The sequence below is a fragment of the Impatiens glandulifera genome, chromosome 2, assembly GCF_907164915.1.
Source record: "Impatiens glandulifera chromosome 2, dImpGla2.1, whole genome shotgun sequence".
NCBI lineage: Eukaryota > Viridiplantae > Streptophyta > Magnoliopsida > Ericales > Balsaminaceae > Impatiens > Impatiens glandulifera.
The window spans coordinates 607,641-679,729 of record NC_061863.1 but is presented as its reverse complement, the minus strand read 5'-3'; the positions used below and the strand labels follow the sequence as shown (position 1 = coordinate 679,729).

The following is a 72,089-nucleotide window of genomic DNA, read 5'->3' as shown; positions in this document are numbered from 1 at the left end:
GTTTGCATAAGAAACTCTCAAGTAAGAACATAAGTGGGGATCTAGATGCTAACCTAATTACTTAATGTAATCCATGCATGATCAATATTGTTCGAGTATTGGCTTGTAGGCTGCAACAGGGCCGGATTAATCATGCCTCATGATCAAACGATCTCCATAGATAGATAGATAGACCACCATGAACCTTTGGATCTTCTTAGATCGGTTGTCCATCGAATTCAACTATTATATAGCTGGATGAAATGGAGTTAGATTAGTTAGTTATTTTGTATAATTAACAAGCTCAAGGAATAACATGATCAATCATGTGAGCTAATAAAAAAAATTGTTGTTCATGTCCATGAGGAAATTAGAAGTGAGCTGGGGGAAGGTTAATCTCCTCATTGGGGAGGTGTTAGAATCTTTAATATAAATATTAATTTTTTAAATCATAATACTCAATAAATTGTAGTTACATAAACATACCCAAATTTATAGTAAAAACTATTCATAAAGTACTTTTTTAGATATTTTCTTATTCTTGGATCTTCTAAATCTATAATATTACAAAAAAAAAAATCACCATTTATGGGAACATGTTTCCAACTTTTGTTAGATATACTATTTAGATGGTTGGGATAGGGCAGATCCAAAGATTGGGACGCCTAGTAAATTTTTTTTATTTAACTTATATGTTATATCTAATATAAATAGTTTTATATTTAAATTAACAAAAGTAATATAGTTTAATTGGTTAAATGTCCTCGACGGAGGTGAACCCTAGCTCGCCTCACCCTCGACACCAGATGGGGACCTAGCTCTAAAATACTATATTCATATTTAGCTGAGCATAATATTTATTATGACATCTCCTAATACTTTATTATATACATATAGATTATTAAAATGAGATTATTTTCCTAGTAGATGAATAATGAATATGCCCTAGACACCAAAAGCATCTACCTTAGTTGTCTTCGCCATCTAGGCATATATATTAAAGCCATCATATATGTATTTTTCATAATAATGGATCAAAAAGTACTCCAAGTTGATGATGAACAAACCCACCATCACCAGTTCACTAATTCCTCTGCTCAGAGCAAAACTGAATCCCTTCCACCACCACCACGGTCCTTCCTCTCTTGCATTGGCTATCATGAATACTTTTTGCCTGAGGTGATATAATATTACTCAAAACTTATTCCTTATAATGATAAGTTTTATGAAAAGAAAATGCAATTAATGCATGCAGATGTGGAGGGCAGCATTAACCGAGCTAGTAGCAACAGCCTCCCTCATGTTCGTCCTCACCACATCCATAGTTTCCTGTTTGGACTCAAACGACCCAACCCCAAAGCTCATCGTCCCCTTTGCAGTCTTCATTATCGCCTTCCTCTTCCTCCTCCTCACAGTCCCACTCTCCGGTGGCCACATGAGCCCTGTCTTCACCTTCATCGCAGCCCTAAAGGGGGTCATTACATGGGCCAGAGCATCTGTCTATGTTCCAGCCCAATGCCTCGGTTCCATAACAGGTTTCCTCATACTTAGATCCGTTATGAGCCACCAAGTGGCCAAAGCATATTCCTTGGGTGGATGTTCTATCATAGACAGTGACGGGTCATCCACCGGGCTTAACCCGGAAATCGCTTTGGTACTTGAATTTTGCTGCACTTTTGTCGTGCTGTTAATAGGGGTGACAGTTGCATTCGATAAGAGGAGGTGTAAAGAGTTAGGGTTGGTTGTGGTGTGTGGTGTGGTGGCAGCTGCAATGGGGGTTGCGGTTTTTGTGTCTATTACTGTAACTGGGCGGGCGGGGTATTCTGGTACAGGTTTGAATCCGGCTAGGTGCTTAGGTCCGGCTTTGTTGGAAGGAGGGAAATTGTGGGATGGGCATTGGGTGTTTTGGGTTGGTCCATTTGTTGCTTGTATTGTCTATTATAGCTTTTCTCTTAACTTGCCAAAGGAGAGATTTCAGTGGGTTGAAGGAGAATATGACTTCTTCAGATTGGTAGCAGGCAGACAGCTCAATAATTGAACATGTACATAATCTTCTTCAGACATGTCACTAACAATCTTTAATTTCAAATAACCCTAGAACAAACAAGGCCAGGCCTTAGACAAACACTTTAATTAGTTTCAACGCATTGAAGACGAAAAAGGATTTCATGATTCACATTACCTTCTTAGTATTCACATGAGGGCAAGACTTATCATCCTCCATCCACAAGATGTGTTGTTGTTGCTGCTGTTTTACCTACATTAAACAAGCTCCAATTCTGAATAAAATTTCAACATTTATCTCGAGTTTGTTAACATATATATACTCCAAATTTCGCTGGACTAAAAAATGTTGATTATTTTGGGGTGGTTTTTTCTTGGGCTCCAAATTATGAAAAAAAATGTCTAAGTTGTATCAAACAACATTATAACTAAATGAAAATTCATTTGATGTTATAGAGCATACAGAGATTTGATGCCCTAATTTGATTTAGAGTGAAAACAAGTTACTGATTTTTGGACGTATGATTCAGCGATAGTCAAAGCACGTTAGTGATGAAGAAAAAGAATAGAGGAAGAGTTAATTGGTGTGACTCTTTCTCTATTCTCTTTCTTTCTTCACCAATGTGTACACCTAAAACACCAGTCACTTGTTTTCATTCTATAAACAAAATTAGAACATCAAAACTCTATATGTTCTAAACCCTCAAATGGACTTTTATTTAGTTAAAATGTGGCTTCATACAATTTGAGTGTTTTTTTTTTATTTTCATAGTTGGGAAGCTCAATAAAAGACACAACAAACTCCCCCTTCAGAACTATGAGAAGAATGTTGTGTTGAACAACAAAATTTGAATTTGTTTTGTGGTAGTGCCTTAGTCATTAATCATTATATATACCTAAACCAACATGTTGAGACATGGGTATCTCATTTATATCCTCGTGATAATCTAGCAAGAAATAAACATTCATAAAGAAGATTCAAATGATAAAAAGGAAAGTCATTTTGTTGTCCGTGTCAAAATTTGATACCTGAAGAAAGTGACCCACCCATTGAATTGAAAAGTGAACCCGTTGCCAGATCCTCTGAAAAGTTTTGATAATCCTAATCTATCCCACAAGACCTGCATGACAAAAAATGCTGTCATTGTCAATTGGGAGCCATGGAAATTGAATAGAGGGCTCAAAATCAAAAGAGGGAATTTAGGCTATAACTTCAACATTAGACTCTGCAAAGTTTGAAACAACAATCGACAATAAATACAATTTGGGATAGTCTTCAAATTGAACTTTTGAAGCTACAAACTATGAGTAGAATAAGTAATGAAGAGAAACTACAAGCCAAGAATATTGAAGAGCAATTATATATATATATATATCTTACAGCTGCTGCGTTGCGACTTGCGACTTGCGATTTGCGAAGCCTGGTATGAATGAAGAAAGCGAAACTGCGATCTCTGTTTCTCAGCTTCTTCAGACTCATCAATGGCATCCAGAATTCCAGATGCCGCAAAATCGCACCCAAGCTTCCCATTCTATATATGTTTCTTGATTATAACATTCTTTTATTTGATATTTTATTCAAAATTAAGTTATTCCATTTTTAATTAGTTAGAAATTAGGTAATGAATTGGGTAAATATATATGGGAGAGAAATTATTAAAATTTAGCTCTAAAAATAAGGGATATTTTAAATTTTATTCAATTTAGCTGGCTATTTATTTTTTTAATTCGTAAAAGAAAGGACAAAACTCACATTTACCCACTTTGTTTACCTATAATATTTTTGTTATTTTTGTAATCTCATTTTTTTTTCATACTAATCCCAACTCAGATTCTTGGATTCTTGAATTCGTCCCGTATTATTCATAATGTTATGTTACGACTTGTTTCGTAAGGTGTGTTTTGGGTTCAAGAATCAAGTTCTTGATCTATAAGCCGGTGGAAATTCTACAATCAAAGGGCAGCGGAAGGTTTTCGATAGAGAATTTGGGGGAGGGGATAGAAGAATCAAGGGTGCGAAGAGAAATACTGTTGGTCTATACCAAACAGTCCATAGTAAATAATAATAGATGAATAGGGTCGAAGTTCATATCTTCATTATTCCATTCATGGGTCCTTGGGGAAGAAAGATCATTCTTATATAGGTGATGTCTTGCCCCATAATATTCGGTTACAACAAATACTAGAAAATAACAAAATTCGGTTTGTAAAGTAGAAAATGAAAGCAAAAACAAAATAATAAAACAACAAAACAGAAATCTGGCCCATGTGCACCATAGGACCGAGACCGGGTGCCGAGAAAGGTTGCTAGAATTTATTCTAGGACCGATGCCTTGATTTTAGACCCTAACATTATCTCCCCCTTCGAAATCCGTCGCCCTCGACGAAAAAGACCGTGGTCTGCCGAGTCTACCGAGCCTCTGATGCGCATGTTGAATATTTCAAAGAATTCGGTTGGACTTCAGCAAGTCCAGAAAGTGTCGGAGTCTTAGAACCGCATTTCTTAGAAGTCTTCGGTCTTCATGCTCCACAACCAGTCCTTCCTTCGGCCCAACACGCCAGGTGCTGCAAAATGGCCATTTTTCTTCCGGGCATACTCTAGAATGTCTTCAAACAACCAAGCCCAGTCCTTTATCCAGACCAGCAACACATGCGCAACAGCATAGTCATGTCTTCCGACTACCTTCCTGGCTGGTGTTCGGTTGTTGGGTTGCTGGGTAAGCCCTTTGATTATTTTTTGGAAATTTTCAGGAGCGTCTTCCAAAACAAGTGAAACACTTTGGCATTCGTTCTTGCTGATTATTTGTACCGTGGCAGCAACATTATGATTTTCAAAGGTCTTTTCTAGCTGGCTGCCTTGTAATATGTTGACCCGCGACCGAGGGGCACCTTGCTGGACCGAGAAAGTGTGCAAGATAATGACACGTTCGTCCATTGTCTCAAGCACCAAAGGTGGGTCATAAAAATCTGATTCTTGGACGGGTTCTTGAACGGGTTCTTGAACGAGTTCTTGAACTTCTTGCTGATTAGCCGGGGCCATGAACAATCTGGATTTGCACCTATGATTAAGCTCCCATTTTGTGCTCGGCCAGACTGTGTTAACAATGCATGATTTGGGCAGCAGCGGAGGTTTGGCATTGTACAAGGGCCTGCGACCGAATCGCAGCAAGAGATCTTTCTTGAATTTATGCCACGTCAATGCTTCCATATGGTTGCGATTCCGTAAATATGATTCATGCCACGTTCTTGCCTCTTTTGAGAAGTGAGTGCAGACAATGTCCAGCTTTGTGGCATCATTCGTCTTGCTCTCCCTAAATACTTGCTCGACAAATAAGAGTCAGCCCTCCAAATCAGTCCCATCAAATTCAGGAATATCAATATTTGTGAGTCGGGTTGGAGGAAGGTGGTAAGAAGCAATAACATGGGATCGGGTGTGGGGATCTTGGCCATTATTTAACGCACCTTTTTCAATGGCTGTCAAGGTTTTTCCAGCAGCATACCTTCTGTCCATATTTTGTTGAAAGACATTGTGCAAGGCAGCCTGTTCGGTCAACTGTTGTTGCAGGGCAGTATTCATGGATGCATATTGTTGGGTCAGCCCTTCGAGTAGGGTCTTAAGATCATCCATCTTTGCTGCTATCTGGTTTCTTTCATTTGAGAATCGTCTTGCTCTGATACCAAGAATGTTACGACTTGTTTCGTAAGGTGTGTTTTGGGTTCAAAAATCAAGTTCTTGATCTATAAGACCGGTGGAAATTCTACAATCAAAGGACAGCGGAAGGTTTTCGATAGAGAATTTGGGGGGAGGGGATAGAAGAATCAAGGGTGCGAAGAGAAATACTGTTGGTCTATACCAAACAGTCCATAGTAAATAATAATAGATGAATAGGGTCGAAGTTCATATCTTCATTATTCCATTCATGGGTCTTTGGGGAAGAAAGATCATCCTTATATAGGTGATGTCTTACCCCATAATATTCGGTACAACAAATACTAGAAAATAACAGAATTCGGTTTGTAAAGTAGAAAATGAAAGCAAAAACAAAATAATAAAACAACAAAACAGAAATCTGGCCCATGTGCACCATAAGACCGAGACCGGGTGCCGAGAAAGGTTGCTGGAATTTATTCTAGGACCGATGCCTTGATTTTAGACCCTAACATGTTATTACAACGACGTTTTCTAAGATTCATTTCGAAAAGTTAGTAGAGTTCGTTGGGGAGTTAATCGTTCTTGAAGTACAAATTCGATAACCTATTGGGTAATTATTTTTCTTTTTTAATATTAAGTTTTATCGTGTTTAACAATTTTTATCATTTTTAATATATATGGAAATTTAAAAAAAAAAATTGTTTAGTTAAATTATATATTAAATGTATTTTATATTTTAATTAATTTTATTGACTTAATAAATAAATCATGTTTAATTAAAAAAAAAAATCAATTAAGAAAAGCCACATATAACTTCATTTTCTTTAGAAGTGAAATATTCTTCTTTGATTTTCTACCTCAAAGTTTCACTTTATGATTATTATAAAGATCTACATTTTTGTAATTTTCACATTCCTTTTCCATTTCAAAATTTAAATTTGTTTATTCCTTGTTATAGCGATTTCTTATCCTGAAAATCTAAGATCATCTCAGCAGCTAAGTTAAAAAAACACTTTATCTTATTAATATCATTAATTTAATTTTAAATATAAATAAATATTTTAATAATTCATCTTACAAAAATTTCAAATAACTTGTATTTTTTTTATTAAACAATATTTAAAAAAAAAAAATCAAATAAGTTATTCTTTCCCAAAAAAGAGAAAAGTTTATTGTGAATAACTTTTTTTTTCAAACTAAATTCGTTAATATGGAAAGTTCAATTTCCAGAGTTTAAAATTATAACTTAGGTGATTCGTGTTACTTTCATAAATTAAATAATAATAATAATAAAATAATTTTTCTGGTGATATATATGTTTTTAGAAAGTTGGTGAGAGATTTGAATGGAGATAACATATATGGTGGGTCTAATCATTTGGTTACTTTCCATATTATCTATTATTAATGAACTGTGAATCGTCTTACTTTTAGTGATTGTATTCGACTCTATCCGAAACTTGTTCGGTAAAGCTCATGTAGTCGATTGGAGAGCTAATTGTCTTTCTAGAAACCTTTCGTGCACGTTAATTTTGTGTTATCCATGACTTACCGTCTTTATTTTTCTCCCTTTATTATATTTTAATTTTTTATACGATGTCATGTTTTGTTTAGTAGTGATAAAACAGATTTTATTTTTAAATATTTTATGGGTCTTACAAAAATCAAATAAATTAGTGGATTAACTATTTTTTAGGAGTAATAGGGGAGTAAATTTGAGGAAGGAAACGAAGCTCAGATCACTTGTCCTAAAATATGTCTTCTCCAAAATAACAAAACGATGTAGTATTCTTATAATTTAGTTGACATGAAAATTTTAACTCCGTTTATTTATTTTTGCTTTATTTCTCCATTTTTTCATTTATGTCTCTCTATTTCTGATTTATCGGCTACTAAGACCATGAGATCTTCGTTTATTTTTTTACTGCTTTATTTCTCCTTTTTTTCATTTATGTGTCTCTATTTCTGATTTATCGACTACTAAGATCAGGGCATCTTCGTTTATTTTTTTACTACTTTATTTCTCCATTTTCTCATTTTTGTCTCTCTTTCTGACCAGATTCTCAAAATTTAAAGTAGTTCAAGCTTTTCACGTCAATGAATGCAAAATCATAACTTATTTTCGGATTAACACGTCTTCACGAGTTAAGCCTCAAGTAAATCTTTTTTTCAGAAAAAGTTGGGGTTTATTTGTTTAAAAAAAACTATGGTTTATCTTAGACGAAATTTGATCGGGTAAAATTAGGAACTCTAAAAACTATTGTCCACAAAGAACTGATTTTTCCAAAAAAATTCCTGTTTTATGGGAAAAGATACATTTGCATAAATAAGATATTTTGTCTAATTCTTTATTATAATTTTGTATAAATGAATTATGCATATATGAAAAGGAGAAATTCATCCATTTTTTCCAATAAAGATGACCCCAAGTTCACTAATTATAAAATGCGGGGACTAGAAACTTACGGTTGTAAAGAGTTTTCTATATTAATTTTTTTTAATGTTAATATTGAGTTAAGTTATGTTCAAAACATGATTCATTTAATTGTTCAAAATGAATATGAAGTATTTAACAATAAAATATTTTTTTAGGATTGTAGTAATATAATGGAAGGCGAATCTATGAGTTGTCGGCATTTAAATTTTAAAAAAATGAAAACCGATATTAATGTTATCAACAAAGGTTAGAATATAATAATGAGATTTTTTCTTAATGTATGAATGCTAATATTATTTTCTGATTGATATAGATTTGGATAAAAATGATTCATTTATCATAAAAGACTTTGTACCACAATTAGGAATATAGTTTGAGACTAAAGAAAACCGTATGACTTTTATTTGGCATATGCTAAGAGCAGGTTTTGGCATAAGAAAATCTCGTAGTCATAGTGATAATTTTGGTAAAATATTGGATTGGGTCTTTTGTTGTAGTGCTCAAGGTAAGAGGAAAAAAGATAAACGGTTGGTTTATGTGAATAACAGTTGACCTAAAACAAGATTAAGTTGTGAAGCTAAAATGAAGATCTGTAACCAAACAAGTGACATGTTTATTGTGGTGCAATTTGTAAAAGAGCATAATCATCATCATTCAAGTCCAAACAAGACTCACCTACATAGAAGTCATAGAGAAATATCTTCTTTAACTAAAATACATCAAGTGACGTCGGAATCCCTCCAAAAGCATCTCATGATCTCATTGCGAGACAAATGAGAGGGAAACAATTTGTAGGTTTTATTCCTGAAGATTACAGAAATTACTTGCGTTCGAAAAGAATAAAAGGTATGATAGTTGGAGACACAAGAGGTGTTTAGAATATTTGCAAAAACAATAATCTAGTGATAATAGCTTTTATTATGATTTTCAAGTTGACGAGGATGATTTGATAACAAATATTTTTTGGTCTGATGCAAAAATGAGAGCTTGTTATTATAAATTTGGAGATGTTGTTTGTTTTGATATAACATATAGGAAGAACAATGAGGGTCGTCCGGTTGTATTATTTGTAGGTATTAATCACCATAAACAATCACTAGTTTTTGGTGTTGCTTTATTGTATGATGAAAGTCCGTTGACGTCTGAATGGTTGTTCGATACATTTGTTGAGTCTATGAGCATGAGAAAACCCACAACAATTTTTACAGATTAAGATGCAGCCATGACAAAGGCTTTAGCTTCTACATGGCCAGCAACACATCATCGATTGTGTATTTGGCATATTTATTAGAACGTCGCTATAAAAATAATGATTGATTGAAGCGTATGTTTCAGATCTGAGAGAAATGGGCTTTAGTGTATGGACGACACATGTTTCTACAGATATGACTACAACCCAAAGAGTTGAAAGTTTGAACAACCTTGTGAAAAAATATGTCTCTTATAAACACAAGTTTTCGGGATTCTTTCATCATTTTGAAAGGCTTCTTGAAGATCGTCGATATATTGAGTTAAAAGATGATTTCAAATCAAATCATAGTATTCCTTGTTTTACGACATCCTATTGGAATTTTAAAACAATCAAGAAGATTTACACTCTCGAGGTATTCAAGTGGTTTGAAGACGAGTGATTCAAATGTCATGATTATAGCGTCGAAACTTGTGTTGAGGATGTTGGTTCATTGGTGAAATATAAAGTTATTCCTAGAGGTAAGGGTTATCATCATATAGTTACACTTCATCCATCATGTGAAAGAGTTGAGTGTGATTGTAGAAAATTTGAGTTTGCGGGAATATTGTGCTCTCATGTTTTAAAAATATATACGATCACCAATGTCTATGACATTCCTAATGAGTACATATTGAAAAGATGAACACGATGTGCTAAGGTTGGATATGATGGATTCAAATATTCAAATGTTGATGAACAGTCTTTGGAGCCTAAAATACTTCAAAATTTGATATAAAGAACTGTGTGGGTTGTTTGTTCAATTGAGTATTAAGGCAGCGGATAACAAAAACACTTACAAGATTGTTAAAGATAGTCTTTTGGGGTTGTGTAAGGTGGTAGATGTGAATTTACAATTTATTGAGCCAACTGCCTGTAGTCTTCTCAATAATAAAGAGGAGATAGAAACTGATGAAGGGAATTCTATGACGAAAGGATTAAAAAAACTAGTTTCAGGCAAAAAATTAAAAGGTAGCCTAAAAAATATTTCAAAAAAGAGGAAACCGTTGAAAAAGATCAATCAACCATCACTAGTCAGGTTTATTTCATGTGTGCATGATGGACAATATCAACATCAAGTGAATACTGTTTAGAATTATTTTATTTATGCAATACTGTTGTAATTGGTGTCAAAAGTTTCTAAACCTATTTTTTTAGATGATGATACATCCGCATGCACTTGGTGACTCCGTTGTAGTAGTAATTCATCATCCTAATATATATATAAGTTTACTGAGATTTCTACAAGTGGTATGTAGTAATTCATCACCCTAATTTTAAAATTCAGTTAGTCATTGTTTTATCATGCTTGTTTAATATTGAATTTTTGAAAATAAATCAGTTTTTTTTTTTTTTTAGAATATGAATATAAAATCTTCTTTAATCTTATAATTTTGTTGAACAATTCTGTCTAAAATATAATTGTGTATAGATTTATTTTAGTGACAATAATGTTATAATTGATGTCAAAAGTTTTTAAAATTATATTTTTTTTGTTTTAGCTAATAACTCATACGCATGTATATGGTGATTCCGTTGATAGTTTGAATATATCTGGAACTCAAGCTTCACAAATTCTATTAGCACCACATTTTCAGGTACATTCGTAATCCTATTTTTAAAATATTTATTAATAAATTGAAACAATTATGTAATTATCATATTTTATTGATTTCACAGATTTCATAAGTAGCCTATATGAATTCAAATCCAAGACGTTGGATTATTGTAGTTCACAACCGTCGATATTTTGGTCAAATACACAATTGGTATTTATTGTTATACAAATAGTATTTAGTCATATATTTAAGTTTTTTTTAATTAGAGAATATTATTGATTAATTATTAAATAATTTCAAACATTTATAATTGTTGTAGTTGGAATAACAAATTGATATTGGTTCTTCTCAGAGACAAGAGGCCGAAGGATGCTATAATATATCCGATGAACAAATTAGAGAATGATACGATAATATTTGTAAAATATATGTTTCTCTATTTGGAATACAGTGTTGTGATATAATGTCAAGTACTTTTTGTGATTGTATGTCAAATGTATGTGATTTTTAGAAAATGTTTTTATTTGGGTGATTTCTAGTGTATATTCAGATATATTTTTGATAAATTTGGGTGATTTCTAATGTTAGGTAGATATGGTTACATTACCCATTTGTACCGTCCATTTGTGTTAAAATCTTGAAAAATAAAATGTAAATTGGAATTGTATTATTGAAGTTAGAGCCTAATTAGTAGTAGAAAGTTTATTTTATTAAGTTAATATATGGTTTAAGAATCTACTTTCTTTCTTCTGTTTTTCATTTACAATTGTTACATGGTTGGATTGATACCATTTTTACAACTATTTTGTACTTTCTTTTGTATGAATAGTGTAAAAAATATTTGATTTCACCATTGATGATGACTAAAAAAACAATGTATAACACACTATTTGTAGCTCAACTTGATTAAGAACTCTCTAAATGAAGTAAGGTTATGAGTGTCGATTTATTCGTTAGCCAAAAGCAGTCAGCTCGATACAAAAGCAATTAAGAAAATCTGCTTCAAAACAACTATAAAAGTCAACAAACTTCAGAAACCAATACTATCAATATGAACTTAATGCATACACCGTTAGTATTAGTTTCTGAAATTTGAGTAAATTATGAAGTATGAACCATACTAAATTACTAACTACTAATATAAATGGTCAAATACTATCAATTTCAGCAACTAATTTCATAAACAAATTAATCTGGTAAACCTAAAAGAACTTTCAATAAAAAAGAATACATGTATATCCATCTATTGGAGCTGCTATGGGAAAGAAAAATCCCTGAAAGATGATTTAATAATTTGAGTTTAAAAATAAAAATATTTGCTACAATTTCTATTCAACCTTCTTCTTTATAATGCCTTGCCTTGGTTTTTTCATCATAATATATAGTAATTTGTCAATTTGAGTCAATTGTATTATTTAAAAAAAATGTAAATATTAATAAGTCACCTACAATAAGGTATTTTAAATTAACTAGTAATCTATATGATTAATAATACAATAATAACCACACATAATTTTCATTGTCTTGATCTAAGTTTTTCAAGAGCAACTTCCACTTTTTTAATTTCGGCATCTTTTTCATTTACACGCCGTAACAAACAGGTATAATACTTTTAACTCTTTGACAAATTTTTGGATCATACCATTGAAAAAATCGACATGCTTGAAAACTCTTCCCAAATAATTCATACAAAAATAAAGATTTACTAACTTACAAGATAAGAATTATCAACATATATTTAATACACATACCGATCAATTAGGACATGACCAAAATCTCCTTCCTAGATTATAAGTATTCTTCCATTAAGTCACCAATATTGTTCTCATTCTATGTAAGCACATGGGCTCCATTATACTATATAACACAAACCAAAAATATAATTATTCAAATAATTGAAAAAGAAAACTTAGACTTAAAATTTAAATAAGTAATAGAAATAGAAATTTAAAGATGGGAAGCTTATGTACAATAAACCCTCAAGAAGCTCGTAATTGTACCTAATCACAATTTTTTTTTCTGCATATCTTCATAACATATAAGATGCGGAACAATTAGACTATGTAAAAGGATATAAATATGACAAGGCTCACCAAATGGTAGGTATTAGATATTGGAAAAGTCACATTTATATATTGTTATTACCTTGAGTTTTAAAAAATTGAAAACGACTATTGTCAGTTATCACATGACAAATGAAAAAAATGAGAAAAAAAACGCTTCTTCGTGGACGATAGTCTTCAGAGTTTCTAATTTTACCCGATCAAATTTTGTCTAAGATAAACTTTAATATTTTTTAAACGAAAAACTCTAACTTTTTCTAAAAAAAAGATTTATTTAAGGATTAACTCGACGTGTTCATCCAAAATAAGTTAGGATTATGCATCCATTGACATGAAAAGTTTGAACTATTTAAAATTTTGCTTGAATTTTTAAGGATCTGGTCTTGGGATCCCTGTTCTTTGCAAATCGGTTGATAGATAAAACAAAAAGAGACAGAAATGAAAAAATTGAGAAATAAAGTAGTAAAAAAAATAAACGGAGATCCCCTGATTTTAACAACTGATAAATCAAAAAGAGAGAGAAATAGAAAAATGGCAAAATAAAGTAATAAAAAAATTAACTGAGTTAAAATTTTAATGCTAACTAAATTATAATAATATTACTTTTTTTTGTTATTTTGAAACAGAATGAAACATATTTTGAGACAGGTGATTTGAGCTCCTTTTCCTTTTTCATTCCCTCGTTTAAATTCCTTACTTTTATCATTTCTAAATTTATTAAAGACCTAAAAGTAAAATCCATTTAACCACAACCAAACAATAGTAAAAAAGTTAAAATATAATAAAGGGAGAAAAATAAAGATGGTAAGTCATGGATAGCACAAGATCAAAGGGAATAATATGTCATTGTTGAAAAAATGAAAAGTGTAAGGAAAGAAAGGGAAAAAAATTCATTTGAGCTAATCATATTGTGCACGTCATTCCCTCTCTAATTCTTCACCCAAATTCTCTCTCCCAATCATTTCTTCTATTTTTTTTTTTTTTTTTTTTTTTTTAGATTTTACTAAAAGTAATCAGCTAAATCTAAAAAAAAATAAGAGATAAAATAAGGTCTAACTAATAAGTTTGTTCCTTAAAATGATTCATAATCTGGGCATCTATTTGTGATGATTAAGGTGTGAGTGAGACCCCTAATGTTAAACCCTAATAATTCTACATCAATTAATTTAATTTAATTTAATGTTGGTGCAGTGTAGTGAGGCCCCTAAGCCTAATCTACAAAAGTAACACATCATTTAATTTATTTCAGATACTTATGAGGTCAGAAAACAAAATGATAGTCTAAAGATTCATGATTGATTGATTAATAATTAGGCTGTATGTTTGGATCTGCATAGACCTTCTAAATTGTAATTTCATTCATTATATAGCTATTAATTGCATTTAATAAAAATATATATATAATATTTCATTCATTATTCTTTTAGATTTTCTAAATAATTTATTCAAAATCACTTTTTCAATTCATCACTTTTTAACAATCAAATAACTCATTTCATTCACTAAAATACCCTATATTTTAAATTATTAATTTTTATTTATTTATATATATCAATACATTTTAAGTCTTTTTATCAAAAATAATTATCATATCCTCAAAATCATCAACAATCATTATTTTTATCTCCCTCTAGGTTTTTCAAAAATCTCAATCCGAACAAAGCCTAAAGTTTATTAATTTACGAGATTTTAAGTGTTTTTTTAATTTTTTATCTAAAACTTATATCACTTTATCTATTTAATCATTATTTTTATCAATTAAAATATAAAAATTATTTTTTATTAAGTCCATAGAAGAATAAAAATATAAGAGTATTTTGATACATTAATTTAAGAAAACTAATTTAAAAAAAAATATAAAACAAGTTTTTTTTACAATTTACTCAAATGAAGATATAGTACGTAATTTCTGTAGAATATTTAAAATAAATTCTATAAAATTAACCATTTTTTTTTATCAATTTTCTCATTAATCATATTCAATAATTAATCAATTAAAATATTAAAATATATGCTCCCGCATATCCTCTATTTCCCCTGTTCCTTCTTAAATGAAGGAAGATAAAACAGTTATTAAAAATAATAATTATAATAATAAAATAATTACATTTTGGTGGGAAAGTCAATAGAGAAACCCTAATACGAGCAAGGTTGTTTAATTAATCTTCAGATTTTTATCTATTAAAATAAAAAAATTGTCTTTTATTAACTAAAACGAGAAGAGAGAATAAAATATAAGAGAATTATGATATAATAACCAAATTTTATATTTTTTAAATTACAAACAAATTTCTTTTTCTTTTAGTAAAAAACCTAATAAACTCCACCAAAAAATTCATATAAAATTTAAAAAAATTCTACAAAAGTCAAAATTTATTAACCAATTTTCTCATTAATCACACTATTAAATTATCAATCAAAATATTAAAATAGTTTATATTTATTTTATTTAAAAAATATTATTTTTTTATTTATATACTAATACATTCACTAGTAAAAATGGGGCTTTTACCGAAAGTTTATTATGTCGGTAAATGCCTTAAATTTGTCGGTAATACACATTTACCGATAAGTGTTGAACCTGTTTGTATCTGTCGATATAGTTTTTGTCGGTAAAAAAATTCGAGTCTTGACCGACAGATGTATAACTTGTTGGTATATACCGACAGATTTATAGATATATTTCGACAAAGCTTTTTCCGTTAGATATGATTAGATCTATCGGCATAAACTATTTAATGACATTTTAGCATAAATCGTATTTCTTCTAATTTGGATGATAACAATTTAAATATGTAAAAGCAAAATAGGCTATTTAATCTTCAGAGTAAATACTGAAAAATTTATTAAAATCTTTTGGTAAAGCCTGTATCGAAAGATTTGTTGAAATCTTTCGGCAAAGCCTGTACCGACAAATTTCAACAAATCTTTCTGTACAGGCTTTGCCGAAAGCTTTCAACAAATCTTTCGGTAAAGTGTAACTAGGGGAATTCCGATAGATTTCGTCAAATCTTTCGGTATTTCCCCTAAATAAAAATTTAATAGTCTATTAGTTTCTTACATAACATTAACCTGTTATCAGTCAAATCAAAAGAAATATAATACGATTCATAAACAAAAAATTCATTACATTTTCAACATTAATCTCAATCAATACGTATTACAATTGACTTCAAACACGATAAACTAATCCAAAATTTACATAATTAATGAAAAAATATTTATTAAAACGTACTAACTCGGGGTGGTGGTTGATTCTATAACTGTGATAATATAAATGCTATATGTCGTCTAGATTCCGTCAATTCTACTTGAGTTCTCTCGTTGTTAGATTGAATCACTTCTCGTAGTTCATCGACTTGCGCCCGAAGCTGTTGGTTCTCCTCCCTTAGTGATGTCCCTCGTTGTGAATTGTTACCCCTCCGTCGATCCCCGTGAAATCGCGTTGGCCGCACACCTGACCTCATACCCATCACTGTTATGTGTCGTTGAGGCCCGAACACTCCCTCAGTCACATCAATTAAATATATTTTTTAAATTTATTTATATAAAAAAATTATTCAAATAAATCGTTGTAAATAAGATGAACTCATATATATATATATATATATATATATATATATATATTTCTCATCCCTTTCATTCATAATAATAATAATAATAATTTAATTTGATTTATTTAAATAATTTTCAAATAATTAACTAATTTTTATTTACATATTTCATTATCAATCACATCAATTATATTATTAAATAAAATATTACAATATATTATTGTTTAAAATATATTTTAACTCTTCTCATCAACTAACTTAATTTTTAGACTATTCAAATAATTGCAATCCAAAATTATAATCTCAATGAAAAGATTTGGCCCTAAAAAAAGTTGATATATATTATATATATGAACATCACCATTTTTTAATTTATTTTTCCTCCTACTTTATTTCAATAGTGGCAAGAAGTATAAACATATACATTGATTCTTTTGATAAATTTAATTTGTAAGCACTTGAAAATTACATTCTTTATTTTTTTTTTTATCAAGATGTTATAGCCATTCAATAACATGTGAAAACACTTAATAGTTGTTAATATTATTTTTTTTTGTCATATAATTATAATTACTAGAATACCATTTCTTTTTTGCAAATAAACTTTTTTATTTTAATATGAAATTTACACTGTAGTTTATTTTTATATTATGATTAAGACCAGTAGCACGGTTAACTTAAGCAATTTTATTTTTATTTTTTATTTCACTTTTTATATTTTAAGTTATATTAAAAGTATATTAATAATTTTGTATAATAATTAATAAATAGCTTAGTTTGTTAAATGATATGAATGTACATATTATGGTTTAAGATTCAAACTTCATTATTTTATTTCTTTTTTTGGAGTTCCCAGAGGAGGGTGGCTCTAGATGACTGCCTATGTAGAACATGTTATAAATACATTATATACTTTTCAAATAGAGGTAATGACTAGTGAGTGATTCTACTATCTTTCTAAATTAAAAAAAAATTATATATAATATATTTTCATTTTTTGCCTTGTCTTATTTTATTTATTATTTTGTTATGCAATGTTGATACGTCTCCCTAACAAAAAAAAAAAATTGAGTCGGTGTTGGTACATCAACCCATGTGTTTGATTAATATTTTTCGAGTTGGTTCATATGTACATCAACCCATGTGTTTGATTAGTATTTTTCGAGTTTGTTTGTATATACATTTTGTTAATGTCTTATAAGGATTAATAATGCATTTAACCAATATTAATTATTTATCAAAATTGATACAATCGTAATTTATTTCGTATAAAGAATTAAAATTGAAATTCTAATCTTAATTCCAATGGATCCAAAATATAGTCTTGATCTTTTCATTATTACAGGTTATTTGTTTCAAGAAGATTAATTGGAGTTTTTTTTAGTTATGCAATGGATAGCCTAATTATATGAAAATTTCCTTTTTAAATTGTCTTGTAATTTATGATAACTTGTAAGCAATTTGTTTGTGTTTTTTTTTTTAATTTGTTGTGATCTTCCTAAAATCATGAATTAATTTTGAAATGTATTTATTTATTTTTTAAATGGGAGAAAATCTTCATTTTGTCCATAAGTGTGACTTGATGATATTATATTTTAGGTGAAAAAGATAAACCAGTTTATAATCTAATTAAGTTTATTTTGTGATTGGAGTTTATTAATTAGTTATGTATATTTAATCATGATAATTTGTAATGGATTAGTTTGATTGTTTTCCTTGATTTTATAATTTGTAATGAAATGTTGATCCTCCAAAATAAGCTAGCTAGGTAGAATAACATGAATTAGAATATGGGCTAGGTTTAATTTATGAAATAATAATTTTGAGTATAGTATATATCGAAATGATTATAAACAGCTGGTGAAAAATGGCCATCACTGTAGATGATGGAGTCTGCTGCTCTTCATTTGACTAGGTGGAGAGTAAAAACATATACAGTAGTTGACCTAGCTTATCTACAAAACCCTTCTTATGGTGTCCTCTTCTATTGTGCACAGAATTAAGCCGAAAGTTTCACTTTTTTTTTTATTATTTTAAAAAGTAAGACGTTTTTTCATTAAAAACTCACCAATACAAACTATATATGTTGTGATATAAACAAAAACATGACAATTCAAAACAGATAAATTAAGGAAATTGAAATCAAAACATGTCAAATGAGTTCAGGGTATTTGAAGTTTGATTTGGAGAACGAACCCAAATTCAGTAGGTATAGGTAGGTGATGTTTGAGTTTAATTCTCGATAGTGGTTAGAAAGTTTGAATCGAGACAATAAATGTGACGGGTCTAAATCGTTTGGTTATTATCTCTTGGTGGACTATTTGACTTCAAATAAATAGTTGTAATTTCAGTGATTGTATTCGACCGATACATATTATTCATAAAATCACTATTATGACATTATTTGAAATTCGTTATGGAAAGTCCGTGAAGTCGGTTTTGTAGTTCATCGTCTTTTTTAAGACATTCGTACACGTTTTTTTATTTGGCCTACAATCTTTATTTTTCTCTTTTATTATCTCTAGTATTTTAATTTTCCTTTCCTTGAGTATGTTTTGTTTGATTTTGTTTAAGCAATATATTTTGTTTTTTAACATTTTAATGAATCATTTAATAAAATATATTGTGTAAATCTGTTTTTCTTTTCTTTTTTATATATTTTAATTTTTTTGGGGTGAAGTTAGTTGGCGTGTTAATCGTTTTTCTCGAGAAACGAGCTCGTATCATTTTTATTTTGTAACTTTTTATTTTATTTTATTTTTTTGGTATCATATTTTGTTGTTGTGTTTATACGATTATTATTATTTTAATATATATGGACCTTTTAATAATAAAAAATTATTTAAAAATAGTATATATATATATATATATATATATATATATATATATATATATATATATATATATATATATATATATATATATATGAATTATCAAACTAAACTTACATACTAATAATCTTCTCTCTATCTTAATATTTCTAGTTAATATTTTAATTATATGTTATTTTTCTGCTATTAATGGTATTTAAATTAATAAAATGCAATAATTTTTTTATGTTTTTGTTTAGTATTAAATTTATATATAGAAATTTATCTCGTATAAATATATATAATTCTTTATCATTAATTTATTTGATGTTTAATTAATAGTATGGAGTTAAAACAAATCACAAAACAAATAGGAAACTAGCTAGGAAACTACAGTTATAGATTGAATTATAGAGCTGTAAATGGAAAGATGCAAATTAAAACAAAAAGTATATATATAATTAACTACACAAATAAATTAAAATAAAAGATGAGGGTAGATTAGGAAATAACATTTTAAGAATTATTAAGGATTGCATTGACTTGGGATAGGCTATATATACAAGCTTTTATCTTTTCACCCAAATTCAAATAAGCTTTTAGAACTCATGTCACTTTTTATAATTTTGGGTTTTATTAATGAAAGGGCAATAAATTATTTTAAAAAAATTTACCATCTCACTTACATTTTGATTTTATTTTTTTTATTTATTAAAAGACTGAGATTTGTTTTTTCCATTACTTTCTTGGTGTGGAAAAAAATCACATAAACCTAAAGATGAATCACACCAAATTAATAAGTATAAGTTATCGACAAATAATACCATAAGTTAGTCAATTATAGATCTAAGATAAAAAAAAAACATAAAAAGTCAATCACAAGTTCTTAAAATAATTTAGGACTCTCATAGTACTCTTTACTTTGTAACTCCAACATTTTTCATTAAATTAAGTTGCAACTTTTTCATCTTCTTAATGCTTCTAACAACATTCTCATTGTCCTCAACATCATCCAAGTTACGACCTAAATGAACTTGATAATCGTGTTCTCAGCTCTTTCAAAACTACTTACATCCCCTTTGCCTCTCTTTAATGGAATCATGGATAAAATAAAATGGGAAAGGTCTAACATGCTTTCTTAATTCGTCTCAACTCGAGGTCGATGCCGAGCTTCTCAGTTCATTGAATGCCTATGTTATACAACCGATGTCTCTTGGCATGAGCTCATAACTTCTCTACATCATTAGTCTAGCTGATCTCCTTATGGTTTGTTGTGAATATTGAAACCTACAACGAATTAGTTATGGTATTCTCTTCTAGCCAAATATATATAATTAATTTTTTCCTATATAGTATTTGCAAAGAATCAAGAAATTCTTAATGTCCACTATTCATGAGACTTCTTCCATGTTTTATGTCGGCAAGGTGAGGCCAAAGATGCCATATTCGGGCCAGGAGGTAGCATTAGCATTATCATAGATATACATACCTCGATCATTAATTGTATAAAGAAACAAAAAAACATTTCAACAAAATAAGAACCTAACATTTGAGAAAACAACAAAATACTTTGAATTATTATATATGAATAAAGCCCGTCTAAGCTAGCTCAATGATCCACATTATGACGATGGCTGGCGTGGTATCCCGTGAAACAACTAGCGGACGAATCCAAGCGATCCTAGCTAGTTAGTTTGGATTTTTTTTCACAAGTGTGAATTGTATATCGAATTATCATCGATCATGCATATAATATAATGAATTACTTAATTCTCATCTCAAAGACTCAAACTAGCCTTGTGGGTTATAATTATATAAAAAAAAAGTTGAATAATTGAAAGAAGGTGGTAGGGGATATATAATGAATGTATAAGAGTGATGAAACAATCGGGGACAAGGGTTTGAGGCAGAGAGGGGTCCGCAAGTAGGAAATGTGTAAAAAAGAGACAAGTGCATCTTTTCTTCACATGAAAAAATAGGAGATCTCTCTTTTCATTTTTTCCCCTTTTAGACAAAGAGAACAGTTCAAACCTAGCAAGTACTGATTCATGACAAAGACCAGGGTGTAAAATCTTGCTCTCAACTCCAACACCCATTAATTTACTTACTACTCATCAGTGTGTCATGACCTAAAAAATAACTCAACCTCTCCATCTTCAATCTCTCTAAATTATTTGAAACTGACCTATATATTACTAGAGCCGGATCTAGATTAATTAGAAAATGATGAACATGATGAGAGTGAGTTGCTCATCATCATCATCGGTAGCAAGATGTCAAGAATGTGGGAATCAAGCCAAGAGAGATTGTGAGTATATGAGATGCAGGACTTGTTGTAAGAGCAGAGGTTTTGATTGCCCAACTCATGTTAAGAGCACTTGGATCCCTCTTTCTCTTCGCCGTCCAAGGCAGTATTACTTTCAACATCATCATCCTCCACCTCCACCTCCTCCTCCACCTCTTCACCATGATCATCATCTTCCAAACTCTAAACGCTACAAACCCTTCAATCTATCTTCTTCCTCATCCTCAGGTACGTAAAACTGTTGTAAAAAACATCATTCTATCATAACTTATGTGGATCAACCAGTTAAATTGTTATTTTCTTTCAAAAACAATCATATCATCATGCATCTCTCTCTCCCTCCCTCCCTCCCTCCTCCTCTTCTTCTCTCTCTAGGGAAACAAACCCTTGATTCTTTTTTATTTATGGAATCGATCTGAACATGGAAAATGGTTTCTCATAATATATAGATTATGAAACAAAGAAACTTGGATCTATGAAATGGGTTAATGAAAAAAACAAAGAACTTAAGATTCTAGAACACAAATAGGTACAAGCTTGAATCCATCTTCCTATAACTTAAGGGTTAGAAGATCTGAATTAATATCATGTGTTTGAATCACAACTTAGCAAACCCTAGTCATCTTATTTGATTTTTTTATGTTTTAGCAATAGTCACCGGCCAGGAAAGAGTACACGTCATTAACCTAAATTCTTTTCCTAAGAAGATGATGAGTTTACTTAGGTTGTTAGCCATGTTTTGATTTCAATATTTGAAATGTTAATGAGTCAAATGCATCATAGTTCGAGTCTACAATCAAGGATCGACATCGATACTCTTAGGGCTGCAAAGGGGGGTTGTTTCCCAATACAAGTACAACAGGAAAAAAGGAAGAAAAAGAAACCCTAGCTACCTAAAAATCTTAATATTTTTATGTTTTAACAGTAAATTAGCTACAAACCCTAGCTGCTATATATATCTTTGACTACTGTTAACTGCGAGGATCTTTTCAATTAACGTTGTTTTTTTTTTGTTTTTCCTTTTATTTATTTAATTATGAAGTGATGATTGGATCTATGAGATATAGGAGTAGTAGATATGTAATGTGTATTTGTATTCAACTTTGTAATGAATTCTTCCCCCTTCTTCCGTCTGAAATTAGGGTCTACACTGTTCTTGCTCACTATGGAGAACATTTCTTACTATTACATTTTTATACTAAATGACTCTCAAAAAACAACTTTTTGCCTATTTTCACTCCAAAAGCATGATTTTTTCTTGCTCATAAACTTTATTTATTTATCTCTTTTTAGTTTTCAGAATATTATCATTTCATTGAAATATTTTTTTTAAATGGTTTAAGAATATTGAAGAGAGAAACCCATAACCTTAACATGACTATATGTGTGTTTTAACATTTAGATACAAGTCTCCACTAATTTCATAAAACCATTTTTATTAATCCCCATTTAATGGAAGTGAGAAAATGGTATTACCCTTTCAACAAATATTTATATATATGAAAACTGTTATTTTTCTTTGTCACATAAAATTCAAATGTGAATATTTCTTAATTGTGCCTTATTAATATTGTTTTTTTAAAGGATAGAACAATTTAATGAATCTTTATTTGTGTAGGCTACATTAAACAAATATTTGCAAACAATGTGTTTTTAATATTTTTGTTGTTAGGGTTACAAACATCGAGGGATTTTCCAGGCGAGGTGAAAACAACAGCAACATTTAGATGCGTGAGAATGATGTCGGGGGACAACGTGGTTGATCAATGCGCGTATCAAACTGTTGTGGACATAGGTGGGCATGTTTTCAAAGGTCTTTTGTATGATCAAGGTCCAATTGATAACGATAACGAGGATGATGATGAAGATGAAGAAGAGGATGATGACGAAGATCGCGACGGTTGCTACAATAGCGGTGATCACGTCCGCTATCATCACGGTTCAATGCAGCAACAACAACAACATCAACCTAACTTGAACATGGCTGCACCTCCAGCCGCGCCCACGAATTGCGATCCGGTGTCATCTCCACCTTCTTATCCTAGCCCTTTTTACCCATTCATGCCTGGTATGCTCTATTTCCCCTACCCAAAGTCCTAGTTGGAAATATCCTACTAGGTAGAAATATTATGTTATGCGTCATTCATATTCTTCTCTCTCTAGCTGATCTTGGCATATAAATTTGAATTGTTGTGAGTGTGTACAAGTTATTTTGTGCTAGCTAGTTTATTGTGATTGTTTTGTATTAATAAGAGGAAGAGATGCTTGAGTTTATTATTGTTAATGGGAAATTAATGAGGAAAGACGTGCTTGCTTGTATTTTTTTTAATATATTAAATTTTAGTTTAATTATCATCTTCTTTAAGTGTTTAATTAAATATATATATATATATATATATATATATATATTTAATATTATAAGCTAGCTTCATTTGGTTTGTTAGGACTTACATTTATCGATTGAGCTACCTTAGTATTTTTTTTAAAATTAAATCTATAATTAAAGTTAACAAAAAGATCATAAACATCTTAATTTGATATGGGCATTTCCCTTGTTGGTGGCAATTAATAAAAAGGAGGTTTATGATCATCTAGTCGGAATTTGGTTGCTTTAGATATATTTTAATTAATAAAAATGAGGTTTATGATCATCTAGTCGGAATTTGGTTGCTTTAGATATATTTTTTTTACAGGGTGGTCATCTACTTCATTCGTTTGATCGATTTCATTCGAAGAATGTGGTTAGCACTAATGGCGGTATTACGAGATAAGAGTAACAACATTCTCAAAATTGGATCATAGTCAAATTTCATTCTCTTCCTCCTTTATAAGACACGCGGAAGAGTATTTGGCATTTAATTTATGGAAGTTGAAAATTTGGTGTGCTCTTTTCTTGGTTGTCAATGGGTGGTTGAGGAGGAATTGGTTGTTTATCCCTCACTATCTAGGTTACTTTTTGATGTTTTATGGAGTTTTTGTCCAACTTTATTAGAGGTCTCTTTCAAATATTTATTTTATAGAAGGTAAAACTATTCATTAAAGGAATAGAAGGCCACAAACTTAACTAGAATATAGGAACACAATGAGACATTTGAATTATAAAAATTTATTGCACCCTACAACGATATCATTAATGAAGTATTTGTCCCTAAAAATATCCAAATTATTCAAAGTTATAACAAGTATAGTTATCTCAAAGTAATCGAAGTTTTTAAAAATAATATAAACAAATTTAATTCAAGAACCGTAATTTGACTATATTTGGTGTTATTTTCCCCCCTCAAAATATGAACATTCAATTCAATTACAAGAACTTAACAAACAAAAGGAGAAGATAAACTCTTCACCAATGAAATACCACATTACAATTATTTATATATTAAGCATCTTGATAATAATATTTTACCTCGAATTATGTAGCCTTTCAAATAAATACAAAGAAAATAATTTGATTGTATCAATAATGAATAACCTGCTGCCTTCAAAAATTTCTTCAATTAATTTCCCACGAATTAATTAAGCAATATTGTTTCCTAACGTCTTTATTAAAGCTCAACAACTGTTCCCTACAGTCTTTTTAAGCAATAATAATGAGGGCCTTTTGGTACTCAGAAAGGTCCGGATAGAGATCAAACATTCTTTTTATTTTATTTTTATTTTTATTTTCAAAAAGTAAGATCAACCGTTCTCCCTTTGACAACCTAATGATTGGTGCAACTTTTCTTACAAAAGTTGGAATTTTTTTTGGGTTATATTTGAGGTTGTTTGGATTTAAATTTTGGTTATGGTTGGAGTTATTTAGAAATTAATGATTAGTAATAATTTTAAGAAAAATATTAAAATTAAAATAAAAATTAAAGAGTATTAATATATGATAACCCAAGGTTCAAAAAGTTTGTTACACTTGGAGTCTCAAATGATTTTTAAAATATGGACCCTTTCTTTGAAAATTGCATTCAAGATTAAGCCCCATTTTAGTATTTTCATAATCAAATGTCAATTTAAAATATTATAAATCCCAGCATGATAGGTATAAAGTTGAACATACATACACAATCATGTCATCAACTACTAATATATAATGTTAGAAATTTGCAAAACACATATAATAAAAATGAAAATAAACAAATACAGCCCTTAAAAGAAAATTAGAAAATTCCCAATAATTGCAAAATTAAATAAAGTAATGTAGAATAATTTTATGTACGTGTATAAGTTTTAAAAGTCACTTTCTAAATATAAGTCAAATATATATATAGATTATGTTAATCTCTCAAATACCCAATAATTGAAAATTAAAAGCTGTAAAGTGACCAAGAATAATTTTATGTGTTTTATGTTTTTTAAAATACATTTTTTAAGTATAAGTCCTTATTTTAAATATTTTTTTACAAATTTAAGAATAATTTACTAATAAATCTTTTAATTTTTCTCAATTGAAAAACTTCAAAATAAAATTTTCTATATTGATTTTATGTGTCTATGATGACTCCTCCTACTATTTGATGGGCATTGATACTTATTTCATTTGTCCAATTTAAACTAATCATTATGGAGTAGATTTATTGCACAACAAGGGATTAAGAAATTCGAGTTGGAGGTAGGTTTAAAAAATAAAAGGAAAATTTTGAATAAAACGAGTAGATAAACGTAAGTTTTATCACATTTTTTTATGAAATAAAGAAACAAAATGAATTAAATTAAAAAAAAAATAAAATTTGAATATTATGTCACATCTTTACCATCATTTTTTAAGGTGTCTAAGCCCTAACAATGATCCGCCCCTTATTGCGTTTTTTTTTCTTCATAATTTGTTCGTCCTTCGCCTAGAGAACGAGAGAAAAGTCGAGTATATATGAATTTATAGTTGATTTCATTCAACCAACCAATACACATACAACTATTCTTAAAAGTTATTAACGAATTTGGTTGATTTCTTTCTATCATTGATTTTTTCTTTTCCAGTGTGGTTTCTCTTCTATTTATAACTTTGTTGTCTACTTACCCTCCTTCAACGATATTTTTTGTATGCTGTGATGAATTATGGTAGATGTTATTTTAAATAATTTTTGAATGACTTTGTTGTTCTCTTTGAAAGGATAACTAGCCAGGAAAATATTGGCATGTTGTATAAATGATTGAAAAAAAAATGTATAGGCTGAAAACAGCTACATAAGAAGTTGGGGTCCATTTATGAAAAACTATAATAGTATAGGAGTCAATCTTCATGAAAAAGAAACCACAAGATAAAGACGAGATTGCTGTGTTTCCGAATTAAAAACCTCGTCTTGATTGCTATCGGTTAAAATAAAAAGTGAATCCAAAAACAAGATAGATAGATAGACAGATAGGAATCATAGAAATTGATCCATCCCCACTGTAAATAAAACCCGGTATCAGATTGCTACACGTATAACGAATACGGACGGAAGAAGAAGAAGAAGAAGGAAGCAGCTGAAAGACTTCCAAAGAGAGAGAGAGAGAATTTGCAAAGATGGGAGAAAGTCGCCGTGGGGGAGGATGTTGCCCGCCGGTTGATCTGCTCCGATCGGAGTCGATGCAATTGATACAGATCATTATTCCAATCGAATCTGCTCACCAAACTGTTTCATATCTTGGTGACCTTGGCCTTATCCAGTTCAAAGAGGTTAGTGATCTATGTTTCTCTAGCTTGATTTTTATGGGTAATGTTCGTATTCTTAGCTCTTTGTTTGAGAAGAGTTTCTGAACTCGACCCATGTGTTTATTATCAATGAAGTCCAATCTTTGTCGCAGATTTAGGGTTTTTGATTGGGATTTATTTTGTTTTTATTATAGATCGGTGATGGGTGTTATCTGCTTTTGACAATCGATTTGAAATATATATTTTCCAATTAATATGTCAAATTGGATTCTTTGTTTACTTCATAATACTTCTCCATGTTTAATGCCTTACATTATACATCTGAATCTGAATCTGAATTGCTGCTAGTCTATAATTCTAATACATTGTCTGCATAATCATTTGGGTTTCTTTGGAAGAGGGGAGGAGTTAAATTTTGTTAATTCTTTGGGGATTTTGAAATCAGTGGTCATTCTGTAATTGTTCTTTTTTTATGGAACTGTTTCTAAATGCTCTCCATATGGCATTGATTGTTTGTTGTTTCAGCTCAATGCAGAAAAGAGTCCTTTCCAGCGCACTTATGCTGCTCAGGTATGTAGTTCTTAGAATATATCACCGCTCTCTGAGTTTTGAGTGTCAAACATTTGTCTTTTGATGGTTAAACCAGTACAATCCTATCTGTTGCTAATTTTAGATTAAAAGATGTGGAGAGATGGCTCGCAAGCTCCGTTTTTTAAAGGAAGAGATGTCAAAAGCTGGCGTGTCGCATTCAGGCAAGGTTGGTTCCAAGGCTGATTTGGGTTTGGATGACTTGGAGGTGAGTTAAACATTTATTTTATCTTGTTGGAAAAGGATTGTTGTATATCTTCTTATCATAGAATATATATGTTTTGGTCCACTGCTGTCCTTTGACCATTGTATGTCTTTATTAGGCGAAACTTGGAGAGCTTGAAGCTGAACTGCTTGAAATGAATGCAAACTCTGGAAAATTACAGCGTTCTTACAATGAGCTTATTGAGTACAAGCTTCTATTGCAGAAGGTATGCCTTCTTCTCCAATTGTTTAACCATTATTGGAACAGGATTCACCTTATATTTCCCTACATTTTACATACTGAAGAAGGCATTTTGTATGTGTTTGTTTTCAGTACACCATGATGTGTTTCTTACAATGTCATATTGCAGACACAACTGCCTTGATGTCTTGAAATATATATGTTCTTGTTGTTGTTTGTGCAAATTAGGTGGAATGACAAATCTATGGCCATATATAATGAGTTGCTCTGGTTACTAAATCCTAATAGAAGCAGAAAAAAAAAATGACGTTGGTGCTTCAAAACACCACAAGCTGAATTTTGTATACAATATATGCAGTGCAATTGAAGTGTTAAGAAGACTTAGTTGTTGATTTTGTCTAGAGTTAATTCTCAAGATATGGCACTTCAATGCACCACCAGCTGATTTCACTGTGTAGAAAATAAACATTGTGTAATGAAATGCTAGTACAAACTTAGTCGTCGATTTGCATCATTGTTCATTTGCAGGCAGGGTAGGATAACCATATTGTACTGCTTTTATATGCTGGTAACTTGTAGGGTGGTCTTATTTATGGCCATAATGTTAGATGATAGTATGATGTTATTATTTTTTCATGGATCATTAGAGTATCAAATTTATTGCAATCATAAAATTAGTGTATTTTATTTTTGCTCTAAACAGGCAGGAGGATTTTTTCATTCTGCCCAAAGTAGTGCTAGAGCTCAACATGGAGAACTTGGACCTGGGCTGACAGCAGAAGAGTCATTGACCTCCCCCCTGTTAATGGAGCAAGTAAAAAAAATGGAATTGTTCTTTTACGTGAAAATTTGTTCCACTTCCTACTGTATTCTCATGACATTTTTCTTATTACAGCAAATGACAACTGATTCATCGAAGCAAATTAAGCTAGGGTTTCTTGCTGGCCTTGTTCCAAGGGAGAAATCTATGGCGTTTGAGCGGATTATTTTCCGAGCAACCAGAGGCAATGTCTTTTTGAAGCACTCAGTCCTTGAGGAAACGGTCATTGATCCTGTGTCAGGAGAGAAGGTCAATGCCTAATTTAATTATATTATTTATGCATGAGAATATTAGTGAAATTCTCCCCTCACTTTTATGCATTATTATTGCCTTCATGTTTCGGTAGTCGTTTAGTTGTCAAGAGGCAATCATCAAGTTCTCCTCTGAAATGGAAGGTAGTATTAACATTTGGATTGGTTTAAAATGCAGTGATATATTTTTTTTAATATAACACATATATGTATGCATAAATATATAAGCACTCATATAATTTGAAGTACCCTTCTCATACTCTTATATAGGTATTAACATTTTGATTGGTTTAGAATAAAGTTATATTCGTATATTCATCATTTCTGAAAGAACTCATTAACCAAATGAAAAGGGTAATATCTTTACCATCTATATGGCTTTGGTGATTTAGATCTGATTAGTGATTGTGAATTGTCAGGCTGAGAAAAATGTGTTTGTGATTTTCTATACGGGGGAGAGATCAAAGAACAAAATATCTAAGATATGTGAAGCTTTTGGTGCTAACCGGTATCCTTTTGATGAAGATGTTGTCAAACAAGTTTTAATGGTCAATGAGGTATGTGTTGTGTTCTCTTCTCTTTTTTTTGAGTTATATGTTGTCAGTCTCCTATGATGATGTGATTTATTTTCATTATATTCCCGCATGTGGGTTGTACAAATGTGATTATGTATTCCAGATTATTTTTTTTATAGAATTTAATATTCTAAAGGTCTGCTCAATGAGATGTTTAATGCTACCATAAAATTAGTAAACTTGTTTCAAATGGAAAACTGTATTAGTTGTCTCAAATGTCATCCATAGTTAGTGTAGGTTGACCTGGTAATAAACTAATCATGATTGCATTTTCAGGAAAACATATTATGTATTTTCTGTTTTTAAGCATCAATACATAGCTGTTAATTCTTTTTCTTTTTTTTTTCATGTGCAGCAGTAGACACAATCTTCCTAATCTATTTTGCATATGTATAGTATAAAATATATACGTCCAAATACTTCTAGCTTATCTCCTTACCACAATCATGTATTTGACCCATTTAAAAAGATTATACAAGGATAATTTAATAAATGCAAATTATCTATGTCTTAATGCTTTATAATTTGAAATGAAATATGGCTCACATCTGACGGATGAAGACTCATTCTACAGTCTGGATATCACTAACTTTATACAATTGACTTTTAGGTGTCAGGGAAGTTGTCTGAACTGAAGACTACGATAGATGCTGGGTTTTTGCAGCGGGACAATCTGTTGCAAACGATTGGTGAACAAGTTGAACAATGGAGCACTTTGGTATGTGAGAATTTGACTATAGACAAGTCATTACCCTAATATGCAATGCTTGGCTTAATAAATCGCGTCAACTGTAAAGCTGAATCACTGACCCTTTTTTGTTTGTAAAAGGTGAGAAAGGAGAAATCTATTTACAACATTTTAAATATGCTTAGCATCGATGTGACGAAGAAATGCCTCGTGGCAGAAGGTTGGAGTCCCGTTTTTGCAACTAAACAGGTGATTTCTTTATCATGCTGATCAAGTACACATCTATTTGTTGTTCTGAGTTGCCTATTTTGCTAGTGTAAACTGTGATATTAATGATTCTGGGTTGAATTTATGCAGATTCAGGATGCATTGCAGCGGGCAACATATGATTCTAACTCTCAAGTTAGCCCAATATTCCAGATATTGCATACCAAGGAGTCGCCACCAACCTATTTTCGAACAAATAAGTTCACATCTTCTTTTCAAGAGATTGTTGATGCTTATGGGTGAGTTTTTCTGCTTGCATTTGCTTGATGTGAAGAGGACTTAGTGGCTAATAGTTATTAGCCATTGTGGACCCAGCTCACTTTTAAGCATATTCTCTTCCATTTCAAAACACATCTCAAACTCTGTATTTTGTCATGCATAGAATGTGTACCTTTTAAATACATCACATATATATATTATACAGCAATATTTTAAATTTTATTCTACAGAACTTTCACAGCTTAGTAGCATGACTTCTTTATTAATGTCTAAGAAAGTACTGTTTTCCCATCCAGCACTTCATTTATGCCTGAAACTTTCAATCAACTTTATTAATTATTTCATTAACTAGTATACTATAGCTTGGGCTGATGTGGGTGAATTCCTGTCAGCATGTATTGTTCTGACAGTAGTACTAGCTTAACTGCTAACCACATGAATATGTTATTTCAGGGTGGCAAAATATCAAGAAGCGAATCCTGGTGTATTCACAATTGTTACATTCCCATTTCTTTTTGCTGTCATGTTTGGTGATTGGGGACATGGTATCTGTCTGTTACTAATGACATTATACTTTATAGCCAAGGAAAAAAAACTTCAGGGTCAGGTAATCCTCATTTCCATCCGACACATCTGTCATTGTTCCTTATTTGGATTCGTCTTATACTCGATTCCAGCTTCTTTTCTCTACCGTAGTATATTTGTCTTGCAATTTTTTTATTACTTGGTTGGGTGTATGTTGACTTTTTGTTACCAACTTTTTTCATGTTGATCATATCTGAAAAATCTACATTTGGTATGCTTTCCAAAAATCACAATGATCTAAAACTAATTTGATCACGATCTAAAAAAAACATCTCTATACCAAATTAAGCAAAAAATTACACTATAATTGGGATCATCATCATGAAAATTATTTGTATACCAAATAAACTAAAAATTACACTATAATCTGGATTATTATCAAGAAAATAATTTGCATACCAAATGAAGCAACAAAAATACACTGGATCATGATCCAAGAAAATCTTGTACCAAATGAAAATAAAAACACACATTCAATTTTAACTTTGGCGCTTTTCCAATAAGATCTTGACAAAATACTAGTTTCCTAATAGGCATTGTCGGAGTCTAGATATTGTCTTCTACTCACACTATTATCTTGTTTACCTTGGACCCATCATTTCTTGATACATTTTATTAATTTAGGTAGGATGTAAATTTAGTGTGTGGATAGATACTGATTGGATTTGGATCTGTAATGCAGAAACTTGGAGACATAATTGACATGGTATTTGGTGGCCGCTATGTGATAATGATGATGTCACTCTTCTCTATCTACACCGGGTTGATCTATAATGAGTTCTTCTCAGTTCCATTTGAACTATTCGGTCAATCAGCCTATTCCTGCCGTGATCTTTCTTGCAGGTTCTTGAGATAACCATGGATTCTGCATTTACTCCTGTAGAATATTCCTTTTTTATCCGATTGTTAATGGGTCAACATCTTTTGTTATAGGGATGCTGGTACTGCAGGTTTGATCAAGGTGCGTGACACATATCCATTTGGTGTGGATCCTGTGTGGCATGGTACTCGTAGTGAGCTTCCATTCCTCAATTCACTGAAAATGAAAATGTCTATACTCATTGGAGTGTCCCAGATGAACCTAGGGATTTTTATGAGCTATTTCAATGGCAAATTCTTTAACAACAACATAAACATCTGGTCAGTTTGCTTTGCTATTATTAATGTACATTTTCATGGTCTGGTTTCATATAGCATGTCAAAGCTTTTCAATTTCTATATAGTACAAGCAATGCAGCAGGGCCTGTTTTCGTAAGTTGTTTTGTCAACTGGCTAAAAATACAACAATATTTTTGAATAAACACTTATTGGGAAACAATTTTGGATCACAATCCAAAATTTTGGCTCACCTTTTGGCCTAGAGTTCTAATTGTTCCCAAGTAGGAAAAGGAAAAGAAGTTGATATGGTAAAATGTCATAAAGAGGCATAGACCCTTGTCTTTACTCCTTAACCTCCAACCCAATAGTCAATATATATTAAGGGTAACCTTATTTTTATAATTAAAAAAAATGATCATGAAGGCTTGATGCCACAATTTTGTGTCCATGAGCCTTCTATTAAGGGGGGAAATGTTAAAAATTCAAATATAAAATGCAGCCAAACTTTTTTTTTTATACCAAATGAATTTTAATCTAATTCAATCACATTTTGGTATGCAAACAAAAACCACTAATTTACTTTTTATTTTGGCGATTTTCCAATGTGATTGTGACAAAATACCACTTTCTATATAGGCTCCATTGTTCACAATTTTGTATGAATATAAAAGCTGACTTAATTTTTTTTTACTAGCAATAACAATGATATAAGGAACACTCATAACCTGGTGATCAAATTACTGTTGTGATTTGTTATAGGTTTCAGTTTGTCCCTCAAATAATATTCCTGAATAGCTTGTTTGGTTATCTCTCCCTTCTCATCATCATCAAATGGTGCACTGGTTCACAAGCTGATCTGTACCATGTGATGATATATATGTTCTTGAGCCCCACTGATGATCTGGGTGAGAATCAGCTCTTCCCCGGTCAAAAGATGATCCAGGTTAATTTAACCACCTCTAATTTTCCTGTCTCTTGGTGAGTGATAGATTGGATAAAACTCAATTAATCTTTTCTTTTCATGGTATCAGATGGTGCTACTACTTCTGGCCCTTGTTTCTGTGCCATGGATGTTATTGCCCAAGCCTTTTCTTCTGAAGAAGCAACACGAAGAAGTATTCATCTTTTTCTCTTGCTGAATTTGTCTTATACCATTGTATTGAATTATTCTCTTCTAATGCTTTGAACGTTTGTGTGTACAGAGGCACCAGGGTGAGTCCTACATAGCACTTGAGGATAGAGATGATAGCTTACAAGTGGAAACAAACCATGATTCACATGGACATGGAGAATTTGAATTTAGTGAAGTATTTGTTCATCAACTTATACATACCATTGAATTTGTACTTGGAGCAGTCTCAAATACCGCGTCATATCTTCGTCTCTGGGCCCTCAGGTACTTGCTAGCGACCCTTCCTTAATCCTTACTAAATTTTATTGGGAGCAGTAGTTATATGATGATTAAATCTTGACTGGCTAGTGAATTTGATAATAGTATTATCTCACTCTTTCGGTCTGGCAAATCGTCTTGCTACTATTTCCTGCGACATATTTGAATGCATACCTGGGGAACACCTCCTAAGGGCTTGTTTGATATTTATTTATTTTCGTAAATAAATTGATTTTTTGCTTAATGAAAAGTGGATTATTTGGATTAAATGACCAAAAAACAAAATATCCTGCTTTTTTTAATAAAGAATTTCATTAGAACACCGTGAAAATTGAATATTATAAATAGAAGAGGTCAAGGTTAGTTGGAAACTAGTATTTTGTCACCATTATCATCATAATCACTTTTTAAAATTGGCAAAGTAAAAAGAGAAAGTGATTTTGTTTTTATTTGGTATGAAAGATGTGATTGAATTAGATGAGATCTTTTTTTAGGTGAAAGGGGATGAAAAAGGTGATTTTTTTGATAATTTTTTAGATCAAGCTACAAAAATATTTTTATCAACTTTTTCTACCAAACATTATTGGCTTTGATTTTTGACAAAACGAAAAAATTATTGTAGTGTAAAACCACTGATTCAAAAGGGAAAAATGAAACAGAACGAATCTTAGGTTCATCAATGAATCAAGTTCCTTCCCTCGGACAAATCAAAATATGTGTTTTTCTTGTTCCTTTTTTCTTCCCTAACATCATAATTAATTCCATAAAAAATTTACAAAACTGTTGTAAATCTAGTTTGTCTTTTTATTGGGTTTCTCCTCTTGGTTTAAATCCAAACAACCCTATATGTAAAAGAAATCTTATAAAATTTTGTTTATTTTTCCAGTCTTGCGCACTCGGAATTGTCTAGTGTATTCTATGAGAAGGTTCTTCTTCTTGCATGGGGGTAAGTCCTTTTGCGGCTTTTGAAGTTGTTTAATTTTTCCAACATGCATGCTATTTGACACTTGTTTTGTGCTGCTGCTGCTAAAGGTACAACAATATCGCGATCCTGATAGTTGGAGGCATAATTTTCATTGGTGCAACCGTTGGGGTGTTGTTAGTTATGGAGACCCTGAGTGCCTTCCTTCACGCACTGAGGCTGCATTGGGTCGAATTCCAGAACAAATTCTACGAGGGAGACGGTTACAAATTCTATCCTTTCTCATTCACTCAACTTGACGATGAAGAACTATAATGGGATGATGGTAGCGTATTCTTTTATTGCTGGGAATTTGTGATAATAACAACAGGTCGGTTGTAACATTATCTTTAGGGGGAAAGGCTATTTATGTTATTTTGAAAGGCTTTGTGCTTTCTTTCCCTACTCTTTTTTGAATTTATTTATTTGCAATAAGCAACGCAATCCTTGTTGGGTCGGGCTTGCAATCAATTGCACCTCCCCGTCTTCGGTCGTTGTGTTGTCCTGAGATATTGTTCTGTTACTATTTCTCTCTCGGGTTGTGTGTCTATTCTTTTGTGGTCTTATAAGATAAATGCAATGAGTATTTATTGTTCATTTTGGTTTTCAATGATCATTTATGCAATACTTTCTATTGCCGGAGGCTTTGATTAAGGGGTTTTATCCTTAATCCTCCTTTTTCATGTCTGTCAAAGCCGGTTTAAACTCCATTTTTATGAAAATAAAATAAAATTATAAGCAACTGTATTCAGTTTAAAAAAAAAAAAGGATGCCTTCATTAGCCTACAGCCAGGCCATAAGGTGAGGTCAACTAGGAAAAAAACCATCAAGTGTTTAAGAAATCAATCTCAAAGTTTACTTTTTTATAATAGTATAAATTAGACCATAAATATAAATTGTTGAATGATCAAATTAGGACGTAACTGAATATTTTGGGGGAAAGTTACTATATAATGTTGATTTCACTTCCTCAATGAATATATGAAAAGATTTTTGAAAGTCCCAATTGTATTTTCTGTTTTGACTATTTGTCTTGTAAGGTTAAGTATATATTAGTAATATTCTTTTTCTCATCTTGATTCTTCTTCTCCCTTAATTTTGAAATCATTTTTACATAATTCTTCCGTTGTACTTAAATCAAAGATTTCCCACTCGGTCCTAAAGATCAAGAACTCGAACCTCAGTTACAGATTAAGTCGTAACAGATTACTTATTGGGTTGTAAATTGAAATGATGAAACTACTTTTTTTCGAACATTTAAGTTTTTTATTATTATTAAGGTTATACAAGATGATGTTTTTGTTTTGGTCTAACTGTATTAAAATCCGTCTCCAAGGTGTAATTTATTATTGTCTAACTTCATTCTTCTCTAACTCGATATCATTGTTTTACTTTGTGATTTATCATTGTTTGTCTCCCTTCTTTTTCAACTCGCTATTCGTCCGACTCCACTTGTCGTTCATTTAGTTTTATGTTAATTAAATATATTTCACATCACTACAAATTACATCACACCTTGTGATTTATCCTTGTTTAACTTCATTCCTGTCTACCTCGATATCATTCCTTTCACTTTGTGATTTATCATTGTTTGTCTTCCTTCTTTTCCAACTTATTATTCGTCCGACTCCACTTGCCGTTCATTAGTTTTATGTTAATTATCTTAAATCTTCAGTTTATCTTTATGCTCGTTGGTCATTCATAACTCTACTCTTTAAATGTGATTTCAGAGAGTAACGACTTCAACCCGAGAGTAAAGTTGTGAATGACCTATATTATCCGGTCATTATTAACCACATCTTCTGGTTTGTTTTTCTATATTTAGTGGTGATTGATAAGTTTTGTAATTTTTTATTATTGATTAATTAATATTGTTTTTCTACTTTGAGATCTAATATCTTTGAAATAACTAACAAGTTATTATCGATGCACTTACTTTTTTTAAGACGAGACATTTATTTTCATTTATAGATAGATTAACGAGATAAGAGCTAGAGTCATGCATGGTGAAGGTCGATTTATTTAGGCAGTTTCTTGTGATTTGAGATAGCTAACAAGCTAAGACTGTCCATGCTTTTCATTTTTTTTTGGGGCCTAAAATGAGTCTTCTGGAACGAACAACCTAGTCCAACAAGTCCTATGGAGGCTCATTTTCGGTGACGAATTGGACTAGGATATTGTTAAGTTTAATTTCTAAAATAAACATTCCACTTATTCCTCATTATGGAAAGAAAAGAAAAAATATATATCCATGTTTTTTGTTACAACATTGAGATTTGCTTTATCCAATGAGACATAATAATAATAATAATATAAAACCCTAATATAAGTAAAATAATCACCCATAAGAGAAGGGAATCATGAAGATGTTGTAATGAAATGAAAAAGATGTTTTTCCAACAATGATAGTAGAGTTTGTAAATGTACAAGAGATTAGTATCTTACTAGTAGAGAGACATTTTCAACTGTCCTATACTATTGTGATGTTTCTTGTTCTCCTATAATAATTATTATTACACAATAAAATAGTATGAATTTATAAATCCTCTATAACCTACTACCACTTTTTTCAATAATACCAAACCACAATTCCCACCACCACAACAAGAAGAAAAACAAAATAACACATATCTCCTTCCTTACATTGACAAATTAGCAAGAAGCTAACTAGCATTCTCTTTGGAAGATCTTGACCAGAAAAATCCCTTCTTGCTGCTGCGGCTAGGTCTATCCTCCAAAAACGTCTTTTTAGCATTCTTCGACCCAAACGAGAAGTGTCTCCTTAGGAAGGGTGTTTTACTCGATGATGACGACGTTTTCAAACTACTACTTGATACTAACTTGAACTTCTTCTTATTCTTCCCCTCAGATTCATTATTATTATTATTACTACTATTGAAAGTAGCACTAGTACTATCGTCACCGTCAAAGTCGCTACTATTCACAACTCGGTTCCTCGACCTCCTATTTTTGGCCCTCAAATCCATCTCAGCTTTCAACGCCTTCTCCGATAACTTCAACACCTGCCTCTCACCAAACGTGCAAACTGGACAACCAGGATCATACTTGTTTATTTCCGACGTCATACTTTCTAAACATTCAGCATGATATACATGCCCGCATATCAGAACCGCCACAACACCCACTTCGTTAGTACCCATTATTTTCTGACCACCCCAAAACGATCTTTCTGACAACACTTTCGAACAAACCCCACAGTTCCTCAAATCACTACCCGGTTCGGAGGCTCTGCTACTATTACTATTATTATGTCTGAAACCGAGAAACTCGCTGTCAAACGACCACCTTTCTCTACGAGAAGTTGCAACGATTTCGGAGAAAGTGGTTCGGTCCGAAGATCCTCCCACAGAACCCTTGTTGGATGCGTTGCTCCATCCGCGGAGTTCGGAGATTGAGAAGCTAGGAGACGAGTGTTCTGGAATTCGGCTATCCGATGCTTGTCTTATCAAACTGTGGTGGCTTGGAGAATGCCGAGACCATCTTGAAGGAGTTGATATGGAAGGAACAAGGTGACTTTGAGTTGACAAAGGCGATGCCGATGATATTGACGAAACTGAAAGGGATAATTTTCTTGGCGGTGTATATGAAGAAACAGCAGCTGGGGAAGATACTGTTATTTCCTTCACCTGAAAATTCAAAGAGAAAGATTTATTCTTTAACAATTTTTGGAAGAAAAGAAGGACATAACAAATTTTTGCCTAGAAAATTTCATCTTTCCACTACCAACCTCCAATGGAACACCGGCAGCTTTTAACCCATCTGCATTGTATGAACAAGGGGAGAGACAAGATCAGGTTTACCACCAACTATATGGTATCAAAATCTTAAATAAATTTGGCATCGGACAAGCAAAAGATCAAGGCAACAATTTCAAATCACAAGAAAATATCGATGCAACAGACTGTGCTTTTGAAGATTAAAAGCTTAGTTTGATGTAGAGTTATTTGGAAATAATCTGGGTTTATTTTAAAAGAATCTTGGTCCATGAAAAAGTTGATCATTTGAGTTAAAAACAATTTTTTTAGTTTAATTGTTGAATCAAAATAATTAAGTGATTTTATCAAATTAACTTTAAATAAGCACTTATTCAAATAATTGAAGTGTTAAATTAGTTAAGTAGCTGAAAAGTAAATGTTAGAATAAATCAAATGAAAATATCTAAATCTTAAGTAATTGGGATAAAATATAGAATCAATGTATGAAAATTACTTAAAAGACTGCGTTTAGCCTAATATAAGTTGATTGATTTTGAGGGTTAAAATAGTTTGTGGATGCTCTTACAAGTTTACTGAATCAAGTCAATTTTCTAAACTTAATTTCAGTTGAATCAAAAAATGAAGTTAATTCATTTACCTGAAGCTTGAGGTCTGGAATTTTCTGCAAATGTTTCAGATACAGGTGACTTCTGCCAGGAGAGTCTATGAAAGCTCTCTAATGGACTACCAAGTTCAGAAGCAAAAGCGGTTTCTGTTGTCCGACCAGACTTGACTTCCAATTGATCGGTCCTGCTTACTTGTCCCGACCAATTAACAGAAGTAACTTCCTCAGCTACCCGCCCTCGATTCTCCCACTGAAAACTCCAAGAGGGTGAGTACCTAACATTCCTATGTGACAATTCTCTGCTAGAACTATTATTAGTTATAGTCCTATCTTTAACAGCCACACAACAAGCTGATCCCATTCAGTAACTCCCAGGAAATTATCAGAGGCTTAATTTACTACACCTACTAATAGTAGTAGTAGTAGTAGTAACTCAGTGAGGCAGATCAGAAACCTACAAATTACACCGAAAAACAACAAAACCGATCAAATTATTATCAAGTGCACTAACAATTCAACACATCAAGCGTAACATCGAAGATATTGAAGTAGTTTGTCTTGTGCTTTTGCAAGAATAGCAAGTACTGGCATCACAACTAGCTCACTATTGTTCACAGTTGATCTCCTAATTTTGTTCAGTATCTAGGATGAATCAATTTTTTCAAGATTCCAGATCTTATTCTTAAGAAGGAAGTTCTTTAAGCAACTTTAACACCAGAAGATGAAAACAGCGATCCACCAAAATCTTACATGGTATAATTTAGGTAAGAAATTACTATATCAGAAGACGATATTCAAATTCAGCTTCTGTAGAATATATAAAACTTTGCTGAAAGTCAATGACTCAATGGTGGTACAATTAATCAAAGCTAATCATCCTTCCATCTACTACCGTCAAATCAACAATTACCCGTTCAACTAAGGCACGTCTTCAACGAAGCTTAATAATCAAACAAAAAATCGATCTATATCCAGTAGGAATTCATCATGTGATAAGGATTAAGGATCAAAGCTTCACTATACCAAAACACAAGTGTATTCTATCCGCATGCAGGAATGAAGGAGTAAGACAAAATTCACCGAACAGAACCTGTTATTTAGAATTCACATGGCATAAAAACCACCGAAATAGTGAAGGAGACAGAGAGTTGACTACTAGAAACCCTAGAGAAAAGAAGAATCAATAATTCAGAGGTCAGCGAGATCCAAAATTTGAAGCGAGAATACTCTGATCAAAGTCAAATAAGAGATGGATAACAACATCAGTTATTGTATAAAGAAAGAAAAGCCTCCAATTCGCGATTCTCTTACCGGTTAATTGTGTAAGTGAAGAAACTGATCAGATGAACATCGCCATCGGAGAGATGGAGATGGAGATTTGGTGCAGATGAAACTATATTCCAATCACAGATGAAAATTGCATCGCCGTCACCTGCTTGATTCAATCTATGACGGCGAGGAAGGTAGAGAGAGAAAGAGAGAGAAAGAGAGAGAGAGATGGGTCTCCGGTCAGTGATGATGAAATTATTCAGAAGAGAGAGGGAGACTTGTGAGGTCGTTTAAGACGGCGACGGCTTAATAACTATCTCCGTCAGAGCGTGTTTCTTTTTTCCCACCAAAACCGTTCATTATTGACGGAGTTAACTAACTGCACACAGTTTTAGGACCTTTTTGTTTTTTACTTTCTGTCTCTTCTCTTCCTTGCACAATTAATTCATTATTTAATTAAATCCTTTTTTATAATGTTCCTTCTTCTTTAGTTTTATCTATATCTAAAAAAAATACTTTTTTATTTATGAATGAATTTAAATTTGAATAAGAAATAATTAAAAAAAAAAATTCAATCCTCAAAAAAAATATATTTATAAATTTAAATTTGAATAAAATAATTAATAAATTTAATTAAAAATTGACATAGGACGATTAAAGACTATTTTTTCCAGTTTGCTTGACAGAGGATTTAGCGGAAAATATATTTGCGTGATGTTTCGATTTTATTATTATTATTATTATTATGTCTTAACAATGTAAATACAATTAAATATATAAAGTCATAAATATATTTAATTTTTATATTTTATATAGGTCTTAAGTTTATTTATTTATAATAATATTAATTTTTAATATATTAATATATATATATATTATTAAAATTTTGCTTATATAATTTATATTCTTTTTAAAAAATATGATATTAAACGTAACAAAATTATTTAAAATTAAACTAATTAATAATGATAATAAAAAAATCTCAATATATAATATTTTAAATAATAATTTTGTAATATATTTTAAAAAATATAATATAATTTAACTGTTAAATATTATAAAAAAACATTTTCTTAAAGATTTGGAAGGAGTGCCAAGGACCACCTAACTAGCATCACCCTCGGGTAGGCTCTCACATAGGGTCACCCTCACACCTCATAAGATAAATTATTATTTTTTTCAAAATTTAAACCATTTATATACATCATAAGCTTGTAAAGAAAATAACAAAACAATTTATTTTTCTTTTAGTTTAACTTAAAATATTATATATTATTTTAAAAAAATGTTAGATAAAATTTGCATAAACTAAAAAATAGTAAACTATCCCACTTGTGAATACCTAATATATTCCTAAAGCTTATTGAAAAATACAATAAGATTGGTGGTAAAATAATATTAAATAGGATAAATATTCTTGGTATAGTAATTAATAAGTGGAGTGGTTGCCACTCATTCCAAATATGTCATCCTTTCCAAATTATACTTGCATAAGGAAGAGGAAGAAGATTGGTATCAATCTTTATTTATTTTTGATGATAAATCTATATCTAATTAATAATGTCTAAAACATTCCCCATCATAACTTTAATTTTCCTCCAATGAATCCATTTCAAATTAACTACCTACTTTATCTTTTTAATATATATTATAAATTAAAATATGAAACATGCAATCAAATTAAAGGACTTGTCTAATTGGAATTGGACTGATTTACCAACTGATTACTGACTCATGATTAATTATGAGAGAACCCATATCAATAAATAATTAATACCATGTTTTGAACTATTTTTTTATGAACCATTTTTATACAAGGTTTAATTTAATTTGGTTGGTGGTGTGGTTGAAAGCTTGATGGATTGGGAAAGATTATTAATAGAGGTATATTTGGTGTTGTTGCAAAATTAATTAAATAATATTGATGGTCACTTGGGGAAACTATATGTATAATTAATTAATGTTCTATTTTCCCAACAAATGATGAAATCTATTGGGTTGACAAATTTGCTTTGAAATGTCATCTTCTTCTTTGTATTAATATAATATCTATTGTAGACTTGCCCTTTGGCGATACATCATTTTTCTTTGGCCGACTAAAATAAAAGTCATTAACACGATATACACAAAAATCAAGCACTTTTAGCTACTAAAAGAGTCGTTTTCTTCTTAGGACGAGGAGTAGAAGAAAAATGTAGTTTAAAAAGATGAAAAGCCAATAAAGAGGTCCAACATTAGAAAAAGTCATCAAACATGTTTGTCAAAATTAATAATAATTTTAGCATTGACAAATTATTCTATACTTATCATGTCCATTCATAAATCTTATGATTGGAGAAGGGTGCTCTACAATGATGGGGAAGATTTATTTTTAAGTATAATTGTGTGCTAATGTTGTTTCTAGTTGTGTGTTGGGCTTAAGTCTTCTTGAGCATGCATCATAATTTTTTTTTTAATTCAATTTACTCATAGAAAAATTGAAATTTGACAAAAGATCTAATTATTAAAAATAATGGTCATATATTTTGTTTGAATTTAAAATCAATAAGATTATTTAATTAGAGATATATTTATAAGAAAAATGTTTTTTTTGTTTGATACAAAATTAATTCTCATATAATTACATATAAGACATTAATTTACAAAAATAAAACTCCAAATCTAACTATCATTCAATTTGTTGAAGGTTCCTCCAAAAACGAACTTGAACGACGTGGGTTAAGGTAAAACAAGCAGAACGAACCAATCAAACATTGTCGAAAAAATCTCTACAAAATATTCTGAGTAGTAGTTAAAATTATTCTTAACCGATGATAGATAAAAAAACGCTGAAAAATGTCCTACCAAGTGAAAATAGATCATTTACATATATTACTGAAATAGTGAAAATTTTATACAAATAATGAGAGTATACAAGAGCTCCTCCATATGAAAGATCAAATCTAGTAACTTTTTATTAAGAAAATAAAAAATAATTTAAGATCCGATTATTTCATCTCATTTGCTATTAAGAAAAAAACATACACAAACTCAAGAAAGGATTATCAACACAATCGAATGAGAGTATTATTTAAAATACAAACATCCGAGACAAAACAAATCGATCCGACTAAACAGAATGATGAATCAAACCAACATTAACACCATCTCAAATATTAATAATGGAGAAAGAGAGTAGTTGAAAAAAATATTAACTTTTTCAACTTTTTGTAGTGTTTATTTATCTTTAGAGAGAAATAAAAATCCTTTAATTATATATTTATAAATTCATTATACTCAAATTCAATTATACAAACAATTGGTTATGGGCCGATGGGCTTGTGATTATTTAGCTATTCATTCTCCTTGCGGGCTTTAGCCCACTTTCAAAAACCGCCCCATCTCTCCCGTCTGCACGATGAACACTACCGAGAAATCTCTCCGATCATCGTCGTTGCGAAGTTGTAAATCCGCCGGCAATCCAAAAACCAAACATGAAGGTAATCATCATATAGCCGAGACGACAAAACCTGCAATAGATATTCATATATTTGGTGTGATCTCGAACAACGATGATCTTCCCCATTTTCCATGGCGTATACTCAATTCTCGTCAATTTATCGTTAGAAGAAGTTCTCATTGTCTGTAAAGGTCAGTTACTTCTGCGTTGAAGCGTTGATTCATTAGCTAGTTATCTATTCGAAGTAGAAACTAAAGAAGGTAGTTGAAGTTCAACTTTTATGTATTCTTCTTGGAGTAAATTATCAAAATAAGGGTAGAGCTTCTCTTCTCTTTCCGTTCATTCAATTCTCTTATGAGCTAAACACATTGTTCAGCCAAAAAAGAGGAGAATAAATGCTTTTGTAATGTGCTCAACAGCTGCTTTCTGTTTTAACCGCACCTTTTTGGCTGTTTTCCACCATTCGTGTGCAAGAGCAACTCAATCAAGTTGAGGGTACATTAAAAGTTTGAAATTTGGTGGTGATCAAAAGTGCATTTAATGTTTTTGCATGTTTAGCTTAACCCTCTTGACTGGTCTATGATTAGAAAGAACCAGCTAGAACCCACCTAAAACCTAATCTTACATTATTATTATGTATCATTTCAAAGGATTTGAGAATCCTATTCTCAACCCATAAGAATCTTATCCCACAGCATATTTTCATTAGATTATGCATGTCCACAAATTCTTAGTATTTTATTTCTTGGATTTGAACTCGCTTTTGAGAGAAGATCGTGGTGTTTTGCAGTCTTTCCATAGATATAATTAAGAAGCACCGTTCATTAGTTTTTGTCCCCTTTTGAAGAAAATGTAGGAATATGTGATAAAGATAACAAAAGTGAAGATGATCAATCTGTGGCTGGGACTTGCAAGTAGATCTTTAATGTTTTTCTATGTACATCTTGAATGGAAACTTGATTCCCAGACAAACAAAAGGCAACAAATAGTATTTTTTTTTTTGTATAGGAAGGAAAATAACAATGAGAGTGCATCCATTGTGGTTGCTAAAAATCATTCATAGTTTCCTAGCATTTGATGCTCAGCTCATATTCTGATGATAGGTTGGAAGAATTTCAATGGTGAAACTGGACAACTTTCTTTTTCTGTTATCTTGTTTTTTTCCTTATTAACTAGTGCTCACCTTTTGAAACTTCTTTTCCTTGTCTTCTCTGGATTTATGAATGAGTCCCACTAGTGCTTCTCAAAAAATAAAATGAACTGTTATGCTCTTGCAGTTTGATGATTTCATAGTTGACTACTGTCATACGTAAGTACAGTGGGCAACATATTTAATGGGAGCTGTTCATAAGAATAAAGACTGGCTTGGCTGGAGCATGATTATATATTATATATATATATATATATATATATATGCCCTTGTCTTATTACCAATGCTTTCTCTTTAAGAATCTGTCTATTATTTGCTTTCTTTATTACCTATGTTCTCCGAAGCCATTACTGTAGAATTGATCTCCTTCTCTCTTTGTCTGTCCCCTGTCAGGACTAATTCTTTTTCTGTCCTTTATTAACTTGAAAAGATAAAAACCATTTCATTTAATAACACTATCACGAAGTCTGCGACGTCGTGAAGAAAGTAAGGAGGGAATCCTCCAGTACAGTGTTCTAAAGCGACCGACGAGAGTTCATCCAAGAGTCTCACGAAAATCAGGATTCCCTTATTAATACCTTAATGAGAAACTGTATTTATGCTTAGTAACATGATAAAGCTGAATAAATTAGCATAAATTATGAATGAGTGTTGTAGCACATATTCCAAATAAGGATTTCAAAAGTAATATTGCATTATTTAGTAAGGATTGGTTTTTATACATTACCATTGTAGCCAAGCCAACTTTAATTATCAACAGTATCTTGTCCTGTGAGAATTCATGTTAATTGGTGCACTTAGAATAGGATATATTCTTATACATTTAAAAACAAAATAGTATATTTTTTTCTTCTTCTTTTAAATGAAAATTTCATTGTTAATTACTTCAGGTGGAGCACTACCATCTCTTCTGTGTGTGTGAGAGAAAGGAATGTTTTAGTTCAATTAGCTTAATCATTAAGTTATTTGTATAACCAAGGGATTATTATCTCTATTTACTATATTTTGTTCTGTGTTTATATCATTTAAAAATGTGTAGTTTAGTATTCATTGTATGTTTCAGCTTGTCATTTAATGATGATAATATTTTTCTATTGATCTCTATATACTTGGAAGCAATTAAAATGGGGAAATGGGTCTCACTTTAAGTGAAGTTGGACTGCTGTTATCTGTTACCATCCATGTCCTCCCCTTGAATTTCTTAAAATGGAATGGAGTTCCATTTATTGTTGAGATTGGTGGGTCATATGTGCTTTTGGAAATTATATTTTTTCCAAGCTAATAAAGATATTTCCAATGGGAATCTCAGTTAAATATTGTTTTTTTTTTCTGTTTGTTTATTAGGGTGTTCAAGTCATTTTGTGTGCAACTTGACTAATCCCCTGTAGAGGCTATCACATTTTGTGTGCAACTTTATTAATCTTCGGTTGAGACAATTCAGTCATGACCGTCACTTCAATTCAAACCTCTCATATGAGATACCCATGGTGGGTGAGCTAAATATAACTTGGAATTTTTTTAATCTTTTTTATAAATATTACTTGCAAAATGCATGAAACCATTTTGGTGATCTTAACTGTTAGAATGAAGAAGAAAACTCAACTTATATATATTATATTGGCTGGAGAAAGAAAGAGATTACAACACTGAAATTCTTGAAAACCCAAATTTGGACAAACTCCTATAGCTATCATAGTTGTTAATATTTTCTTATTTTAGACACATAATTATGGAAACACACACACTCTCTCTCTTTTTCTCTTAAGGTTGTGTACTAGTACTGCAACAAATCTGGAGGGGCAATGATAGGTTGATTCATCATGAAGAGATAATCCCATGAGTTGTTGTTATTGAAACAGTCTCTAGATTCGGCTGCTGCAGCAGAGTATTGGTCCTTTGAACCAAAACTGCCAGTAGTGGTAGAATTCAGTAAAGTGATGATTTCATTAAGGGAGTCCAATCTTTGGGTAAGTTCAGCCATCTGAGCTCTCAGTATTGAGTTATCAGTCTCAACATTGATGTAGAGTTGTGTAGTAGAGCTTATGGCTGCAATCATCTGGTTGTTCTCCTTCCTTGTTCGAGCAAGCTGAGCCGTCAGATCATCTAGATGCTTCTGCTTTCTCATCCGGGATCGCCTGGCAGATTCACGATTGGAGATCATCCTTTTCCTCTTCCTCTGGTCAATCATCATCAGTAGCTGAAGTTGTTCTTCCTCCTCCGAGCCCGACCCTGATGAAGCCGCCATCGCAACCGCCACCGCCATCACCACCCCATTGGAGGAAGAAGCCATGAAAAGAAAGAAAGAAAAAACTGGAAAGGATTCCTGATCAGAATGAAATATTTAGGAGGATAAATTGATATATATATGTATATATTATATATAATTGAGATAGAGCAATTAATCGAATGAAATATTTAGGAGGATAGAGATCGGTAGAAAGATGATATGATCATGAAATGCAGTAGAACCAATAGAGGAAGACAACAGAGAAGGATTGAACAAGATGGGTTCTGCGCCTGTATGTGGAATTGATCATAAACCCACAGAAGAGCAATTCAGTCAGTATTGAAGAAGACATGAATTATTTCAATCATCAGATCAAGAAGAAGCATGAAGAGGAGGTTAAGCAGCATCAAGATGAATATATCTCCAACTCTTCCTTTTTTCTTCTTCTTTGAAAAGAAGGAGAAAGAGAAGAGAGGTTGGCCTGTTAGTAAATCAATGTTGGTGTTGAAGTAGTGTTGATATAAAGGATTTTTTTTGTGTGGAAAATGAGGGAACTTGGGAAAGAAAGTATATAAAAAGAGGAATAATAAATAGAGGGATAGAGTTAAGAGGGAGAAAAGAAAGGAGTTTTAATTTATTTTTGTTATAAAGGGTGTTTGGAATGTATAGCACCTGGAGAAAACAAGTTGCAGTTGGGAGATTAAGACATGTGGGCTTTGGCTTCTTAGGGTGCAGTAGCAGTCCACATACAGCTGGGGAGCAATAACATCAATATCATATTCATACCAAGCAGTCATGTCAGGTAAAACTGTTTTCATAAAAATATATATCATTTTTTTACTCTTTAAGATAAATGGTGAAACCAAAAACATATAAAGTTCAAATTATCTTTTTCTGCTTGGATTCATTCATAGTTCTGCTGATCATTTGGTTTGGTTTTGTTGTAGCTGAATTGTAGAACCTTCAAGAATCATTGCAGCAGTTGCCTGTTGCGGTGAATCATGGTAAATTGGGGTAAGTAGATGCTAAAGCTTTAAGTAGTATTTGGTTGTCATTAATTTTCATCGATATGCCTACAGACAACCATATCCTTCTTATCTACTTAAGTACTTATACTACGTGCTACCAATTCGTTATATGGTGCTGCCATTCTGCACTTTTGTAGCTCTCATCTTCTTCCTTTGTCTTTTTATGTACTAGTTGTCAAATTATGACCTGTGAAAAATCATAAACAATGCTTCTTTCTTTGCCCACCCACGATCTTTTCAGAGAAGGATTTTTACATGTTATCAATGAACTTTGCGGGTATTATGATTAATTAGGGACTTAGCTAGCTAATTAATTGCATTCAGTTAATTATATGGTTCTTCAGGGACCCTAATTAATTAAATCAAATGAAGTCTATGAATAATAATAATGTTTTGAAATAGAATGTCTTATGATCATTACAGTTGCACAATAAGAAGAGAAGAACAACAAAAGATTATTCATGAAGAGCTTAACTAGTGATTGACTTCTTGTAGCAATAGTAGGTCAAGGTATTGGTCAATGGAGGTGTAGTTCACATCAGGATAGAGTTGGGATGCTTCCACAGCCAAGGATGGGTCAATCTCGAAGTTCGTCTGATCTCCCTTTACAAAAGCCGAGTGACAGAGTGATAACACAACTTTATATGCAAATGCTGATTCTGTAAGGCCAACCAACCAAAGTCAATAATCAAGTTATATTTTCAAAAATTGCAAATTGCATATCTATACCCTCGATTTTCTTGAGAAGTTGTTCCTCTGATACATAAATTCTCTCAAGTGACTTGCCAATTTTCTTTTCCCACAAAGTGGCGAGATCGTTGAGGGATACTATGTTGCCAGATGGTCTAAGGTAGATCGTTTTGTTCAAAGTTCTCGGATCATCCACTGCTTTGATGGTATACTCACCAATATCAGCTTCCTGGTTGAAAACCACTAAGTACAATGGTCGGGTTAAATGGAATAATCATAATTGATTGATTAATGCTATCAAAAATAAAAGAAGCATAAATAAATTACCTTTGCTATTGCCATTGCCCAAGATGACAACTTTATCAGTTGGGAGATGAGTAGAAGCTGGTGGGTCGAGTACTTGAGCAAGATTCTTGAGGAACATTTCTCCGAAACAGTTGGAACAGACATAAGTGTAAGGAATCCCTTCTTCCTCAATGGCTCGACGAATACCAACTTTTACTTGGTACACTGATTTTGCCGGCTCAATTGCATTGTTTCTTTCCGGGTCACTACCGAATTCAGATGGCACAAATCTCTGTTTCAAAAGAATATATGAAGATGTTTAATGTTAGATTTGGAATGTTCTGGCCTAACTTTGTGACATACCTTGATGTTACCGGCCTCTTTAATGGCAGCGATTATCTTAGTCTGGTGGGCTATCAGATCCTTGGCAACTGCACAAATGACAATGTCCACTTGTTTTATAGCCTTCACCAAACTATCATGATCAAATATATCACCATGTATAAGAGAGATTCCGGCATCCTTAAATTTTTGAAAGATGTCAGACTTTTCAGGACTGGAAATCGAGTTTTCTCTAATCAGAACGAATGTAGGATGACCCTTCTTTGCACTTGCTTCGGCGATGAATTTCCCAATATAACCGCTTCCACCGATTATAAGAACCCTACTATTACTTCTCCACTCCTCCGCCGCCAACGTTGTCGCCGCCGCCATCTTATGTCCTTCTCCGGCAACTGCTAATTAAGTCTTCTCCTCTTCCTCAAATTACAATCAGTTAACTCATACATATATAGATAGATACACTACTTGTCATTCTTTGATTTTTGGTTGTTGAGTTTTCTGAAATTTTAAAAAATAAATAAAGATTTTGATATTAAAATATATTTTTAAAATATTATTTAACTGATCACTCATTTTATTATAAGTCAATTTAAAGACATCTCGCCCTTTTTTAAAGGGTCATATACTATTATAAGACTTATTTAATTTAATGGTAAAACTTTAAAAAAATATTTAATCTGTAAAGTCATAGATTTGAGTATTGATTTAGATTATATAAAATAAGGATAATTTACTCCACACTTCTTAATTATAAGTTTGTCATGCTTTATTTCTATCTACCCTATTTTATTTAAGAAAATGATCTATTTTTTTTTATCTTAATTTAATTTAATTGTTAAACTTTTTTTCAATTTCAACGAATTAAAGATATTTTTGTCTTACTCAAACTCCTAAATAAATAATAACAAAGACCATGTTGGGACCGGTTAGGTTGGCTTACTTTATAATGAATGAAAACTAAATAATAGAAGATCCAATATGCGATCATTAAAAATTCACGAAATAAAAATATTATTTTGACGGGCTAAAAATTAGATAGTTTTAAATAGAACAATTTCTATTTTATTTGTTTATAATAAACAATTACATTTTCTACTGCCTATCTTAAATATTTTAAATTAATAATTAGAAAAATGCTACTTCTATAACTAATTAAAACAATGTCAATGAAAAATAGACCTAAGCACTTTATTTATAAATAAACTCAAATATGATTTTTGAAAAGATAAAACCATTATTTACCTATATTGATCAAATTTTTGCAAATATATATATATATATTCTAGAGTTTCTAGAGTACATGATAGAGCTTAAGGACTACTAATACATTATTATATATTTGAATATTTGTTCCGACTTTTAAGTTGAAGATTGGATTGAATGAGATAAAATACAAAAAAAGTTTGGTCCAAAATTTATTTTATTTTATTTTATTTTATTATTATTATTTATTTTATTTTTTTTGTTTTGTTGTTGTTGTGGTGAAGGCCAAATTAAAAAATTGTTAATTCATAAATCTAATTATATGGGGATCGATGTGTATATTGTGATGATATGGTCTTTTTCTAAACCACACAAAGTTTGTGGTTTCAATGCCATTGTCCACAAATCTATTTTCAAATGAAAATAGTGGACTATTATAGAATAATTGACATACTTTGATGTTACATAAGTTTGATTATTTTTCAAGATACTTTGTCCCGACATTTATACATCACAAAAGTGAAACCTCACCCAATCATGCTAGTTTTATATACTGTCTTAACGCGGTTTAAGAATTGATTCGTATCGCTATTTTTTGAGTTATTTATTCCGACTACAACGAGGCTTTCATTGTTCTCGTCTATCCAACCCTCATTCATTGAAGCACTCATGCTTTGAAGAAATTGTTATGTGTAAAATTTTTAACATATTCACATGCTTAAAAAATAATAATTGTCATGTTGGGTTGTTAATTGTCATGTTCAAAAGTTGCTCAAAGTATATATAGACACGATCAAACATATAATAATTTGAATTAAGTTAATTTATTTGGACTCAATTTCAGTGTTTTTTTAAAGTTATAGAATTCTTTCAAATGACTTTGATGCAACTGTTGCAAAAAGAAAATAATAAATATCATGAATGGAATGGGCCGGTCTCATAGCTAGCTAGCCCAATGAAATTAATTAAGAAACATTCAGATTTTGTTTGATAAATAAAGATAGGGATTTTTTATTTTATTAAGAAATTTGAACAGAGAAAAGAGTGTTGGAATGAAAATTAGAAAATTAATTTTCTTATTAAAAAATTTTCTATATGTTGCTTTTCACAATAAGATTCATTGATCATCACACAAATATAAATGAGGTTATTTGAATAATCTATTACCTATCTTATTATCAATCAATTTATCAACAAAAACTCTACAATAATTTATATTTATTTTTTATTAATAACAATTTTTTTTATATCTCCAATCAAACACAATTATTTAAATAAGCCCAATCTTAATAGTCTTTCATCAATTATATAATTCAATTTATTAACTAAATATTAAAATATTTTAAAATTTTTATAAAAAAAAAAATTTTTACTTTCTCAAAATCACCACAATTAATCAAATATTATTTAATTAATCCTCTTATTAATCACATCATTTAATTCAATAACTAAAATATAAAAATACCATATATTTCTAAATTTTTTCTTTTATTATTATATATTAATACTCTTTTAATAGTATTTTTATAAAAATAATCTCTTATATTCAAAATTACTAACCTTCTCATAAATTTATTTAATATAATGTAAGAACTTGTTTGATATTAGTTTATTTTTGGGATCTTAACCTAAACCCAATATTTTTACTGATTTCACTTTATCTATTCCCTTACTCAAGGCAGAGCTAAGATTTAAACAAAATCTATCCAGACTAGCATGATAATATAAACTAAACAAACAAAATAAACGAAGTTTAGCGTCGCTATTATCTTTTAGCGACGAGAAATTATCAATTACGACAATATTTTCCCGTTGTTATTGTCAAATACATACCAAATATTTTGGGCTACCAGGCTACAGCCCGCCCGGGCAGCCTTGTACATGGATTAGCCCATGCCCTTACTCATTTTATCCACTCAAATACCAAAATATATTTTATTTAATAATTTTTTCCTTTTTGTCTCATTTTTTAAAAGGTAGAATGATAAACTTAAAAAAACTAGTTTGTACAAAGTGAAGTACTCAATCAAAGTTTTTATTGAAAGTTCAATAAAAATAAAAAAAAACCAAAATCAAACCAGCTCTGTTTGATTGTATTTTTATAAATGAATAAAATTAACATAACCCTTACCATCATAACATCCACCTTAACTTAAAGATATTCTAAATGTGAACGGTAATATTTGTTTTCTTAAAATTACTTTTTTCACCTCTACAACTTTTTTTTTTAATTGTTTAGTTATGTAAATTCTTATTAAATGAATCAATTAATGTTTTTTTTTTATTTTGTATAAAAAATAAAATATAGCATGTTGTTTCTTATCCGTTGGGAATCTAATGATTTTGTGGATTGTAAGGAGACATGCAGTCAATACGTACTCTTGGTTCTTTTCTTCCTCTTCCACTATCTATATATATCTCTTCTATTTATTTATTTATTTATTTATTTATTATTTACATAAGAATATCAAATTAATCCACAAATTGCTTCAATTCCACATCCTTTATCTACATGCATTCAAATTTAAGCACTATATATTAATCCCCCAATCCCATGTCCAATTTCTTCACAGCACCAAATACCAAATAATATAATAATATCATGGCTTCGAGTTCAATGAGTTCAAGAAGGTCAACATGGACGGTCCAAGAGAACAAACTCTTCAAGAGGGCGTTGGCACGCTACAATACCGAAACACCCAACAGGTGGCACAACATTGCCAGGGCGTGGGCGGCGGCAAGACGGCGGAAGAGTGCAAGTTTCACTAGTCACTTCAAGATTCTTTTAGAAGATCTCTATCAAATCGAGTCCGGCCGTGTTCCCTATCCCAATTACATGAACTAATGACAAGGCCAGATGCATGCCAATAATTAGTTAAAGCCCTAAATTAGGGCACCACTAATTCATTTTTTAAAATTTCTATTTATCCTAATTAACTTGTATCATTTGTTTTAACAAGATCAATCCCCCATTTCACGTTACTAATTATATATATCTGTTGGTTCAACTCGATAATACTTTGCTACCATTATTATATATTCATGTCTTAAAATGGGTCGTTATATATATATATATATATATATATATAGTCTCTACACCCTGAACTATTTAAAATATATTATATATAAATTAATTATATAATTTTTTTAATCATAATTGTAAATTAATCTGAATTACGGTCCCCCCAAAAAACCTTGTTAATTGGGATACTTTTATTTATTTTTCAGGTTCATCAGAATTTTGGGTGAATTTGTGTGCATGGTTCCGAATGGTTTTCTCGTGATCACAAATCAGTTCAGGGTAATAATTATACTCAAGTCATACAACTTTTGATCCGAATTATTTCGTTTGTGCCAGTATTTTTCTGGTTTGCTGGGAATGTGAATGATATTAGTGTCACTAATTCGATTTCGTACTAAACACTAATAAATATATAATATATAACATCACCCATATATCTATTTATTCTTCGTAGAAAAGTTTTATACTTTTGAATAAGATATACTGAAACCAAACGGGACGGATGATAAATGACTCTTCATTGTTATCCTAATCCTGTAATGTTTTTTGAGTTGTATGTGGAGAATTTATATATCAGATACTGTTATAATTTATACTGAATTGTTTTTGATGGATTAATATTTTATTGATTAAATGAGTTAATGCAATACATGTCACGACCCATCACATGACTTTGTTCAAAGATCATCAATCTTTTTAACTTAATTCATTGTTGAAATGAAGAATCTACTGGATCGAGAGACGTCGTGGATGAACAAACAAATCTTATTGGGCGGAAGAGAAGTATATGCAAATAAGGCTCTAGATAAGACATCTCACTCTTTAATGGAGAAGCAGATGATGCTACGAAAATAACAAAAATATTTGAAACGTTCAATAAAAATATAATGAACAATGAGTAAAAAATATATAACTAGAGATCGAAATGCACGATGAAAGCTATGTAGAAAGAAATGAATATTCCGTAGTTGTTTCAACTATATATTGGTGATGGAGAATAATTGCTCCCACACCTTAGTAACTCGTCAATGTTTGTTTCTATGGAAAATATGAGTCTACTAAGAACGTTAAGAAAATTTAATAAAACCAAAATGCAACATGTCATGTATATATTTTCTCAAGAAAAGCCAAATCGAGTGAAGCTTCATAGGCTCAAAATTTAAAAGGGAAATGAAATTCAGATTAATTCATGTCGAACTAGATTCTTCCAAAACTCTTAATCTCCTCAATTAGTAAGTGTCTGTGAAATCTTTGGTGACTTTTTTGCGCCAACAAAACTATTTTTATGCGTGGAAGAAGTAACGTATGGTCATGTAGGTGTGTAACCTCCATAAATATTCCAAAGCTATACTTTTTAAGTGGATTCACCTCACCCTTTTTTACTACATTATGGAAGATAATCATCATCAACTTGGACATCACACAAATATCTTCTCATCATTTCTAAAGAGATAAAATAATAAATGCCTCCAATGTGTTAATTTATTCTCATTGGTTGGTTTTCGATCAACCTAACCAATCTAGATCCACTTCTTATCTCCTCACAAGAAGAAATGACATAAAATCAACTTAGGAGGAAGGCTCCAAGTGGTTATAAGGAGGAGGACCATGATCAGACCGACAAAAATGAGGAAGTGAAATAACTGGTCGATTGATTTGTCCAAACTTTGGCTTTGGAATGATACTATTGAGACTACCACTTTATACAATATAATTTTTATTTTATTGTTGGCACCGCATATATACATATATGCTCAGATCTAGCTGCTCCCCCATTTATCTTTAGCCGGGTCCAAGGACTAAATTAAAATGATTTTTTCCGGCGCATAATATACGTCGCAATGAATAAAAATGTTCAAGACCAAAATACCGACGCTTAAATGTTGTTTGTGGGAATCATGTCGTGATTTTGTGGTTGGTAAGGAGACGAGTCACTTTGATTCTCTTTAAATTCTTCTTATTCGATCCAGTTTCTTTTAAGATGGGAGAATTAGATCCTCCCCGACCCCACCCACTTGGTTCCTGAATAGACCCATCTTCTTTAAATGAACCACTATATATAGAAACATGACTTGATGTCCAACTTCAATTCACATCTCCCACAAAATATCACCTAATTAAAAACTTCTCTCGATCTCTTTTTGTGTCTTTCTTTAATTATTTCACATATATATATATATACATGGCTTCATTGAGTTCGAGAAGGTCAACATGGACGCCTCAAGAGAACAAGGTGTTCGAGAGGGCTTTGGCTCACTACGATACCCAAACGCCGGACAGGTGGCACAACATTGCCAGGGCTGTGGGCGGCGGCAAGACGGCAGAAGACTGCAAGTCTCACTTCCAGCTACTTCTTGAAGATCTTTGTGAAATCGAGTCTGGCCGTGTTCCCTTTACCAATTACATGTCATCATAATCATCATCCACCTTGCTTCTTAAGCATACATGATCAAAGAACAAGTCTGGCCAACACTAATTCATCTACTTTTATTTTACTTTAATGTTTATTTGTTCTAACTAAGTTTAATGAACTCACTTAATTCCTTATCAATTACTTTTAACACTATAATGAATCCTTCATTCCTCATGTTACTTACTAATATATCTTAAAGTATAACCCAAGTTGACACTTAATTAATTATTGTACTATTTTGTTAGCTAGAATGTTTTAAAATTTAGATAACTCCTAAATATAAATTTTATAGGATCCCTTCAACTTTATCCACAAAAGTCAAAATATTCTTGGCCTAGTGTTTAATGAAAAGTTTCAACTTTTCAAAAAAGATATTTTACAAGAATTATAATGAGAATGATCATAATTATAATTAAACTAAAATTAATGTGTAATTCAACACTTATATATTTTTTGACTTAATCATGTTTCTTTTCATTAAAATATCACAATAAATGTTGAACATTGATTAGGATTAGGATGCCGATTTTTGTAACAGTTGAACTAGTTATGACCGTTATTAGGAATGAGGTGGAGGATCCCTCAGTGTAGAAGGAGGAAATACTATTGGAGAATGATATTTCGAGTGAGTAGACAAATCAACAACATGAGGAAAAGGAAGATGAGGAATTTGCCACTCTTCCAATTGTAGCAGAAGAAGATCAACAACATGAAAGACATGATCCCAAATCAGTTTGTGCAAAATTTGGCACCATGCATGTTACTTTATGCCTCACAAATAATAAAACATCAACCAACACACAAAAACCACAAAATATCAGTGATCCGGGAGAGTTGATATAAACTTTCTTATAAACCTAGGAGGGTAAACAAATCAAGTTGCTTGTGAGTGCTCATTAATAGCTCGGTAAAAGCTCGACTCTAACTCAGTTTGTCAGAGCTTGAGTCGAGATCGAGTCGCTCGATTTTGTAATTGAGCCCGAGTTCGAGCTTTATATTTCTAGTTCGAGTAGCTCGCGAATAGGTCGATTTATAAATATTATAAACATTTATATTTATATTATATTATATTATATTATATTATATTATATTATATTATATTATATTATAAACATCCTTTTCAAATCTCCTATCCAAACACTCTCACATTTCCACTTGTCTACTTGAGCAACTTCACTAAAACTCATCCTCTTCTATTTCTCTTTTCTTCCTTACAATTAAAAGAGCAAATCGATCTTGAATAAAATATATAATTTTATTTATTTAAATTTAGTTTTCGAGTATAAATTTTGGTACTTAATTGAGTATATATAATATAAATCGAGTTGAGTTCGAACAGTATGGTATTCAACGCTCGGTTGTACTCGTCTCACTTACACTTCAAAGTCCGTCAAACTTCATTTTTCATGTGTAGTTACCACTAGTAAAATAAAAGGAAATAGTGACAGGAAACACCGACTTTGTTTCTCAATATACCGTCACCAATATCATTAACCACATTACTCTAAACACCCTCACTTCCGCCTTTGCTACAAAAGGCGACAAGTTTAAAACACCGTCGCTAATATTCTTTTTTGTTTCAATAATATTTTGTTTTTTAATCTATAGAAAAATATTATATTCAATTTTTATATTTTTACAATTTATTTAATAAAATTATACAGTTGTACACTACACTGAACTTTAGTTTAATTACAAACATGATTAAAAACATAAAATGTCATTTTCAAATCAAAATAAAGAGAAAAATATCGTTTGGTAGGAGCTCTCAAATGTAGAAAATCATTTATTCTACAGCAACTGCACCAACATGCTTAATGATTTAAATTCTAGCAATGATAGTTGCTGCGAGACTAAAACCAAAACAATAAGAAATAATTATGATTATATCAATTTTTAAGGCCAAAACCCCATGAATAGTAAAAATAAATAAATAAAAGTGAACTAGTCAGGAAGCATACTAAGAACACTAATGAGATCAACCTCTTATGCATTGTTGCTTGGGCACCTCACACCTGAAGTATAATAAAGGTGAAATAGTTAAAAAAGTGTAGCTAACTTATTAAACATATAGAATAAAAGAGTCGCTAATACAAGAATCAACCACAAATATCGTCGCAAAACATAAATTATAGACGAGAAAGTGTCTAGATACTAAAATCATCTGTTAATAAGCGTCAATAAAAAATTTTCAAATGCCGCATCATCCTACTTTGTCACTAAAAGTACCTCTGATATATTTTTCTCTTTTTTCACCTATATGCAACAAGACCATCTATATAACAAATTTTAAATTTTAAAATAAAAAAAGAAAATCTAATTTCTACTACAGCTCAGAAATATAATTTGAAATAAAAAAAGAAAAAGTGTACCCTATTAAATATTCCAAAGCTATACTTTCAAGCTAGGGGGTCACCTAGCTAGATATATAATCCTTCTGAGAACAAGATTCATCTAATCATTGATCAACTTAATTGGACATCTCACAAATTTCCTTTATTTTACTCAGATCACGTACAAAAACACACACACACACATATATATATATATATATATATATATATATATATATTACATTTTGAAATGTTAGATATTTTTTTTATTAAGTTCCGGGGTGTCGATAAGAAGCAATAAAAAAAATCAAATTAGCATAATTTATGAAAATGATTATCACAAAATAAAACTTAGATAAATTACTAAAAAAATTGAGAAAGTAAAACACTAATCCCTTTCATTCTTTCTATCATACTCAAAGTTAATGTAAATTGTGGTGAAACTAGTAGAACTAATCAATAATAAGTCATGACAAAAATATCACAAAGAAAATGATACGATAAAATTATTCTTGGGTGATAAATGAGATAAAAAAGAAGAAAACTTAGAGGAAATTAAGCTCAAATTGGTTAGAAAGAGGACCATAATTAGACCGACCATAAAAGAGAAAGAAATATGAAAGTAATGGAATATAAAGATCGGTCCAAACTTTGGCTTCGGAGAAATACCACTTTATACTATACCAATTTAAAATATCTTTAGCTATGGATTCCATGTAACAAAACTCAACTTTTCCGGCACATAATATATACGCCACAAAGAGTAAATGTGGAAGAACAAGATACCGGGCGCTTAAATGTAATATTTTTGATGTTCAAATTCATTGAATTATTTATTAGGGAATGTGGTGATTCTGTGGTTGGTAAGGAGACGAGTCACTTTGATTCTTTAAATTTCTTCTTCAAATAGTTTCTAGAATCAAAAGATAAAATTCTCTCCGTTCGTCCCCACCAACTTGATCCCACTTGTTTAATTCCTCTTCAAATAAACCTCTAAATAAACATTTGAATCCATGTCAAATTTCAATTCACTGCCAGCACCAAATATCACATTCATTAAATCTCTCTCTTTTTGTGTCTTTCTTTAATTCTTTCATATAATGGCTTCATTGAGTTCGAGAAGGTCAACCTGGACGGCCCAGGAGAACAAGGTGTTCGAGAGGGCTCTAGCAGTTTACGATACCGAAACAGACGACAGATGGCACAACATTGCCAGGGCAGTGGGTGGTGGCAAGACGGCTGAGGAGTGCAAGTCTCACTTCAAGATTCTTCTAGAAGATGTATGGAAAATCGAGTCAGGTCGTGTTCCCTTCCCAAATTACATGCAGTCATCATGATAGCAGGAGCCTTGCTTAATTCTGAAACATACATGAGGAAGGCCTACAGCCCTCCACTTCTAATCCATCTATTTACTTTTTAATTCTATTTTAATGTCATTCTAATTAAGTAACCACCTAAACATATATAATTGTGTATCTCCTGCATGCGCGCGCTTAAATATCTTAAATTATGTCCCAGATCATTTTTTAGCATTATGTTGCATAAAAAATATGTTATAACAATATAAACAACAATCTAGTAAGAGTAAGAATATCAAATTAATAATATATATGTTTCAATTTGAAAGAATGTGTCTTGTTAAAAAAAATTGATTCATTTAATAATAAGAATAAAAGAAAATTTACCAATATAATTAAATTACTAATATAAGTAAAAGAATAATAAACTAATAATAGTATTTGATTAAAGATATAGAAAATAATTACACATACATGAGTGGTAAATGTAAGAAGATGTAAGTTAAAAAATATAAATAATTTAAGAAAGAAATATGTAAAGAAAGCATGAAAATAAAAAAATGTAACTAATCTAAAATTTGAATGAATGATGAATTTTATTTTTGGAAAAATGTGTGATTTTTAATTTAGCACACCGAAACTTTAACTATAATAAAATGTTCACATAGTCCAAGTCTTACACGTTCCCAAATAATTGAAGTCTCCGTTCGGTTAAGTTAGGTTCATATTTATTGTTTGTTAGGATTTGTATCTCCCAAATCTGACCTACTTGAAATAATTTTTAAAAACGCAAGAAAGAATAACACAAGAAAACACAGATTTATAGTGATTCACTCAAATTGAGCTACGTCTACTTCAGTCGCCACTAGATTTCACTATGAAGAAAAGAAGGAATACAAATTTTTTTTGCCTCACACTTTATCTCTCTAAAATTCTCTTTCAACCTTGTAAATCCTTAATAATCACATATTTATAGGGTAAACATTCAAATAATAAACATAAATAACTCTTTGTCAGACCCAAGCCCAAAACTAAATACAAACCCAATAAACTCTAACTAATACTTATAGAGTTTATTATAAGTGTATGTTACATAACTCAACATTGTCGTGGTAGTCCAAACCTGTCTCGAAACTCGCAAAACAAGAGTAATTGTATCAATATTTATTTTCTAACTTTCATCTTCTTAATCCAATTAAAACTATTACGCCGGACTCTTCAAACGTCGGCTTGGAACCGAGGGTGCCTCGGACTTGGACCTAATTAGGGTGTCTTTTGATATGACTTCAATTCTCGAGGAAGATATGTTGCTCTATGGAACGAATTTAAAACAACATTTATCATGCCAATTTATAAGTGTATTAGACCTTTAGTCGATGATTAAGGAACCTGATGACTCGTTGATGGTCGATCGGTTAATATTGAGAATTCAAAGGTTGTTGCGCCGAACACATCACAAGAACCCACACAGATAGGGAGGATACATGGATTCGATTGTTTGGAATTCCAAACAATATGTAGAATCACAATCTTATTAGTTGGGCCAGTAATGATCTTTGAAAATTTATTGAGCTCGATGAGAACACCCTGTTATCGTAGGAAATCGATTGGGTTAGAATGAGGGTGCCTCACTCCGATTCATATATTTGTTACCCATAATTCATTTGTGTTGATAACGAAACAAAAGTGTATAAGGTGATGGTATGACTTGAACGTCATATTGCCGTGTCTCCTACATTGGGAATAAACACATCGATCTGCCCGTGTTGGAGCCATCAACTTCGTTTAGGTAGATGCAAGAGTAATGAAAAAATATTAAGTAAGCTATTTTGGGCGTAAACTTTAATGTAAAAAAACCCAAGGACAATAATGCATAAAACGTCGAGGCTTCGAGCTTCTATAAAGAAACATTAACATCCATAATAGCAACTACAAAAATGAGAAGTATTTTTAGATGGATAATTTTTTCAAAAATATATTTCTGTGGTAGCAGAGAAATGCATAGTATCTAAATCTTCAATTAATATAATTTGGAATAAAAGAAAAGAAAAAGTGCAGCCTCAATATTCTAAAGCTATACATTTAGAGGGAGGGGGGTTCACCTAGGGAACAAGATACATCTAATCATCATCCATCACATACATATCTTTATTTTTTGATCATATATATATATATATATATATAAATATATAATATTGAAAGATAGAATAAGATGGATATAAATTGGAATAAACTCGCAACGTATATGCACTGATTACCACAACTATACATATGCTGAAATCTGAGCTAGAACACCCTATTTTTATTATTTTTTCTAAAAATAGTTAATGATAATAAAATGATGAGATTTGTTTAACTATATATAACATAAGAGAAAATAAAATATAAATGCCATAAAACAAAAACAAGTAATTCAACTTATTATCAAGCATCTATATACTCGAGAAATATGATTACGCTCCCAACAAACGAAAACAATCAGTTAAACGAAATACAATAGTTTCTTTCGAGCCTAATCAAAATAGTTACTAAAAAATTAAGACCCATATACCAGTTGCTGCAATCCAAACATTAGAGCAATGGTAGACATCAAACAGTGAATCTCAATCATATTATAAAAAAGACTCTAAATACCAGCTACACCGACAATACAAAAATGTGAGATACGATTCCATCTCCATAAGTCACATATTTCGACTTAATATAATACAATATTATTTTTCATCCACAAGTGATTGTCACAATATATATATATATATATATATATATATATATATATATATATATATATATATATATATATATATATATATATATATATATATATATATTTTTTGTTTATCAATTTCTCAAAATAAATTGATGATTTTCTTAATAATATTTAGCCTAAGAAATCTTATAACTTTATTTTTTCTTTTCTATAAGTAGAAAATATATTTATATTTTCCCTCTTGCATTAATTCCCTTATTAGTGGGAAATCTAATGATTTTGTGGTTGGTAAGGAAACGAGTCATTCGGCTCTTTTCTTATTCCTTGTTCTTCTTACCCTATTATCTCTTTTCATTTTTTTATTAGGGAATATGAAATTCTCACCCACCAACTTGCTTAGGTCCTGATGAATCCCACATTCTCTTCTCCAAATTAAGCATTATATAAACACCCAATTCCATCCAACTTCTCCACACCACCAATTACTATATCCTTTTAATATATAATAATCAATCTGTTTCTCGAGTTCACAGTTGTTGAGTACTCAATATATACATCATGGCTTCGAGTTCAATGAGTTCAAGAAGGTCAACATGGACGGCCCAAGAGAACAAGCTCTTCGAGAGGGCCTTGGCACGTTACGATACCGAAACACCCGACAGGTGGCACAACATTGCCAGGGCCGTGGGTGGCGGCAAGACTGCGGAAGAGTGCAAATCTCACTTCCAGATTCTTCTTGAAGATCTCTACCAAATCGAGTCCGGCCGTGTTCCCTTTCCCAATTACATGCGTTCATCATGATCGATGATTGCATTAGATTACTAAACAAGTCTGTCTGACCATCAAGAAAGGCCCCTAATTACTCCACCACTAATTCATCTCCTTTTTATTTTAATTAATTTAAGTTGTATTTGCAAAATGCACGCATTCTCAATTTCTTAAATTATTAATCCCTTTATACACTATGAATCTGTCTGGCACCACATTTCATTATAAGTTTTATATATAAAATGATATGGAGTTGGGTCTTTTTATTTATAATTTTGATTTTAAATATTTAGTTTATGTATTTATATTATATTAAAATAATTATTATAAAATTGAAACTTAAAAATAATAAAATCATCAACAGAATAAACATATATATCGGCATTTTATGTGTTAGTAAATATTATTATCGACGCATATTGATCATATATACCGGCGTAATCTTATTTGTCAGTACAAATTATTACAGACACATAAATAAAATTATTATATTTATATATATTAGAATTTGTAATTAAAAAAAATTGTTAAAAATATTTTATTTTAAATTATCATTGAGTTTAATAATTATAAATATTATATATATAAATTAAAAGTATTAAAATTTAAAATAAAATTATAATTTCAACATATTATTTATTTATTATTTTAAATAAACTCATTAAGTGAAAATAACTTATTATTTATTTTAAATTGAAGATGAAATGATGCAATGGTTTGTGATTGATTTTACATATGTATGGCAGAGCTTCTATCCTTTTAAAACTATATATATTTTAGAATGAAATCCTACTAAAGAAATTAAAGAAAAAGGAAGCTTGACTAACAAAGAAGGTTGGAATTATATATACGAATTTTTTTTTAGATTGTATTTATTCTTTATATTTGCAGTGATTTTTTCTATATTATTAGAGTAAATTTTTTTCATTAAAGTAAATAGCATAATTGTGGATAAAGAACTATATTAGTGATCTACCCATTTTCATTTTCTTGTAAAAAATTTTTGGATCAGAAAAGTGTTGCTAACTTCTTAAACCTATAGTTGAAAAGAGTGGATAATACAATAATCAACTGCTAAATTCCGTCGCTAAAAGTAAAATCATTTAAATAATAAAATCAGCGGTTAAAAAGCGTCAGTAAAATTCTCAAATGCCACATCAATCCTATTTACCCGTGTCACTACAAGTTTACATAAATATCTTCTGACGCAATTTTCACATATATATATATAGTTATATACAATCAGACCATCTATATAACAAATATAAAAATTTCAATACAAAACAAATAAAAGAATGCAAATCTAATTCTATTACAGCTCAAAAAGAGATTCATATACTCAAATCATATCATGTGAAATAAATGAAAAAAGAAAATGTACCCTAAATATTCCAAAGTTATACTTTCAAAGGGGTTCACCTAGCTAGATTATAGTCATTATGAGAATAAGATTCATCTAATCATTGATCAACTTAATTAGACATCTCACAAATTTCTTTTTTTATCAGGATCACAGACATATATTACTTTATGAAAAGTTATATTTTTTTCCAATAATTTCCGGGTGGGGTGGATATGAAGGAATAAAAAAAAAAAAAAATCAAATTAACATAAATTATAAAAAAAAATCATAAATAAAAAATCCAACAAAATCGGAAATCAGACAAATTTCTGCCGGTAGCACATCTATGGCCGGGTTTGTTCGGATTGGGGTTTTTGAAAAAACTTAAAGGGAGAAAAAAGTAATGATGGATGATGATTTTGAGCAGATAATGATTATTTTTGGTAAAAAGACTTAAAAAATATTGATATATATGAATAAAATAAAAAATAATAATTTAAAATAAAAGGTATTTTAGTATTTTAGTTAATAAAATGAGTGATAGGATTGTTAAGAAGTGATTGATTGGAAAGAACAATACCTATATGTTTGCACTGATTCTACCATAAATTTACTCTAATTTTATTATTTTCTCCTTTACTTTTTATTGACCAACTTATCATTTTTTTCACTTAATTTTTCTAATCATATAAAATTTAAAAATAATTAAGCAAAATGAAAAGTCATTTGACTGATCACTCTTTAAGTTTTTTTATTTTTTAATTTTTTTATAAAGCTTTTATTCATTAGTAAAAATAAATAAATTATCATGAATAAAAATAAAAATAAAACATAAGAAAATAATACATAAGAAGTATCTCAATAAAACTTAATAAATTTTAATAATAATTTTAATTTTAATTTTAATGATATAATAATATATAATTATAAATTTTACTCACATTTCCATTAAATTATAATATAATAATATATATTTATAAATATGTCAATTACGGACTCATAAAATTTCTACCCACTTTACTGCTTTCAGCCTGCAAGTCAAGAAGATGCCCGTTTACTTTCTCAAATTACCCACACTTCTCATTTCTTTTCTCAAAATACTATTTATTTTTACATTAACATTCTCAAAATAATAGTCTCTAAATTTATTTAAATTTTTATTCAATTAATAAATTATTTAATTTTATAAATTATTAACTAATTTTATTCAGATAATTATTTATAAATTTTAAAACACATTTTAAAAAAGAGAAATGATCCGAAAGAGAGAATTTGGGAGAGATAAATGAGATAGAATGGCGTGGTGGCACAATCTGATTGGTTAAAAAATAAAATAATTTTTCTTTATTCTCTATTCTCACACTTTTATTTTTTTTCCAACCAATAAGATGTCAAATCATTCTTTCTCATTTATTTCTCCAAATTCTCTCTCCTATTACTCTTTATTAAATAAATCACATACAAATTATTATTTTTAAAACTATGTGTTAAAATTTATATCTAAACACTTTACATATTTAACATATAAATATTAATTAGTTTTTTAAATAACATATTTAACACATTTAAGTTATTAAATTAATTTAAATTTCTAAATTAAAATAAATCAATAATCATATTTTATATTTTTACTAACAATCAAAATTAATATAAATATAAATAAATAATAAATTAATTAACATGAGTGTGTCAAGACACGACATGACAGACATGAAAACGAGCATCGACACAACACAACACACAACACGAAAGAGGTGAATCATAATATTTTGATTGAGTCAAGACACGACACGACACAAATAAGATTGAGACACGATACGACACGATGTTATAAGTTTAACACGACTTGCCCGAGTCGAATATGGCCGTTTATACATGCTGCCCAACTCTACAACCAATCAATAATATGTCGTGATAAAAATATCACAAAAAAAGTATATGAGATAGAAAAGAAGAAAACCTATTAGGAAATTAAGCTCAACTTGGTTAGATGGAGGACCATAAATAAACCGACCAAAAAATGAAATATGAAGTAATGGAATAAATAGTCAATTGGTCCAAACCTTGGCTTTGGAGAGATACCACTTAAACCACACCAATTTAATATATATATATATATATATATATATTAATTAGTGAGTGAAAAGAGGCAGCATTATATTTTCTTTGATCTAGCCGGCCCATCTATCTATTTATCTTTAGCTAAGGAGTTTATTGCAACAAAACTAACTTTACCGGCGCATAATAATATACGCCGCAAAGAGTAAATGTTAGATACCGACGCTTAAATGTAATATTTTTGATATTGGAATGAATGTGGTGATTCTGTGGTTGTTAAGGGGACGAGTCACTTGGATTCTACCTCTCGTATTTAAATTTCTTTGTTAAGTATTCTCTTTCTCTCTACCAGCTTTTGGCTTAGAGAATCAAAAGATCAAATTCTCTATGTGACCCCACCAACTTGGGTTCCTCAATCGATCCCACTTGTTAAATTTTTTCCAAATAAACCACTATATATATAAACACACGAATCCATGCATGTCCAATTTCAATTCACAGCAAGCACCAAATATCACCTGCTTCATTATATATCTCTTTTTGCGTCTCTTTAATTCTTTCATATATTTATTTATGGCTTCATTGAGTTCGAGAAGGTCAACCTGGACAGCCCAAGAAAACAAGGTATTCGAGAGGGCTTTAGCACATTACGATACCGAAACACCCGACAGATGGCACAACATTGCAAGGGCCGTGGGCGGTGGCAAGACGGCAGAAGACTGCAAGTCTCACTTCCAACTGCTTCTGGAAGATGTATGGAAAATCGAGTCTGGTCGTGTTCCCTTTCCAAATTACATGCATTCATCATGAAAGGCCGCAGCCTTGCTTAATTCTCATGAAGAATACACGAAAGAACAAGTGTGGCCATTGTAAGGAAGGCCTCCACTTATAATTCATCTACTTTTACTCTTTTATTCTATTTTAATGTCATGTCACTCTAATTAATTAAGTAACCACTTCAATATATATTATATTGTGCATTGCCTGCATGATTTTTGCAGTTTATGTCAAGTTGGATAACTAGTAATATATATATATTACACAACGATTCATGATTTTTGTGATCAAGATCACAATAATAATAATAATAATAATAATAATAATAATAATAATAATAATAATAATAATAATAATAATAATTCTTAAAAATCAATTCGATACTAATTATTACAATATTTATCATAAATTATCCAATTACAACTCATCAAACATTACAAATTCACCTAGAATTTGTGATCTATAAAATTAAAATAGGTTAAAAAATAACAAAACATCAATAAAGAAAATCTGAACACTACAACAAAACATACTTTCAGGCTTTCGGCTACCCTTATATGCCAACCCATATTAAGCGTGAGTAAAAATTAAAAGAAAAAAACTTTTGTCAACCTTTATATCTATACCACCACCTTTATTTTTTGTAAATACCAACTTTGTAACTTTGTTAAAACCTTATAATTTAAATATTCTAAATTTTAATAATTTTTATGTTTTATTTTTAAACTTTGTAAATATTTTATTTTAATTTTTTAATTTTTTTAAAATTAAATTTGACTTAAAATTTTGTTAACATTAAAATTTAATTAATATTTTTTATATAACATAATTTTTAAACTTTTTATAGTATTATTAATATATGTCTTTTATTTAATTATTATTTAAATTTAATTAAAAGTAAAATATGAGAGAATTCAATAGTTTCTGAAGTGTTAATATGACATTTATCCCACATTGGAGAAAAAGAAGAAGTTTTGGTATATAAAATATGAGAGAGTTCATTAGTTTCTGAAGTATTTTTAAGGTTATAATGTGCTGAACTATGAGTTCATCCTAAGGTCAGGTACTTGAGAGATGGAGGGCAAATGTGATAATACTAGAGATAAAAAAATAACATCTAAAATGAAAATAGAAAAATCAAATTTTAAAAGTAAAAATAAAATAGACTTTTAGCGACGTTTTTTAATTTTGCCAACGCTTAAATAAGCGTTGTTAAAACTTTCGCCTTTCGGCAACGCTTGTACCGACGCTTAAATAAGCGTGGTAAAAACTTGCGCCCACCCTGCTTCTGGCGACGCAAGAATAAGTGTCGGTAATTTTTTTAGTTTTAAAGGTTGGCAGAAGTCTTTTTAAGCGTCGCCGAAAGTCATTTTTGTTGTAGTGCAACTCATAATACATCATGTGAAGTTTGAGAGTCGGTAATAAGCTCGTCAACTTGCCTTTTCCGGGCGATGTTAATGATGTTAGGTAATACAACCACGTTTCCCAAGATGTGACTGAGCTTGTAGCTAGGTAATCTCATACTGAATCCATCAAATTTCCGGAATAAATCTCAAAAAAACTTATGAGTTAATTTTCATATTATACTTTTAAGTATATTTTATTTTTATTTTATCTATATCTTTATTTTTCTAAAACCTTTATTACATTTTTACTCTATTTTCCCATGCCACCCCAAGGGCAAATACAAGACAAATTAAGAAAATGAAATTTCTATTTTAAAGTATTATTGAACGATTATTTCAATATAAACAACAATCTAATAAGAAGAGTAATTAGAATAACAAATTTATAATATGATTCAATTTGAAGAAAACATATTAATTTTTAGAAAAAAGTAATATGATATATTCAATTAGTAATAAGAGTAAAAGAAAATTAATAAGATAATTCAAATACTAATAAGAGAAATAATATATTAATAATAGGATTTGATTAAGGATAAGTGGTTAAAATTTATGAAGATGAAAGCTTGAAAAAACGTAAATAATTTATGAAGAAGAAAGAAAATATGTAAAGAAAAACATGAAATAAAAGAAGATATATATGTAACTAATATAAAATATGGAATAAATGATGAAGTGTTTGAGAAAAGATAAATAAAGAAATTGTTCAAAAATTTATGTACATGTTAGTTAAGTAGCTAGGAGAGAATAAGGGTGTTTGGAAAGGAACTAACAAGATAATATATATATATATATATATATATATATATATATATATATATATATTAGAAGTATTTTTATTTTGTATTAAAATGTTAATGAAATGGGTTGAAGAATATGATTAATAAAATAATTAATAAAATAATGTTTAATTATGATAAATAAATAAAAAACAACAAAATTTCTATACCATTTATTCATAATGAACATTTTCTATATAGAGAGATCATAAACAGAAGATCACCTTTTATCCAGCATCCATATATATATATAAGGAATTTACCTACACTACAAATAAATTATGTCGGTAAATGTATTTTATTTTACTATTTTTTAACATAATTATTTTAGCAACTTAACTCTAAAATATAAAATATTCAAATAATGAGAGACTGAAAATATATCACAAAACAAGCTTGATAAGAAATTAAACAGAATTTTTTGGGGTAAACTTTAAAGTTAAAAAACCTAAGGACTAACCATGCATGCATAACACGTTAAGGGTTCGAGCTTGTACCAAAAAACATTAACATCGCTAGCTATATATATAGCAACTACAAAAATGAGAAGTTTATTTAGATGGATAATATTTTCAAAAACAAAATTTACAAATCGATCTGTTTCTGTGGCAGCAGAGAAAGACATGTCTAAATATTCAATTGATCGTATCTTTCGGAATAAAAGAAAAGAAAATCAGTGGAGCCTCAATATTCTAAGGCTTTACTTTAGAGGAAGGGGTTCACCTATAGAACAAGTGACATCTAATAATGATCGATCGATCAATTTAATCAATTAGACATCACATAAATATAAATATTTATTGAAAATGAGAATAAGAAGGATATAATTAAGTGTCCAGCAGGTTCATTCTCATCAGTTGGAATAAACTTGACTAAATAAACTGACGTATATATATGCACTGGATGCCACAACTATGCATATGATATAATATGAGTACAAAATTATAGTAAGATAGCCCTAAAAAATTAAATGATGGTTACTCAAAAATTAAAGTATCGAGTCGTATTAATTTCCTTTTCTAAAAGTAGAATATATATATATACTTGCATTAATTCCCTTATTTGTGGGAATCTAGTGATTTTGTGGTTTGTAAGGAAGCGAGTCATTGCTCTTTTCTTCTTCTTAATTCACTATTTCTTTTCATTTTTTTTTATTATAGAATATGAAATTCTCACCCACCAACTTGCTTAGGTCTTGATGAATCCCACATTCCCTTCTCAAATTAAATTATTAAGCATTATATAAACACCCAATTCCATGTACAACTTCTTCACAGCACCAACTACGATCTATCCTTTTAATAATAATCTATCTTTTCTTGAGTTCACAGTACTGAGTACTTCAACACATACATGGCTTCGAGTTCTATGAGTTCAAGAAGGTCAACATGGACGGCCCAAGAGAACAAGCTCTTCGAGAGGGCTTTGGCACGTTACGATACCGAAACACCAGACAGGTGGCACAACATTGCCAGGGCCGTGGGCGGCGGCAAGACTGCTGAAGAGTGCAAATCTCACTTCCAGATTCTTCTAGAAGATCTCTACCAAATCGAGTCCGGGCGTGTTCCCTTCCCCAATTACATGCAATCATCATGAACGATGATGGTCAGCTACCGATTGCATTACATGAATGAACAAGTCTGTCTGACCATAATGAAAGGCCCCTAATTACTTACTCCACCGTTAAATAATCTCCTTTTTATTTTAATTAATCTCTATTTATTGATCTAACTTGTATGGTAAACTGCATGGGCATTTTCAATTCTTAAATTATTAATCTGTTTTAACATTATGAATCTTCCTTTCACCACATTTTTATTATAAGTTTTATATATAAAATGATATGGAGTTGGTTCTTTTTATTTATAATTTTGATTTTAAATATTTAGTTTATGTATTTATAATATATTAAAACAATAATAGTAAAAATGAAATTTATAAATAATAAAATCGTCTGGAATCAATATATCGACTTTTATCCTTTACTATATATATATGTTTGACTGAAATCCACTTAAAGAAACTAAAGAAAAAACTAAGTTAGATAAAGATGGTCGAAAAAATGTCGCTAATGTTTGAAAAAAAATATCAAATTACCCTAAATTATAAAAATTGTTATCTTAGATTAAAAAAAACGAGCACAGACAA

General features: G+C 30.5%; 10 protein-coding genes across 11 annotated transcripts; 7 read left to right on the top strand and 3 right to left on the bottom strand.

Moving 5' to 3' along the window:
- Positions 1-737: 737 nt before the first annotated feature.
- Positions 738-2,099, top strand: LOC124927026 (probable aquaporin PIP2-6). The gene is made up of 2 exons (XM_047467363.1): positions 738-1,158; positions 1,235-2,099. Exons 1-2 carry the CDS (start codon positions 907-909, stop codon positions 2,015-2,017), a joined length of 1,035 nt encoding a protein of 344 aa, XP_047323319.1. The 5' UTR covers positions 738-906; the 3' UTR covers positions 2,018-2,099.
- Positions 2,100-23,281: 21,182 nt separating this feature from the next.
- Positions 23,282-23,690, top strand: LOC124928084 (protein SHI RELATED SEQUENCE 7-like). The gene has a single exon (XM_047468616.1). The coding sequence runs from the start codon at positions 23,328-23,330 to the stop codon at positions 23,688-23,690; it is 363 nt and encodes a 120-aa protein (XP_047324572.1). The 5' UTR covers positions 23,282-23,327.
- A 3,230-nt stretch (positions 23,691-26,920) lies between these two features.
- Positions 26,921-35,658, top strand: LOC124923743 (V-type proton ATPase subunit a3-like). Its single transcript, XM_047463707.1, has 18 exons — positions 26,921-27,237; positions 27,739-27,783; positions 27,887-28,009; positions 28,125-28,232; positions 28,911-29,021; positions 29,103-29,276; positions 29,698-29,835; positions 30,464-30,571; positions 30,683-30,790; positions 30,899-31,047; positions 31,481-31,634; positions 32,295-32,455; positions 32,546-32,752; positions 33,470-33,653; positions 33,742-33,825; positions 33,913-34,106; positions 34,987-35,046; positions 35,133-35,658. The coding sequence occupies exons 1-18, from the start codon at positions 27,085-27,087 to the stop codon at positions 35,335-35,337; spliced, it is 2,466 nt and encodes an 821-aa protein (XP_047319663.1). The 5' UTR covers positions 26,921-27,084; the 3' UTR covers positions 35,338-35,658.
- Positions 35,659-37,433: 1,775 nt separating this feature from the next.
- On the bottom strand, positions 37,434-40,942 carry LOC124926538. 2 transcript variants are annotated; one of them, XM_047466786.1, is made up of 5 exons: positions 40,714-40,942; positions 40,493-40,566; positions 39,436-39,856; positions 38,810-38,841; positions 37,434-38,708 (listed from the first exon to the last, which is right to left on the bottom strand). In XM_047466786.1, the coding sequence occupies exons 3-5, from the start codon at positions 39,761-39,763 to the stop codon at positions 37,725-37,727; spliced, it is 1,344 nt and encodes a 447-aa protein (XP_047322742.1). In that variant the 5' UTR covers positions 39,764-39,856; positions 40,493-40,566; positions 40,714-40,942; the 3' UTR covers positions 37,434-37,724. The 2 variants fall into 2 exon arrangements, with proteins under 2 accessions (XP_047322742.1, XP_047322740.1); XM_047466784.1 differs by lacking the exon at positions 40,493-40,566.
- A 5,901-nt stretch (positions 40,943-46,843) lies between these two features.
- LOC124925684 (bZIP transcription factor 11-like) lies at positions 46,844-48,344 on the bottom strand. Its single transcript, XM_047465756.1, has one exon. The coding sequence runs from the start codon at positions 47,548-47,550 to the stop codon at positions 47,035-47,037; it is 516 nt and encodes a 171-aa protein (XP_047321712.1). The 5' UTR covers positions 47,551-48,344; the 3' UTR covers positions 46,844-47,034.
- Positions 48,345-48,868: 524 nt separating this feature from the next.
- LOC124925683 (phenylcoumaran benzylic ether reductase POP1-like) lies at positions 48,869-50,367 on the bottom strand. Its single transcript, XM_047465755.1, has 4 exons — positions 49,854-50,367; positions 49,533-49,782; positions 49,245-49,448; positions 48,869-49,174 (listed from the first exon to the last, which is right to left on the bottom strand). Exons 1-4 carry the CDS (start codon positions 50,202-50,204, stop codon positions 48,990-48,992), a joined length of 990 nt encoding a protein of 329 aa, XP_047321711.1. The 5' UTR covers positions 50,205-50,367; the 3' UTR covers positions 48,869-48,989.
- Positions 50,368-56,159: 5,792 nt separating this feature from the next.
- LOC124928036 (protein RADIALIS-like 3) lies at positions 56,160-56,703 on the top strand. Its single transcript, XM_047468562.1, has one exon. The coding sequence runs from the start codon at positions 56,240-56,242 to the stop codon at positions 56,471-56,473; it is 234 nt and encodes a 77-aa protein (XP_047324518.1). The 5' UTR covers positions 56,160-56,239; the 3' UTR covers positions 56,474-56,703.
- Positions 56,704-63,319: 6,616 nt separating this feature from the next.
- Positions 63,320-63,774, top strand: LOC124927490 (protein RADIALIS-like 3). Its single transcript, XM_047467906.1, has one exon. The coding sequence runs from the start codon at positions 63,370-63,372 to the stop codon at positions 63,610-63,612; it is 243 nt and encodes an 80-aa protein (XP_047323862.1). The 5' UTR covers positions 63,320-63,369; the 3' UTR covers positions 63,613-63,774.
- Positions 63,775-67,537: 3,763 nt separating this feature from the next.
- On the top strand, positions 67,538-67,911 carry LOC124927898 (protein RADIALIS-like 3). Its single transcript, XM_047468402.1, has one exon. It carries the CDS (start codon positions 67,553-67,555, stop codon positions 67,787-67,789), a length of 237 nt encoding a protein of 78 aa, XP_047324358.1. The 5' UTR covers positions 67,538-67,552; the 3' UTR covers positions 67,790-67,911.
- A 3,383-nt stretch (positions 67,912-71,294) lies between these two features.
- On the top strand, positions 71,295-71,544 carry LOC124927528 (protein RADIALIS-like 3). Its single transcript, XM_047467959.1, has one exon. The coding sequence runs from the start codon at positions 71,295-71,297 to the stop codon at positions 71,535-71,537; it is 243 nt and encodes an 80-aa protein (XP_047323915.1). The 3' UTR covers positions 71,538-71,544.
- Positions 71,545-72,089: the final 545 nt, after the last annotated feature.

Bases quoted from the DNA above. Each gene is read 5' to 3' on its own strand.
- LOC124927026 (XM_047467363.1), top strand. From the start codon at position 907: ATGAATAATGAATATGCCCTAGACACCAAAAGCATCTACCTTAGTTGT. The intron at 1,159-1,234 runs GTGATATAATAT...TAATGCATGCAG, and splicing joins ATGAATACTTTTTGCCTGAG to ATGTGGAGGGCAGCATTAAC.
- LOC124928084 (XM_047468616.1), top strand. From the start codon at position 23,328: ATGATGTCGGGGGACAACGTGGTTGATCAATGCGCGTATCAAACTGTT.
- LOC124923743 (XM_047463707.1), top strand. From the start codon at position 27,085: ATGGGAGAAAGTCGCCGTGGGGGAGGATGTTGCCCGCCGGTTGATCTG. The intron at 29,277-29,697 runs GTCAATGCCTAA...GTGAATTGTCAG, and splicing joins ATCCTGTGTCAGGAGAGAAG to GCTGAGAAAAATGTGTTTGT. The intron at 34,107-34,986 runs GTACTTGCTAGC...TTATTTTTCCAG, and splicing joins CTTCGTCTCTGGGCCCTCAG to TCTTGCGCACTCGGAATTGT.
- LOC124926538 (XM_047466786.1), bottom strand. From the start codon at position 39,763: ATGGGATCAGCTTGTTGTGTGGCTGTTAAAGATAGGACTATAACTAAT. The intron at 38,842-39,435 runs GTAAATGAATTA...CATACAATGCAG, and splicing joins TTCCAGACCTCAAGCTTCAG to ATGGGTTAAAAGCTGCCGGT. The intron at 38,709-38,809 runs GTTGGTAGTGGA...TTGAATTTTCAG, and splicing joins CTGCCGGTGTTCCATTGGAG to GTGAAGGAAATAACAGTATC.
- LOC124925684 (XM_047465756.1), bottom strand. From the start codon at position 47,550: ATGGCTTCTTCCTCCAATGGGGTGGTGATGGCGGTGGCGGTTGCGATG.
- LOC124925683 (XM_047465755.1), bottom strand. From the start codon at position 50,204: ATGGCGGCGGCGACAACGTTGGCGGCGGAGGAGTGGAGAAGTAATAGT. The intron at 49,783-49,853 runs GTATGTCACAAA...CTTTTGAAACAG, and splicing joins AAGAGGCCGGTAACATCAAG to AGATTTGTGCCATCTGAATT. The intron at 49,449-49,532 runs GTAATTTATTTA...CATTGTACTTAG, and splicing joins GGGCAATGGCAATAGCAAAG to TGGTTTTCAACCAGGAAGCT.
- LOC124928036 (XM_047468562.1), top strand. From the start codon at position 56,240: ATGGCTTCATTGAGTTCGAGAAGGTCAACATGGACGCCTCAAGAGAAC.
- LOC124927490 (XM_047467906.1), top strand. From the start codon at position 63,370: ATGGCTTCGAGTTCAATGAGTTCAAGAAGGTCAACATGGACGGCCCAA.
- LOC124927898 (XM_047468402.1), top strand. From the start codon at position 67,553: ATGGCTTCATTGAGTTCGAGAAGGTCAACCTGGACAGCCCAAGAAAAC.
- LOC124927528 (XM_047467959.1), top strand. From the start codon at position 71,295: ATGGCTTCGAGTTCTATGAGTTCAAGAAGGTCAACATGGACGGCCCAA.